Source organism: Miscanthus floridulus, chromosome 17 (assembly GCF_019320115.1).
Source record: "Miscanthus floridulus cultivar M001 chromosome 17, ASM1932011v1, whole genome shotgun sequence".
NCBI classification, from domain to species: domain Eukaryota; kingdom Viridiplantae; phylum Streptophyta; class Magnoliopsida; order Poales; family Poaceae; genus Miscanthus; species Miscanthus floridulus.
This window is the reverse complement of record NC_089596.1, coordinates 17,300,622-17,357,240: the sequence shown is the minus strand read 5'-3', so window position 1 is coordinate 17,357,240 and position 56,619 is coordinate 17,300,622. Positions and strand designations below refer to the sequence as shown.

At 46.8% G+C, this 56,619-nt stretch overlaps 3 protein-coding genes, 1 non-coding gene and 1 pseudogene across 4 annotated transcripts; 4 read left to right on the top strand and 1 right to left on the bottom strand.

Moving 5' to 3' along the window:
* The first annotated feature begins 9,091 nt into the window (after nucleotides 1-9,091).
* On the top strand, nucleotides 9,092-9,490 carry LOC136515320 (uncharacterized). The gene has a single exon (XM_066508946.1). The coding sequence runs from the start codon at nucleotides 9,092-9,094 to the stop codon at nucleotides 9,488-9,490; it is 399 nt and encodes a 132-aa protein (XP_066365043.1).
* An 18,313-nt stretch (nucleotides 9,491-27,803) lies between these two features.
* Nucleotides 27,804-27,912, top strand: LOC136519335 (small nucleolar RNA R71). The gene has a single exon (XR_010774886.1). It is a non-coding gene; the product is annotated as a small nucleolar RNA R71 (small nucleolar RNA).
* Nucleotides 27,913-31,168: 3,256 nt separating this feature from the next.
* LOC136518190 (uncharacterized) lies at nucleotides 31,169-36,513 on the top strand (annotated as a pseudogene).
* A 2,012-nt stretch (nucleotides 36,514-38,525) lies between these two features.
* LOC136518191 (uncharacterized) lies at nucleotides 38,526-44,310 on the bottom strand. The gene is made up of 5 exons (XM_066511851.1): nucleotides 44,004-44,310; nucleotides 43,480-43,705; nucleotides 42,627-43,071; nucleotides 40,408-40,482; nucleotides 38,526-39,269 (listed from the first exon to the last, which is right to left on the bottom strand). The coding sequence occupies exons 1-5, from the start codon at nucleotides 44,067-44,069 to the stop codon at nucleotides 38,771-38,773; spliced, it is 1,311 nt and encodes a 436-aa protein (XP_066367948.1). The 5' UTR covers nucleotides 44,070-44,310; the 3' UTR covers nucleotides 38,526-38,770.
* A 485-nt stretch (nucleotides 44,311-44,795) lies between these two features.
* On the top strand, nucleotides 44,796-48,150 carry LOC136518552 (DNA replication complex GINS protein SLD5-like). Its single transcript, XM_066512228.1, has 6 exons — nucleotides 44,796-45,889; nucleotides 46,003-46,125; nucleotides 46,255-46,337; nucleotides 46,460-46,569; nucleotides 47,551-47,626; nucleotides 47,707-48,150. Exons 1-6 carry the CDS (start codon nucleotides 45,737-45,739, stop codon nucleotides 47,804-47,806), a joined length of 645 nt encoding a protein of 214 aa, XP_066368325.1. The 5' UTR covers nucleotides 44,796-45,736; the 3' UTR covers nucleotides 47,807-48,150.
* The last annotated feature ends 8,469 nt before the right edge of the window (nucleotides 48,151-56,619 follow it).

Genomic DNA, 56,619 nt, shown 5'->3' with positions numbered 1-56,619 from the left:
CAGAGAGTGATGTTGAGATGCTGAGGCGTATCTTTTCCGGCCGCCGTGATCCAAGAGTTCACGAGTTCAGTGACCTTACTCTTTCTGATTAGGCGTGTGTAGAAGGACGTGATGATGAGCTCCTAAAAGCTCATGAGGCCAGCTCTAACATGGTAATTGAGAAGGGCAGGGTATTCAAGGACCTCCCTGCATTGAAGAGGTGGTTGCAGGCGTTTGCAGTGATACGAAAGAGACCTTACAAGATCTTGCATTCATATGCGGAGCGCCGTTACACTATTGTGTGTGATAAGGAACGCTGCCCATGGAGGGTTTGTGTAAGGAAACAAAAGGTCACCGAAAAGTGAAAGATCACAAAAGTTGTCGGGCCACACAATTGTGCTGACCATGTGCTGACACTGAAGTTCTGATAGTTGACATCTACCCTCATTGCCAAGCGGTTGATGAAAATATTATAGGGAGAACCCAACATGAAGGTTAGAACAATCATCAGGACCATTGAAGAGTTGTATGAAGGTTATGTGATAACTTATGGTAAAGCTTGGTGAAAGCTCTAGTTTAGTTTTGGTTAATTGATAAAACCCCAAGTGCTAACCTAGTTTATTAAAGTAATTATAAGATAGGTAGCACTACTCCAAGTGATGAAGCAATGACGAAGATCATGACGATGGTGATGGCATGGTGATGATCAAATGCTTGAACTTAGAAAATAAGAAAGAGAAACAAAAGGCTCAAGGCAAAGGTATAAATAGTAAGAGCCATTTTGTTTTGGTAATCAAGACACTTAGCGAGTGTGATCACATTTAGGTTAAATAGCCATACTATTAAGAGGGGTGAAACTCATATTAAAATATGGTTATCAAAGTGCCACTAGATGCTCTAACTCATTACATATGCATTTAGGATCTAGTGGAGTACTAACACCCTTGAAAATGATTGTGAAAATATGCTAACACATATGCACAAGGTGATACACTTGGTGGTTGGCATATTTGAGTAAGGGTGAAAAAGATAAAGGTGAAAAGAAGTTGGTCTCGCTGGTCACAAAGTGACCGGACGCTGGTCTCAGAGGGACCAGCGCGTCTGGTCAGTTGTAACAGCAAAGACACTGACGTCGGTCAAACAACCGGACGCTGGGTCGCTCAGTGATCGAACGCTGGTAGGCTATGTCCGGTCATGCTGATGTGGCAGCATAGAGGAAGACATTGTGTGACCGAACGCTAGCTGTGTCCGGTCAAGCATGACCGGACACGTCCGGTCGGGAAAAATCGCTTCTAGAAGCTTACTGGAAACGACTGACGCTGGGGTTCAGCGTCCGGTCACTGTTAGCTGCTGTGTCCGGTCATCACTTGACTGTTGAGATCAGGCAAATAACATTTGAAGAGAGGGACATGTGGTGTGCATCGCATGACCAGACGCTGAGGTCCAGCGTCCGGTCAATATGACCGGAGCGTCCGGTCACCCCGCGTTGTGCCCAGTGAAGAGGTACAATGGCTCTATTTTATGGGGGCTTCTATTTAAGCCCTATGGTTGGCTCAAGCTCACTCTCTTGGCTATTTGCATTGACATAGCAACCTTGTGAGCTTAGCCAAAGCCCTTCTAGTCATCTTCATCATTGATTCATCATCTTTCTGAGATTGGGAGAGAATCCAAGTGCATTGCTTGAGTGATTGCATCTAGAGGCACTTGGTATTCGTATTTTGCTATGGATTTCACTTGTTGCTCTTGGTGGTTACCACCATCTAGATGGCTTGGTGCAGCGGTGGAGGATTGGCACGAGTTGGTGATTGTTCGTGGCCATCTCCGGTGATTGTGAGGGATTTGTACCTTCCCCGGTGGAGCGCCGAAAGGTAACTCTAGTGGATTGCTCGTGTCATGGAGTTACCTCACTTGTGGGTAGGTTCTTGCGGTGTCCAATTATGTGGACGAGGTTTGTGCAACACCTCTTAGCCACCGAACCACCAAGCGTTGGTCGACACAACAGGGATGTAGCGTGTTGGCAAGCACGTGAACCTCGGGAGAAAATCGGTTGTCTCTCGCTATTTGGCATTCTCTCGGTGATTGATTTCATCTTTATCTTATGATTGGTTCATCCCTCTACACAGCGGTATAATCACCCTACTTACTCTTTTATATTATTGCAAACTAGTTGGGACAGGCTCTTTAGTGTAATTAGAATTGAGAGCTTGATTTGTTATTTAAGTTCATCTAGTAGAGCTCTTTAGTGTAGCAAGATTGAGAGCTCTTAGTGAGTTGTATCATAGCAAGTTGTGTGTCTAGTAATCATCGCAACTAGAATTGTTGGATAGGTGGCTTGCAACCCGCGTAGAGCTAGAGCAAGTTTGCATTTTGCTATTTGTCTTACTAATCAAATTGCTCTAGTTGATTTGTAGAATTTTAAATAGGCTATTCACCCCCCCTCTAGCCATATCAAGACCTTTCACTTGGAGGGCTAAGCAGCGAGCATGGAAGATGATATATGGGGACTGGGAGGATGGGTATGAGCAGTTGCTAGTACTTTTCAATACAATCAAAGCGGTTAAACCAGGCATGCATTATGAGTATATCCAAAAACCAAATGCATGGAAAGATGAGAGGCAGATATTCTTCCATGCTTTCTGGTGCTTCCCTCAGTGTGTCGAGGCCTTTAGGCACTGTCGTCCTATCTTCTCCATTGATGGGACGTTCTTGATTGGCAAATACCAGGGCACACTTCTTATAGCCATATCCTGTGATGCGAACAAGTTGGTTCCTTTGGCATTTGCTTTGGTTGAGAAGGAGAACAATGACAGTTGGGGATGGTTCTTGAGGCTAGTCCAGATACATGTGGTTGGGCCTAGCAGGGAGGTTGGTGTTATATCTGGTAGGCACTAGGGCATACTTAATGCCGTGCAAGAGCAGATAGAGGGGTATGCACCTTTGCACCATCGTTGGTGTACTCGGCACCTTGCCGAGAATCTACTCTGGAAGGATGGTGTGAAGGATAACTTTGATCTGTTCTAGGAGGCTACTCGATAGCTTGAGGACAAGTACTTTCAGAAAAAGTTGGAGCAGATCAGAACTGCATCAAATGCAGAAGGTAGATAATGGCTCACAGGTTTGATGAGGGATTTGGAGAAATGGACTAGAGCTCACGACGTCGGTGGATGGAGGTACGAGTTTTAGTGTAGCAACATGGCAGAGTCAGTCAATAAGTTGCTATTGGGGATACGTGGGATGCCTATGAATGCAATCGTTCAATTCACCTTCTACAAGCTTGTTGCCTGGTTCAACGATAAACACGCCCATGCATTGAAGTTGCGGAGTGATGGAGAGATATGAGCTCCGAAACCAAAGGCACACCTAGAGAAGGCAAATGAAAGGGCTGGCACACATGAGGTTACATGTTTTGACCATGCCACAGGGACTTATCAGGTCGAGCACAGGGGCAGTACAACGTCCGATGGCGAGGTCCGAGAGTCGAGGATGCATGTGATAATCCTCCAACATTTCATATGTACTTGTGGTAAACCAAGGTAGTATCACTTTCTATGTTCTCATTTGGTGGCAGCAGCTAGGCATCGCAACTATAATATCGAGAGCAGGATACCTCACGAGTTCAGTGTCGACACGCTTGTGCACATATGGAGCCCCCACTTCATGCCTTTCCGGGACCCTAGAGAGTGGCCTCCATATGATGGGCCAAAGTACATTGCGGATCCAACTTACCATTGGAACAAGCGTGGATCAAGGAAAAGGACGAGGCTCAGGATGGTTATGGATCAGATACCCAGAAGAACGAGGCGTGGAAGAGGAACCCCATTTCTTACTGACCCCGAGCAGTACGAGTGTGGCAAGTGCGGTAGACTGGGCCACAATTCACGCACTTGCCATTGGCAAATTAGTGAGGTGCGACTAATTGGTTGTTTTCATTTTTTTCATATTTGTCATATTCATTCAATTAATTATGCATGTCTCAATTTATGCTTGTAATTGTGTCAATTACTTGTACATTTCTAAGTTTATGTTTAATTGTACATTGAATTTCTATTTGATTGACTTGTTTTTGTAGGATGGTGCAATTCCACCTGCTTGACCCGGCGTACGAGGCGACCCACCGAGGACGTCTCATAGCGGAGGGGCGGGTAATAATCTATATGTCTTGTTCAAATTTTTGTGAGCGTACTTGTGATCGTGAAGTAATGGGAGACTATGTTTTATTCCATGCAGGACCTCCCGCTCCTTTGTTCTAGATCCCACGATGGGTTCTTGGAAATGCCGTACGACGACAAGTACACTCCTTTCCTGTAAAGAGCTAGCCTAGATGTCATCTCTTTTCAGGTTCATCATGGGTTGCCCAAGTTCAACTCAGCGGCCATAACTGCCTTGGTTGACGGTAATATCTTCAATCCTTGCCTCCATCCGTGGCCATTTGTTCATATGCTTGCCTTTTCGACATGTAATCTTACTTTGTCTAAAATGTAGGTGGCGGCCGGAGACTCACAGCTTCCACTTGTCTTTCGGAGAGATGACAGTCACGCTCCAGGACTGTCAAAAGATGCTCGGTGTGAGGATTCGTGGCAATGCAGTGACTAGACAGTGCAGGTCAAAAGGTTGACGAGCACGTGTAGAGGCCTTCCTTGGGCGTGAGGTTCCCGAGCAAGGGGCTTGCACTTCTAGAGTTCGGGTCTCCTAGCTCCGGCAACAGTTCGCACAGTGCCCCGAGGAGGCCGATGAGGAGACAGTTGGGTACTACTGCAGGGCGTGGATCCTACACCTGTTTGCCTACGTTCTCTTCCCCGACACCATGGGTGACACTACGTCATGGATGTGGATCCACTGCCTCACTGATTGGGACCAGGCGGGTCTATACAACTAGGGCTCTAGAGTGTTGGCTTTTCTTTACCGCTAGCTTTGCGAGGCGTGTCATCGGATTTCATTCTCAGCATCACTTGGTGGATGCGTGTACCTGCTCCAGTTGTGGATGTGGGCTCGTCTACCAGTTGGCCGTCCTGAGGTTCTAGCTAGTCGTGGCTGGTTCCCAGGTCAGCCTCCAAGTCGATAGCCGACTTGGGCATACTTTTGGGACTAGGTTAAGGTTCCACATGCGCGCTAAGAGTGGGCATACAAAGAGTACACGAATGAGCTAGACACGCTCACGATGTCAAGTGTAAGTAAATTTTATTTCCCATGCTGGTTTCAAATGGTTTAGTATAGATTCTTACATCTTGTTTGGACATATTGCAGGTGTCGTGGCAGCCATATGATGGAGAGGGGGCACTTGATTTTCAATTGAGCAACATTTGTTGGAGCAACGAGGACTTGTACAGGATGACGTGCCCTCTCATCTGTTTCTATGCTGTCGAGTTCCACCTGCCATATAGAGTTGCATGTCAATTTGGAATGAGATAGCTTTGGCCAACGGCTCTAGTCTCGACTGGCGTCAACCTACACCAGTAAGTGTTTTTCTATTTCAATTGTCTCGAGATGGTCCCTTTCTATTAATTCCTATATAGCTTAAGCGCCATCATTTTATAGCATCAATTTCATCCCTAAGAAACTAACATCTTATGTGACATGTAGGTTGGATCGCAAGAAGAATAGAAAAAAATTTAATTGGGAGAAGCACCACTAGCACTACATTGACCAATGGGAGCTCTAGCACGACAACATTGACGACAACAACTTGCCGCACACGGACCGTGAGTACAGGGGGTACCAAGCTTGGTACCAAGGTGCGACATGTTGCAGGCTGAGGCCTCAATGGACAACAGATGACTTCGCCGACATCGAGTCCTCCAACGATGAAGACACGTCATACGACCAAGCTACTCGTGCAAGAAGGCAGGTGGAGGCAAGCCCAATCTTGGACAGAGTGGTAAGTCAATTGCCTTATTTTTCTATGTTAAGCTACTCATACGACATTGATGCATTCACTTGTTGCTATCTATGTAGAAGTTATAATTAGAAGATAGCGCTATTAAAACAAGCTTTGCCTGTGGATTAAATTGCATGGACTTGTTGCTATCTATTTATGTTTGGCTATGGAGGAGGCAACACACCACCATAATCTTACTGTGAACTTTGTTGCAGGACAATACCCTCAAATGCTTGGTTGAAGACATTGAGCACTTTCGTCCGAGAGTCAGGGACGATGACACGCGTAGCTTCCTAGACGTAAGATTCCAAAATATTCTTTCAAATATATTATTAATACGTTCAATTCTTTCAATAACATAATTTTGTACAATAGAGACTGTTACGTCGACTACACCGTGCGGCTGCTCATTGTGGTTGCAGGATAGGCATGACGCAAGACATGCATGTTCCTTCTGCAGACAGACGAGGCCCAGGTTCATCTAGCCAAGCACCTACAGGGTCCATAGGACTTGCGGACGAGGACAAGGACGACGACAACGACAACGACGTGGACCAGAGGTATGACGAGCTTGGCCCGTCTCAGCTCCAGGACGCTCCCTCCACTCAGCATACACAACCACGCACTAGACGACGCCATCCACCTGACCCTTACACTCTAGGCACCGACGCTCTTGATCACAAGGGTAAGGGTAAGAGTAGGAGGCAGTGATGGTTTCTTGTATATGTTATTATGTAATATTATGGACTTTCTAGACTTTCATTATAAACTTTTGAGGATTGTATGGACTATAATTATGGACTGTGTGGACTATTAAACTGCTTATGTATATGGTTTCAGATGAATGTGGCATATATTTGTATGTTTCAACATGTTGTATTGAGGTTAAATATTTATCTCATATTTGTGTATGGATTGCATCCAAAAAGAGGAGAAATTATGCCGAAACTTTTTGCCTCAAGTTCGTATTAATCAGCGACATCAATTTTTCGGTTAATTAAGTAATCAATTTGTCATGTCACCGTTTTACAGTGATTTGTCATGTCACCGTCGAATGTACTGTGGGTTCACTAGGTCCGCATCATGACCCACTAAGCAACTCTGTAAATTGTTTTTTTCAATACATAGAGATGGATGGGTGGAGAAACATCGGCGCCACGGTCTGTCCCGAGAGTGCGCTATGGCGGACGCTCCTGGACAGCCGTCGGTGGTTGCGGAATCTACGCAGACTCACACCCCTCCGGACCCACGTGTGGGGGCCCTCGCATCTGCGTAAGCGCATGCTGAGGAATTACAACAATGGCGGCAGAACTAGCCACCGCCTGTGCCGACGCAGTCGGTACAGCACGTTGCGCCCCATGCGCATGGCTCAGCGGGTGGTGCCCGGGGTCGCGCCCGTTAGGTCCAACACGACATCATAAACGATGGGAACGATCTCCAACAATTCACTCGGGCCGGCCAGAACATCGCCGCTGCGGCAATGCTTCTGTGCGGCGTTCCCGAGCCCGTCGACCCCTAGGAGCGGGCAGTCTACCGAAACCTCTAGGTTCTAGTAGAAGCCGCCACCGTTCAACAGGCGGAAAGCTCCGCATCGTGACTCTGACTCACGCCCTCTCTCCCCACCGGGGGGACGGGGACGCACCAGACGGATCGCTCCATTCGCTCGCCGCTACAGCCATCAGGCGCGGCTCGAGGGGCGGCAGCCGCGCCATGGTCTGACTCGGCGCCTGCTCCACACCAACTGCCGGTACGTGAGTGGCCCGATACGCGCCAGGACGCTCGTAGCATTGTCAGCAATCGACATCGGGCCCGACACGATGATGATGTCCACCATACGGTGGAGGGCGACACGAATCCCAGCCGAACCATTGAGGGGACCGATGAAATGCGCCCTAGGCACGCCCACCGGCCGGACGACCGGAGCCCCAGCCCTGAGGGCCTGGGACCATGGGCCTTTAGCCGGCGTATCCAGAGAGCACCATTCTTGCAGCGTTTCTGACCACCCGCCCACATCACCAAATACACCGAGGAGACAAACCTAGGCATTTGGCTCGAAGACTTTCGGCTCGCCTGTTGGGCTGGAGGAGTGGATGATGACTATTTCATCATTCAGTATCTTCCCATTTGTGTAGGGAAACATTTTCGGGCATGGTATGAGTTCCTCCCGCACGGCATCATCTGTGACTGGGCGGACCTCAAGAGGGTCTTCGTCAGAAATTTCCAGGGGACGTATGTCCACTCTGGAAACTCCTGGGACCTCAAGAGCTGCCAACAGGAGCCCAATGAGTCCCTGTAGGATTACATCCGTAGGTTCTCCCGACGATGCAACTCCCTCCCTGATGTCGTAGACGCAGACGTCATCAGTGCATTCCTCTTTGGGACGAACTGTGAATCCCTGATCCACAAGTTTGGCTGCCAGAAACCCTGTACCACCCGCGACCTGCTCGACGTCGCCACTAACCACGCATCAGGCAAGGAGGTAGTCGGAGCGGTCTTCAGTGGAGGTCAGGACAAAGGCAAGGCCAAGCATGTGGACCTAGACGAGGGCCCCTCCACACAGAGGGGCAAGAAGAACAAAAAGGATTAGCGCCGATCGGACAACACCATGATGGTCGCCGCGGCTGATCGCACGGGCAAGTAGCCCCAATAGGGGCTGCCTGACCACTTCAACAAACTCATGGACAGTTCGTGCCCCAACCACGCCTACTCCGTTAAACACCTCTACAAGGACTGTGAGCTCCTCAAATGTTTCCTCCGACAGGCCGGCGGACCAAAGGAGGGAGACGGCAAAGAGGCGGCAGCCAAGAAAGGAGGCATGGTAGGCAAGGACGGAGACGGTTTCCCCAACCTGACGAATGCATCATGATCTTCGGCGGATCCGATGCCATCTGGTCCAGGCGATAGCACAAGGTTCACTATAGAGAGGCATGCACCGCCGAGATGGCCATCACCTCCTTCCTCAGCTGGTTGGAATCTCCGATCACTTTCGATCAGAGGGACCATCCCTCCCACATCGTGAGATCAGGGTGCTACCCACTCATCATCGACCCCATCGTCTGCAAGAAGCGCCTTACCAAGGTACTAATGGACGAAGGCAGCGGCCTCAACATCCTATACATCAACACCCTCAATGCCATGCGCATCCCCTGATCGGAGCTTCGCCTGGCGGGCTCCCCCTTCCATGGGGTAATCCCGAGAGCGCAGGCATACCCACTCGGACAGATCGATCTGCCCATCATGTTCGGCAGCCGGGCCAACTTCCGCTCGGAGGACCTCACCTTCGAGGTGGTGGACTTTCTAGGGTCCTACCACGCCATCTTGGGGCAGCCATGCTACGCAAGATTCATGGCAATCCCCAACTATACCTACCTCAAGCTGAAGATGCCAAGACCAAATGGCGTCATCACCATAAGTAGCGCCTTTTTGCACGCCTTCATGTGTGACCGTGAGCACTACGAGCTCACCACTACGGTCGTCAACTCATCCGAGCTCCCGCGGCTCAGGGAATCGTCGGCCTCGGCAGTCCTAGACTGCAACAAACCAACCTCCTTAGTGGCCTTTTGTCCGCTCGAGGAAACCAAGGCGGTGGGAATTGACCCCACCAACCCAACCAAGATGGTTTGGATTAGGACCTAGCTCTCGGCCAAATAGGAATACGAGCTCGTCGACTTCCGACGCGACAATCGCGATGTCTTCGTATGGTAGCCTTCTGACATGCTGGGCATGCCGTGGGAGGTCGCTAAGCATGCATTGCACCTTATCCTGGGCTCAAAGCCCACCAAGCAGTGCCTGCGTCGCTTCGACGACGAAAGGCACAGGGCCATAGGTGAAGAGATCGCCAAACTCCTGGCAATCGGATTCATCAGAGAGGTATTCCACTTCGACTGGCTTACCAATCCTGTTCTTGTCAAAAAGAAGACTGGGAAGTGGAGAATGTGCATTGATTATACTGGACTCAATAAGGCATGTCCAAAGGATCACTTTCCTTTGTCGTGCATAGACCAGATAGTCGACTCTACCTCGGGTTGCGAGATCATCTCCTTTCTAGATGCCTACTCAGGCTATCACCATATCATGATGAGAGAATTCGATCAGCTCGCAACCTCGTTCATCACCCTATATGGTTTGTACTGCTACGTGACCATGCCTTTCGGCCTGAAGAACGCTGGCGCCACCTACCAAAGGTGCACGCAGCAATGCTTCGCCGACCAAATCGACCCGCTCGATCAGCCTGATCAAGCCGAGCGGCCAAAACCAACAATCGCCGTCTATGTTGATGACATAGTGGTCAAAACAGCTCAAGCTTGCGACCTGATCGCAAACTTGGCCACAACATTCATGAACCTCCAAAGGTTCAACATCAAGCTAAATCCCGAAAATGTGTTTTCGGGGTTCCGAAGGGAAGCTGCTTGGATACATCGTGTCCGAGCGCGGCATCGAGACCAGCCCCAAAAGATCACGGCCATCTCCAACATGGGCCCCATACACAACGTCAAGGGCGTGCAAAGGCTCACCAGCTATCTGGCTGCCCTGAGCCGCTTCATCTCCCGGCTCGGCGAACAGGGGATGCCACTCTACAAGCTCCTCAAAAAGACGAACACCTTTGTCTAGACTGAGGAAGCCTAGTAGGCTCTCGAAAGCCTCAAAATGTCCCTGATGTCAGCCCCAATCCTCGTCGCTTCCGAACAGGGAGAACCCCTCTTCCTTTACATCGTGGCAAGCAACCATGTGGTGAGCGCTGCCCTGGTCGTTGAAAGGGAGGAGCTAGGGCACCAGCTCAAGGTACAGCGACCCGTATACTTCGTCGGAGAGGTACTTACCGACCCCAAGGTTTGGTACCCCTAGGTGTAGAGACTCCTATATGCCATGCTAATGGTGACCAGGAAGCTCCTACACTACTTCACCGACCATGAAGTTGCGGTCGTCACTTCATACCCACTCAGAGATCATCCACAACCGCGACGCCGTAGGACGAATCTCCAAGTGGGCACTCAAACTCATGGGCCATGACATCAGGTATACCCCTTGCATCGCTATTAAATCTCAGGCTCTTATGGATTTTGTCACCGAATGGACGGAGGTCTAGCTACCGACCCTGGACGTCACCCATGAGTACTGGACAATGTACTTTGATGGGTCCATAATGGCGCCTGGCTCGGGGGCTGGAGTGGTTCTGATCTCCCCAGACGGGAGTAGGCTCCGCTACGCCATCCGCCTCCATTTTTTTGCCTCAAACAACGCTGTGGAATATGAGGCCCTTATCAACGGACTACGCATCGCCATCGAGCTCGATGCTACGTGACTCTACATTCGTGGCGACTCAGAACTGGTCATGGATCAGGTCATGAAGGAGTCCTACAAAAGCCCCCTCATGACAGCATACTGCCAAGAGGTGCGCAAGCTCGAGGACAAATTCCAGGGGATCGAACTACATCATGTCCCTCGAAGGGACAACGATGCTGCCGATTTCCTTGCAAAATTGGCTGCCAGATGGGATCCATCCCTGAGTGGGGTCTTCATCAACGATGTCCACGAGCGGTCCGCCCGCATCCTAGAAAGTCCGATCCAGACACACCCCGATGCCCAGCCGGCACTCGAGGGCTTTGACCCCGATGCCCGGCCGGCTCTCGGGGGCTCTGACCCCAACACCAAGCCAGCGCTCAGGGGCTCCGATCCTAGTACCTCTAGGATGATGTCACCCACGAACGTCACCATATTGGCACTCAATCAAGCTGACTGGCGAGTACCGCTACTCGCCTACCTCCTCAAGGAGGTTCTCCCGCCCAAAAGGACTGAAGCCAGATGGATCGCTCGACATGCTAAGACCTTCATCATGCTCGGTGATGAGTTCTACAAACAGAGTCCATCAGGGGTACTCATGAAGTGTATCCCCACCAACCAGGGGAGGCAGCTCCTCCTCAAGGTCCATGCTAGGATTTGCGGACACCACGTGGCCCCAAGGTTGCTGGTCAAAAAAGCCTTTCGCCAAGGTTTTTACTGGCCCACTGTGCTGCGAGATGCAGAGGAGGTCATCCACAGGTGTGAAGGATGCCAGTTCTACGCTTGGTAAACCTATTTGCCGGCACAGGAGCTCCAAACCATCCCCATCACCTAGCCATTCATGGTCTAGGGCCTCGACACTGTGGGACCCCTCAAAAAGGGCCCAAGAGGTTTCACTCACCTACTCATAGCGGTCGACAAGTTCACCAAGTGGATAGAGGCCAAGCCCATCACCAACATCCGCTCGGAGGAGGTAGTCAAATTCTTCCTCGACATCATCTACCGGTTTGGCGTTTCTAACTATATCATCACTGACCACGGGACTAACTTCACCGAGAAGAAGTTCCTAGACTTTAGCGATGGATACGGCATCATGATCGACTGGGCTTTGGTCGGACATCCATGAACTAACAGTCAGGTCGAACGCGCCAATGGCAAGGTCCTCTAGGGACTTAAGTTACACATCTTCGACCAACTCAACAAGTACGATGGGCGATGAGTTTCAAAGGTCCCAGTGATCCTTTGAAGCCTAAGAATGACCCTAAACCGATCCACAGGGTTCACGCCCTTCTTCTTGGCCTACGGAGCTGAGGCAATATTACCCTCCGACCTCGACCACGGCGCCCCAAGAGTGAAGGCTTTCGACCGTGACCGAGCCATGGAGGCCCTACAAGACGCAGTCGACCTGCTCGAAGAGGCCCACGAGACGACCGTCATCCACTCCGCTCGCTACCAACAAACCCTCTGTAGGTACCATGAAAAGGAAGATCAGAGGGAGGATACTCGAAGTCAGCGATCTCGTACTTCGGAGGACCCAATTGACAAAGGAAAAACACAAGCTCTCTCCACCATGGGAAGGGCCCTATACGGTGACCGGAAGTAATCCGACCGGGCGCCTACCGACTGGAGGACAACAACGGCAATGTTCTCACCAACACTTGGAACATTGAACAACTACGTCATTTTTCCCCTAAATTTGGTATAACCGCTTTTTAGTTAACACATGCTCCTGTAAAAGCACCCTAGCCCGAACACTCTCAGCCCGGGGTGCTCGAGGGCTTCATAAGGATACAACATCAAATATTACCTCTCTTCTCCTTACTATCACATGATAAAACAACTTTGTCCCCGAGCGGAAGCACATTCCATTCCTTTGATCGCCCTACGTGACTCTATTCTTACTCCCAACCGAACGCACCCTACCACGACCTACAGTTACAGGCAGCCGAGCCCCGTGGGCCACGCCCAGGCTCTTAACAGCTGCGGCCTACAGAACTAACGAGCAAGTGAGAGAGGAAAAAGCGTAAAAATGAAAATCATGCCAGGATAGAAACAAGGAACAGATATCGTGGTTCTGTCACAAAAAGCAGTACTGGTGTATTAATTGATACAAAAAAATTGTTCACACGGGGACTCACCCACAAACTCAATTATTACATTTTCTACTACTACAAATACTACTGCGGCCGCTCGACGACATCGCCTGAACGCCCAAGGAGGAACCACGGCACACGTCGCCAGACATAACCACCTTCGCTGGGGCCCCGCCCGGTTTCGCTCCCTCGACTTCGGCGAGTGCAACGGGTACCTCAAGGGACCCACCCGATTTCGCTCCCTCAACTTCGGCAAGTGCAACGGGTACCTCAAGGGTGTCATGCCCATAGATGCTCAGCAGAAGAGCATAGAGCTCCTAACCTTCTCATGCAGTCGAGGCAGCTCCTAGTCAGGGATGACGCAATTGAGGTATGGCCGCCATGACTGGAAGAGATCTCATTAAACTTTATGAACTAGCCAACCTGAGTAGCTGTAGGCGTGGAACCCTCCACCGGCATGATCCCAAGCAACTTCCCCTCTGACAAGGCTCGCCCGACGAAGATCCACCAGAGAAAGTCCACACATGGCTCCATCTCGAAGAAGGCCTCGCAGATGAGTCCAGCAAGCCACCCCCTTCGACGGAAGCTACCCCTTCTCAGGCAAAGATGGCCAACACCGCCCCGGGCAGCCTCCAGCTCGACATCGCGTTTTGGATTCATGAAAGGATCTATAAGTCCTCCCCCTCACTTACCATCTCTCTCACTTAGGAACCACCATGGCATACAGGCACTCTCGGTGAGGAGGAAGAAGAAGGAGGGACAATAGTTGGAGAACAGGCAAAGGACTATGACGAAAAGCCCCCCTTGCCCCCTATTTAAGGAGGAGATGTGACAGCTGAAGAGGGGCAAAAGATCAGAGCGAAAAACTCTCTCCCTTTCCCCATTCAATACAGATGGGAAACGATGGGATGTACACTGACCGACGGAACGACGCCTGGTCAGACGGAGCGACGCCCGGTCAGGCAGAATGTGGCCTAGGTATGGCCCACCACTACCGCACAACCAGGCATGAGAGACGAAGCGTCACCACGTGCAGCGGGCTCTCCACCTCCCTAGGCGAGACATGGAAAAACCCAAAATGGGATCTCCACCGGGAGACACCATCGGGCTTCCCAAGTCGATCGAACGGCTCAGAAAGACACACCGAGACACAGGTAGGAAGTGAAGGGACGCCCCATGTAGGCCATGCTGACTCCATCATGAACGACAAGCACGGGTCCCAGTCGGACATTTCCGATTGAAGCTCTCCAAACCCCGTCACTCAAGTCATCAAGGTAGAAACTACCAAACCCCTCTATTTCTTTATAAATATTTCATACATCCATACACGCATTCATTTCATACGCTCATGCCTCCTGGATGATTCGAGCCCTGAACCGCCTAGGGGCTCGGGAACTAAGCATCGCACGTGCAGCGAAATGCATCACAACACTCCGTGTTGTGTCATGAAGCAGCGATTGCCTCATTCGACATGAGCAAAGCCAGGGGAGAAAATCGCAGATGAGCCCCATGCGGCCCTCGCCTAGTCTAGCAAACTAGGTCATCTCAACCTTCTCGTTCGATCCTAAACCTCTCACCAAGCCCACAGAATCTCCATCGAGGGGAGACCATTAGGCCACCCGGGTCGGTCTCTAGAACGACCCAGGCATCTGCCGGGTTGCAGGTAAAGGAGCAATGGAATGTCACAAGAGGGCTATGCCGACCCCATCACGAACGACGGACCTAGATTCCGCTTGGTCATACTCGTTAGCGAACTCACTGAGCGCGTCACTCGAGCCCGAGCGATCGGGACAAGCGATAAAACTCAGCCTCTCCGGTTGTGAGGAACCGAGGATGGGGTAACGCACACAACTCGCACCAACCCCTACTAAGGCCCAACGAGGCTCGGGGGCTCAAGACACAAAAAGCCTAGGTCTATGACCCCGAACTCGCCCACTCCGACTACGCTCCAAAAACCTAGGTCTGCGACCCTAATCTCGCCCCATTGAAAGCTCTAGTTTGGTTTTGGTGAATTGATGAAACCCTAAGTGCTAACCTAGTTCATCAAGTGATCATGAGATAGGTAGCACACTTCAAGTAGAGAAGCAAATGAAGATCATAACATGACAATGGTGATAGCATGGAGATGATCAAGGGCTTAAACTTGAAGAGAAGAAAGAGAAAAACAAAAAGCTCAAGACAAAGGTATAAACCATAGGAGCTATTTTGTTTTGGTGATCAAGACACTTAGAGAGTGTGATCACATTTAGGTTTGATAGCCGTACTATTAAGAGGGGTGAAACTCGTATCGGAATGCGGTTATCAAAGTGCCACTAGATGCTCTAACTCATTGCATATGCATTTAGGATCTAGTGGAGTGCTAACACCCTTGAAAATATTTGTGAAAATATGCTAACACACGTGCACAAGGTGCTTGTAGGGTTGAGATGGGTTTGGGTCCCTCTCTCCCTCCCGCCGAGCTTACGAGGCGGGATTCGGTGCTTTTGGAAAAATGAAATGTCTATTTTCTATTGTGCCGGATGCAAAATTCTTGGTGGTTGGCACATTGGAGCAAGGGTGAAGAAGTTAGAGTTGAAATGGAGTTGGTCGAAATGATGCTGGCGTCGGTCTACTGACCGGACGCTGGGTCACTCAGCGACCGGACGCTGAAAGGCTGCGTCCGGTCGAGCTGTCAGACGGCACAGTAGGCTAGGGTTGAGCACCGGACGCTGGCTGCGTCCGGTCAAGGTGGACCGGACGCGTCCGGTCAGAAAAACATGCCTCGGGGAGCTTACTGGAAATGACCGGACGCTGGGGCTTCAGCGTCCGGTCAGTTTTGACCGGAGCGTCCGGTCAGCTTCGTAGCCGTTGGAATCTGACGAACAATGTTTGAAGGCGATGACACGTGGCGTCCATCGGGCGACCGGACGCTGAGGGCCAGCGTCCGGTCAGTATGACCGGAGCGTCCGGTCAGAGCGCGTTTTGCCCAGTGAAGGGGTATAACGGCTCTATTTGATTGGGGCTTTATTTATAGCCCCATGGCTGGCTGTGGCTTATATTCTTGGCTATTTTCATTGACATAGCAACCTTGTGAGCTAAGCCAAAGCCCTCCCACTCATCTACATCATTGATTCATCATCATAGTGAGATTGGGAGTGATCCAAGTGCATTGCTTTAGTGATTGCATCTAGAGGCACTTAGTGATCGTGTTTCGCTGCGGATTTCGCTTGTTACTCTTGGTGGTTGCCGCCACCTAGACGGCTTGGAGCAGCGAGGATCGTCGAGCGGAGGTGGTGATTGTCTCCGGCTCCGATCGTGGTGATTGTGAGGGGTTCTTGACCTTTCCCCGGCGGAGCACCAAAAGGTACTCTAGTGGATTGCTCGTGGTTTGTGTGATCCTCATCTTGTGTTGGTTGTGCGGCACCGTATTGAGGGTTTGGCGTGTGAAGCCAATTAGCGCGTGAACCTCCAAGTGAGTGAATCGCCACAACGAGGACTAGCTTGCCGGCAAGCAAGTGAACCTCGGTAAAAATCATTGTCTTCATCATTGATTCCGAGGTGATTGGTTTTCATTGTTATTCATCTTCGTAATTGATTGGTTCATTCATCTACACGGCGGTATAACCCTCTTGATCACTCTCTTTACTTTACCGCAAACTAGTTGACAAGCTCTTTAGTATAGCTAGTTGTGAGAGCTTGCATGCTTGGTTGGTGTGGCTCTTTAGTTAGCCTTTGAGAGCACACTAACATAGGGTAGTGTCATTGCTCTTGTGTGAATTGACACTATCTAAACTAGAATTGTGGTAGGTGGCTTGCATTTTGAGTAGGCTAGCGCAACACTCGCTTCGCCTCATAATTGTCTAACCATTTGGTTAAGTGTTGTTGTAGAAATTTTTATTAGGCTATTCACCCCCCCTCTAGCCATTAGGACCTTTCACCCATCCGGCTACGCTTTCGACTGCGCTCCAAAAACCTAGGTCTGCGACCTCGATCTCGTCCCATCCAGCTACGCTTCCGACTATGCTCCAAAGCACCTGGGTCCGCGACCCCGATCTCACCCCTGACTCCAACTCACCCGATCCCGTGGCACGCATCGATGCTAGGATCAGTGAGCTCTGTCTCGATCAAAACTAACTTCCTCACCCAATCCCACGGCGCGCACCGACGCCAGGGATTAGTGAATCTTGTCTCAATCTCTCAACCAACTAAAAATGCCTCGGCTGTACAATGATGTCTTGGTTAAACAAGCTCCGTCCCAACTAAAAATGCGCACACACGCTCGCTACCGAAAAAACCCCCCAGACGGTTATGCTTGAACCGCCCGGGGGCTCGGGGGCTACACCCGTGGGTGCGCTCGCACGCACCCACCGACAAAATGGAAACCTCCTCCACTGACAACACAGAAAACCCCCCAGTCGGTTCTGCCCGAACCGCCCGGGGGCTCAGGGGCTACACCCGCGGGTGCGCTCGCACGCACCCCCGTCAAAAATAAAACCCCCCGAACGATTCTGCCCGATTCGCCTGGGGGCTCGGGGGCTCCTGTCGGGTTCATAAACCTAGGGTCCCTCGGGGACCGGCTTCCATGCCAAGGCTCGACCCAAGCAGGTAGCACACAACTCATGGGCTGGCCCAAGAGTCTAAAAACAACAGGCCGGAAGGGCAGTCCAGTCACCAACCAGAAGGTCTGGCCAAAGAAGAACAACACCCGCTCGTCGACTACTTTGGCCCACCTCTCCGACCGGAGCGCTCGCTTTGGACTCCAGCCGCCTCTGGACGGCTTCTCCGATTGGAAGGCCAAGCCCAAGCGCTACAGTCTGACTTCGACCCCGCGTCTCTGACCAGGGTTCACAGAAACCCTGCTCACCGCTCTTCTCCGACTGACGCAACCAGGACCGACTGGGGCCATCTGACCAGGGACGCCCGCTCGGAAGGAACCAAGGGATGAACAGAGAAAGCAAGCCAGGGCGCACAAGTCAATCCACGATACCAAGGACCATACCCTGTACACCTGTAGGAACAGTACTCTACAATCGCCCTGACACAAACAGTATTGTAGGCGCCGATATTTCCCTCTATAGTATTGTAGGTGCCGTAAACTCCCATACGGTAAGGCCCCCCACATGCCCCTAGGCATCGATAGTGTTGTGGGCATTGGGATTTACCATACCAGGTGAACATGGTGAAACTCCTCATATGTCTTTAGGCATCAACAGTATTTGCAGATACCGACATCTTTCATTTATGAAGAAGGCAACGCAACCTCCCATGTGCATCTGACATTCTACAGTGACATCAACAGTGTTGTAGGCGCCTACCATTATCTTGTACCCATCGGCATGGGCAACAGAGCCTAGTAGCATACATACCCTCACCCTCTCACTTGTAAAGCTATCCCTTTTATCTATAAAAGGGGATGCGCTCCCTTCAGCAAAGGAGAGCTTTTTGAGTCCCTTTGAGTTAACCAACATCGATCAAGTTCACTAGCTCACAACCACAGAATCATCGGGTTCGAACCCCAAGCACACGCTTGAACACTTAGCGCATAGCGGAGCTCTTGTCGCTCTCGGCCCTTCCGAACGGAGTCAACCGGATCTCTTGTACACCCTATCTTTTTCCTTCTCATTTGTAACCCCACTACAGACTTCGAGCACCTGGGCTCAAGAATAAAGTCACCAACTGACTTAAACTGGACGTAGGGCACGTTGCCTGAACCAGTATAAACCCTATATCATTGAGTGGTAGGACAAAACTACAAATATTTACTAGTTGGTCACATTCTGCACCGACACTTGTAATACATATATTGTAAAGTTAAACCTTGGATCCAAAGAGAGTTGAGTCATACAATCAAATTAAGATGTGCATGTGTGTGGATGTATGGTGGATATATATGGTGGCTAACATATTTCTACTATGCTCCTTAAAAACATATCTCTCTTTTAAAACTTTGGAAATCTTTTTGCAAGAGAACAGGGGCTATCTTATTCATCTCTCTTCTTTTTTAGGTGGGCATCTGAGTACCCATTATTTTAAATATCTCGGACACTTGTCCATTTTTTCTCCTCTCTCTCTCTCTTTTCTTGTCTTTTTTTGTGAATAACTTTTGCATAGCCCCATGCCTCTTTTCTGTAATAAAACCTTTGAGAGATAGCAACAAGAACTTGGAGCATCTAATTGATGGAAAATCCTATGAACATATTTTTGGTGTTCACCCCAGAGTAGGAGTAAAACATTTTTAGGTGGATCTAGATGGAATGACATGTTTTTGCACCTACCCCCAGTGTAGGATTAGTGTATTTGTGGGTGGTGTGTACGTGATCTTGATTTTAAGAGCATGACAAAACCTCTCATAAGGGTCAACAAAGCTTGACTAAACTCAATGCAAAACAAGCAACATATATGAGTGGAAGTTTTTCTAGTCTAAATATCATATATGGCTCTGGTAGGAATTAAAGCTTTGTCATACCGAAGCTCATCATGTAGAATTTTTATGTTTTTCAAAAGATAAATCTCTAGAACTTTAGTATCACTTAGAATAAGATAAACATCAGCTCAGATCTTCTCATATCATATCCGTCAATTATCTAGACTTAGATCAAGCATATGCTACCCACGAGTTTAAGTTCAGAGCAAATTCTTACATCAAAACAGTCGTATCCAAAACTCGGAAAAATTCAAGGCTGAAAACTAGGTACTTAAAAGGAATTACAATAGGGCAACTATTCATCATTTCCATTGCAGGAGATTATCCTCAGAGTCCATTTTATTTAGCTCTTAAAAAACAAATTTAAAGAAAACTAAACACACCTTTTATTTTGTTTTCATTTTTTTACTAATATATATAAGACAAAGATAAATTTTTATTTTGATTTTAGTTATGCATCTCTTCCTAGTAACTATATAGCAAACTTAGAAATAAAAGGGAAAGCAATACTTATCTTGATACATGGGGGGTGCTCCTCCCCCAAGCTGGATGTTGTTGTGGTCTTTCTTAGAGTGGTTTTACCAGTGGATGCCCTTCTCATCCCAGGATGGAATGAGATGAAAATAACCAGGTGAACTTGCTCTTGATCTTTGTACGTCATCCTGTAAAATACCAACAAGAATACCAAAACTTATGGAACGGATTAGGAAAAATGGTTAGCGGTCAGCCGTCCGGAGATTAGCTGTTCTTTAGGTTTACAAATATTTTTGTATTAGCAGAATATTTACCTAATATATTTTGGATTTTCTAATTTTATGATATGCAGAATAGAAAATATGTATGCATGGTATTTTTAATTTTTATGCCTCCACAGTAAATATTACCATGGGTATTTACACCATAGATTTATTCACATGGGGCTTAGGATTTATAATGCAATGATGAAATGCAGTCATGAAACTTTTCATCTTTCTTTTACTAATGCAATGCTAATGTAGAAAATTAAATGTGCTAAAGTGAAAATAATTCATGCAATGCGAAAAAGTAAATATGGATAACTACCGATGTTACCTCCCGACGAGGGTTTAGATTTTTAAATCCTCTGAACAGGACTTGACTGGAGATAGTCCTTTATTCTCTAGGTGCATCTGTCGATCCTAGAGATGGAGACCTTAATGGTTGCACCTCTAGTGATAGTGACTCAGATGATGTCACCTTTTCTTTCCATACCTGTTTCGTGTATGGACTGGTCTTAGGCGGAGTAGGTTCATCTTCATAACTTCTTCAGGTTCTTCATCTTGTTTCCATTCATTCTTTGGGAGTTGATTCCTTTGGTGTTGGAATGATCGACGTCTCATCCTAAAGCGGGACATCTTCGGTTGTTCATAAGTGGTATAACTATTAAAATAACAACGTACCTTTTTCTCCAGGGAATTGGAAGTGGACTTGTCTAGATCCAACGTAGATGATTACATTGGTGGGGTTGAGGAACAGTCTTTCAAGGATGATGGGTGTGTCGTCTTCTTTTTCTCCCATGTCCAGAACCATGAAGTCGGTAGGGGCATAGTGATCATGTATTCTTACCATGACATCTTTGGCTATTTCCTCTGAAAATTGGATTGATTGGTCTGCCATCTGCAGTTGCATATATGTAGGAAACAAAGGTTCATCACCAAATAAATATTCATACATTACCTTGAATATTATATTGATGCCCGACCTAATGTCACTGAAGGTCTTGTGGAATATTCTATCTAACGGTACACTCGATCGTGGGTACGCCTGGATCATCCTTCTTAGCAAGGAATGGTGAAGCGAGGAGGTGGTCATACTCTGATATGAGTGTGTTGATCATATTGACTGATTCTTCTGGTGGTTGCCTGACCTTGTTCTTCCTCCTTCTCCTAGTATTCTTCTTCTTGGTCACTGTTGTTTCTTCGGACAGGGTACGACATCTGCGGATGTCCAGGAGATTGCAAGATGCAGTTCTTGAAAGAAAACTTCTCCTTTTTATCCTTGATTATGAAGCAGATCTTGGCACTGTCCTCATAGATGATGGCTTTCGCAGTGCTTAGGAAAGGTTGGCCCAAAATAATGGGTGCCCTTATATCTCCAACTATTTCCAAAACCACAAAATCTATGGGAACATATGATTGTCACACTCAAACAATGGCATCTTCAAGAACTCTCTTGGGGTAGCAGAGAGATGGATCTGCAAGCTGTAAACGCATGTTTGTGTACAACAAAGTATCTCTATTAATTTGATCATAGAATACCTTAGGCATGATGTTGACACTTGCTCCAAAGTCATAGATAGTTTCTTCGAAAATGTGAGGTCCAATGGCAATGGGGATGATAGGTCTCCCTGGATAGCTCTTCTTTTCAGGCAAGGTATAATCTATCCACCTTCTTGTTGATGGTTGTATATAGTAGTATGCTGTATTGTGAATATCGACAAGATTTACAGTTTCTAGATCTTCTGGTTGCTCCGGAATCTAACCTTTATCGGTCAGAGGAACAGCAGCCGTGAAAGACTTTTGTGATGAATTTGGAAAGATGATGGCTAATGAGTTTGAGATATCCATTATTGGAGAGTTAAGTTACTTCCTTGGTCTTCAAATCAAGCAATTGAAGAATGTTACTTTTGTGAGTCAAGGCAAGTATATTAAGGACATGATCAAGAAGTTTGGCATGAGTGATAGCAAAGTCATTAGCACACCAATAGAAACAAATGGCAACTTGGATAGTGATGCAAGTGAAAATATAGTGGATCAAAAATTATATCGGTCTATGATTGGAAGTCTACTCTATGTGACCGCATTAAGGCCAGATGCCATGTTTAGTGTATGCATGTGTGCAAGATTTCAAGTCTCACCAAGAGAAAGTCATTTGAAGGCTACAAAGAGAATATTGAGGTACTTGAAGCATACGTAAAATGTTGGTTTGTAGTATCCCAAAGGAGTAAAGTTTGAGCTAGTTGGTTACTCCAACTCAGATTATGTGGGATGCAAGGTTAAAGAAAGAGCACCTTGGGCATATGTCAATTGTTGGGAAGATCACTTGTTTCATAGTCATCAAAGAAGCAAAATAGTGTTGTATTATCAACCGCCGAAGCCGAATACATATCCGTCGGTAGTTGTTGTGCACAAATACTTTGGATGAAGGCCACCTTGAGTGACTTTGGAATCAAGTTCAAGAAAGTGCCATTGCTATGTGATAATGAGAGTGCAATCAAGTTGACCAACAATCCGGTTCAACATGTAAGAACAAAGCACATTGATGTCCGCCACTATTTATAAGAGATCACCAACAAAAAGGGGACTTTTGCATTGAGAGTGTAGGCAACGAAGATCAACTTGCCGATATATTCACCAAGCCATTGGATGAGAAAAGGTTTTGCAAGCTAAGGAATGAGTTAAACATATTGGATTTCTCAAATATGTGTTGATGCACCTCCATTTATATGACATGCCTCTCCTTCGAGCAATACAAGGTAAAAGTTGATTGGCATGGCATACATCCTTGCTAAGGACTTGTTTAGTGTATCTTGACATCTTTCATATGTAATAGGCTCATTCATGAAAATCAAATGAATTTGATGATTGTATGATACCACTATTGCTTCTATGATTATTTTGATCTAGTGGTAGCATATGACATGTTTGTGGGCTTGTAAACTTAGTGTTTAATCTAGAAAATGAGCTCTAAGTGTTTAACTCAATATAGGTACAAGATAACTCTTATTTGGAGGTGTGAAGAAGCTTGTCCTTGGATCAAACCGAGTTAAATATCTTTAGCAAATGATCTAGATTGGACCAAATTTGGGAAAATGATCCTCACCCCATTGATAATCTCAACCTATCTACATTTTGAACATTTATGGTCATTGATGACAAAGGGGGAGAAATAGTGTACAAAGATAGTGAAAAACACAACAAAGGGAAGAATTTGACATAGGGGGAGAAATATGATAAAGGAAAGGGATAAATTAAAACTTTGAGCACACAAGTAGGGGGAGCAAGCTCATGAACTTGTATGGTGCATTGGAATGTGCATTTCATATGTTTGCTTGCATGGCACAAGTTTTAAATTTCAATATCCATGCTTGTGTGGTGTATGCTAGTTGTAGGTTTGAATGATGAAATGAAAATCTAGCATGCATAAGTTTATCTAGTAATTTTATTTCCAAGTGTTTCCAAGTGGTATAGAGCTAACCATGGTGCTAATGATGGTATATTGGTGCACTCCGATTGCTATCACGCTTCAAAGGTCCATCTTTTATACCTTAGCATCATTTGGTAGACATTGTCCCCTATATTTCTTATCTAAGCATATGTGCAAGCTACAATCCAAACTCTTAGTACATATGTAAGGGGAGCAATTGCTACCATATGGAGTTCATAAAACTTATCCATATCCTTTTACACATAGTAAATATGCTTGGACAAGCAACATGGATTCAATTAAATTTCAATTCATATCTTTGTGAATGGGTTGTCATCAATTATCAAAAAGGAGGAGATTGAAAGCTCTAGTTTGGTTTTGGTTAATTGATGAAAACCTAAGTGCTAACCTAGTTTATCAAGTGATCATGAGATAGGTAGCACACTCCAAGTGGTGAAGCAAATGAAGATCATGACATGATGATGGTGATGCCATGGTGATGATCAAGTGCTTGGACTTGATAAGAAGAAAGAGAAAAACAAAAGGCTCAAGGCAAAGGTATAAATGGTAGGAGCCATTTTGTTTTGGTGATCAAGACACTTAGGGAGTATGATCATATTTAGGATTGATAGCCGTACTATTAAGAGGGGTGAAACTCGTATCGAAATATGGTTATCAAAGTGCCACTAGATGCTCTAACTCATTGCATATGCATTTAGGATCTAGTGGAGTGCTAACACCCTTGAAGATGTTTGTGAAAATACGCTAACACATATGCACAAGGTGATACACTTGGTGGTTGGCACATTTGAGCAAGGGTTAGGAATTTCACCGGCAGAGTGTCCGCCCGTAGAGTGTGGATAGTCCAACGGTGCCACCGACACCCTAGACAGAAAAGACAGAGGTCACTGTAAGTGACCGGATGCTGGCCTCGGTTGGACCAGGCGCTGTCCGATCAGTAGAAGCAGCGAAGACGCTGGCGTCGGTCTTCGACCGGACGCTGGGTCACTTGGTGACCGAACGCTGATAGGGTGTGTCCGGTCCTGCTGATGTGGAAGCGCACTAGGGGAGTCACCGTGTGACCGGACACTGGGTGAGTCTGGTCAAGCATGACCGGACGCGTCTGGTTGTAAAAAGTCATCTCTAGATGCTTACTGGAAACGACCTAGACGCTGGGGTTCAGCGTCCGGTCACTTTGAGCTGCTGCGTTCGGTCAGTCACTTGACTGTTGAGATTGGGCGATCAACATTTGAAGAGAGGGGACACGTGGCATGCATCGCGTGACCGGACGCTGAGGTCCAGCGTCCGATCAATATGACCGGAAGCGTCCGGTCACCCCATGTTGTGCCCAATGAAGGGGTACAGCAGCTCTATTTCATGAGGGCTTCTATTTAATCCACATGGCTAGCTCTAGCTCACTCTCTTGGTCATTTGTATTGACATAGCAACCTTGTGAGCTTAGCCAAAGCTCTCCCACTCATCTTCATCATTGATTCATCATCTTTGTGAGATTGGGAGAGAATCCAAGTGCATTGCTTGAGTGTTTGCATCTAGAGGCACTTGGTGTTCGTGTTTCGCTATGGGATTCACTTGTTAGTCTTGGTGGTTGCCACCACCTAGATGGCTTGGAGCAGCAAGGATCATCGAGCGGAGGGTGGTGATTGTCTCTGGCTCCGATCATAGTGATTGTGAGTGGTTCTTGACCTTTCCCCGGCGGAGAGCCAAAAGGTACTCTAGTGAATTGCTCGTGGCTTGTGTGATCCTCATCTTGTGTTGGTTGTGCGGCACCCTATTGAGAGTTTGGCGTGTGATGCCAATTAGCGCGTGAACCTTCAAGTGAGTGAATCGCCACAACGAGGAGTAGCTTGCCGGCAAGCAAGTGAACCTCGGTAAAAAATCATTGTGTTCATCATTTGATTCTAAGGTGATTGGTCTTCATTGATATTGATTCTTGTGATTGTTTGGTTCACTCCTCGATACGGCGGTATAACTATCTTCCTCTCTCTTTACATTATCGCAAACTAGTTATCAAGCTCTTTAGTGTAGCTAGTTGTGAGAGCTTATTAGTTTGGTTAGTGTCGCTCTTTAGTTAGTCTTTGAGAGCACACTAACTTAGTGTAGTGCCATAGCTATTGTGTAGTTAGAGACAATATAAACTAGAATTATGGTAGGTGACTTGTTTTTTAGTAGGCTAGCGCAACACTTACTTCGCTTTATAATTGTCTAACCGGTTTGTTAAGTGTTGTAGAAATTTTTAATAGGCTATTCACCCCCCTCTAGCCATTAGGACCTTACAAGTGGTATCAGAGCCAGGTTACCGTGATTTGAGGCTTAACAACATTCGGTGTAAAAATGGCTCAAATCAACAACATCAAGAAGCCACCCCAATTTGATGGCATAAATTATCCTTATTGGAAGTCAAAGATGGCCACACATATCAAGTCAATTAATAGAAAGGTGTGGAAGGTGGTAGAAACCAAAATTGAGATTGGTGATCCGGAGAATCCCACCGCGGCCGAAGAAGTGCTTCTCCAAAACAATGACTTTGCTCTAAGTGCCATTCATGATGCAATTGATGAGAGAACATTTGAACAAATAAAGAATATTAAGATGGCTCATGAGGCTTGGAAGAAGTTAGAAGAATCATTTGAGGGCACTCAAACCGTGAAGGGTGCAAAGGTATACATTCTCAAAGAGAAGTTTGCAAGCTTCAAGATGAAGGAGAATGAGAGTGTGCCAGAGATGTTTCATAGGCTTCAAGTGCTTGTCAATGATCTCAAAGCACTTGGAGAAGAGGTGAAGGACAAGGACTTCTCCCACAAGTTCTTGATATGCTTGCCTTCAAGATTTGGCATATTGGTCACTATTCTAGTGAGGAGTGGTTTGGACACCATGACACCAAACCAAGTGTTGAGAGATATAATGACCGATGATATATATAGAGATGATGATGAGAAGGAAGAAAAGAAGGTGAAGAAAGATGAGAAGAAGGATGAGAAGAAGAAGAGCATGGCATTCAAGGCCACATCATCCAAGGGCAAGGCAAACTAGTTATCAAGCTCTTTAGTGTAGCTAGTTATGAGAGCTTGTTAGTTTGGTTAGTGTCGCTCTTTAGTTAGTCTTTGAGAGCACACTAACTTAGTGTAGTGCCATAGCTATTGTGTGGTTAGAGACAATATAAACTAGAATTGTGGTAGGTGGCTTGCTTTTTAGTAGGCTAGCGCAACACTTGCTTCGCTTCATAATTGTCTAACCAGTTTGTTAAGTGTTGTTGTAGAAATTGTTAATAGCCTATTCACCCCCCTTTAGCCATTAGGACCTTACAAGCCGACAGCTGAGCTATTTGTGATTCTATCATTTTATTAAAGCTATGCTAGTTTTTAATGGCACAGGAGAGGTTATCCATTTTATTACTCATATTTTCTAAAACTTATCATTGGAAACTAATTTCCTAGATAAGTCCTCTATAATTTTAGCTTGGTCAGAAATCAACTCTCTCAAGGGTGATTGATTATTGAAATTATTATAATTATTACCTTAAGGGTTACCTTGATAATTACCTTGATAGTTCGGCCTCTGTTGCTGATTCCATCCTTGATTCTGTTAAGGACGAAAGTAGTTGTTGTTGACGATGTTCACATCCTCATGGATTTTAGGGCAGCTGTTCCCTGAATGCCCAGTGTTTCCACACTCTTCACACGTCATGCGGGAATCATGAATATGCATGACTTCTTGCGTCTCATTGGCTCGGTCTTCGAGCTTCTTCATCAGTACGTCCATCTTGGCAGACAGCACGTCTACTTCCTTGAGTTGATGCATACCTCCACTTCTCTTGTGGGTCTGAACTCGTTCTTCATTCCAACCTTGGTTGGAGGCCATCTTCTCCATAAGAGTTGTTGCAGCTGGGAGTGTGAGTGACAGAAAAGCTGCTCCAGCAGCAACATCCATAGTTTCACGGGTACTGTTGGTCAACTCTTGATAGAAAGTCTACATGAGTATCCAATTCTCCATCCCATGATGAGGACATTCCGTAATGTAATCTTGAAAGCGTTCCCATGCCTCAGGGACAGATTCATCATGTTGTTGCTAAAAACTTGAGATTCTCCCACGTAGAGCATTGGTCTTGCCTGTGGGAAAGAACTTTGCTAGGAAGACAGTGGAGCAGTTATCCCATGTAGTATTTCTATCTTTGTTGGCATAGAACCACTGCTTTGCCTTCCCTAAGAGTGAGAATGGGAAGAGGCGAAGTAGTATGGCGTCTCTGGTTACTCCTTTGATGGTGAAAGTGCTACAGATCTCTAGAAAGTGTTGGAGATGAGCACTCGCATCTTCGTGTGCCTTCCCACAAAACTAGCTTGCTTGCACCATGTTGATGAGAGCTGGCTTGAGCTTGAATCCATTGTCTCCGATGTTGATCGCCGGTCCAGTACGGATGTTGGCCATAGTTGGAGCAGAGAACTCATGGAGAGTCTTATCACTTGTTTTAGTAGCCACATAATGTATGTCTACATCTCTTAACATTACTTTACTAGGTTGTCATCCCTAGTGATGATGCCAGAAATGCTTGTTGGTACTACTTAGCATTACTATTAGAATAATACTAAGTAGCTCTTTATTATTTTATATGACTAGGAAGAAAAAATAAATAAATATATATATATAAATAAAAGGGATCTGCAAGCGCACAGATAATATACCATTGTAGCACTTCATCTGGGAGTATTCTAGGTATCATTATTAATATTTTTACCACAGAGAAGGTCTAGCAAGGACATGTATTAATAACTTATACTATTGATGGAGAAGTAAAACATAACCAAAATTCTACTCACAATAGGGGTAAGTCAAGAGGTAAATGTATATATGAATAGTGCATAATAACTGATCATTGATCACTTAGAGTACTCCTTTCTATGGCATTAGCATGGTTAAGTAGAATATTAGAGAAATAATTCCTAAGTCATTCTTAATTACAATTCAAAGCATACATTGATTAGTGCAATTACACCTAGTAATCATGGCTAAGATCAACTTTCTATCTACACATAAGGGATATTACTAAGAAAGATTAAGAATAGAGCTTGTCTTCCTTCGTAACTAAATCCTACTTGTAGACCTATATTCGGGGAGTGGACTACAAATTATTCAACGGGAGTGTCACATTCGCGATCTACCACATGGCCCGGAATATAGGGTGTATCCACAGGTAAACAACGTATAAGCACCATGCTTACACAATGTCGACCACTCACCCCGTGTACTTTGGAGCAAGCGCTATACGAACTTATGCATGAATATAATGATAATCTAACTATACTAAGCATATAATCAAAGTAGACGATGAACATTATAACTAGGAATATGATAAATGTGAAGATGAATATTATAACAATTGTAGCAAACATATAAAAATAATGAGAGATGAAGGGCGGGCCTGGTGCAAGCGGTAGAGTCTTACCGCCTGTGACCGGAAGGTCTCGGGTTCGAGTCGCGGTCTCCTCGCATTGCACATGCGAGGGTAAGGCTTGCCACTAACACCCTTCCTCAGACCCCGCACAACGCGGGAGCTCTCTGCACTGGGTACGCCCTATATAAAAGTAATGAGAGATACAAAAGAGAGAGGGTACAAAGATTATACCAAACCACGCTCTTAACACGATCGGGAATCTAAGCGAAGCCTGCTTGCCTTCCTCTAGACCTAGCCTAACTAGCTATGCCCTAGAATATGGTGGAACTCTGAGGATGATTAGGGTTTCTATCTTCTCAAATGACTTATGCCTCAGGGGGTGGCAGGGGCTGATATATATAGGTCAGAGCGTCAATCCTGAGCCCTCGGGTCAAACCGACTTGAATAAACGGCGTAGATGCAATCTAGGAGGCGGTGGAGGGCCGACATAACAACGAGGGGCTGATATGTGGGCCCTAGGGGCCGACCGGCCTACATGTGGGGCCGGCCGGCGGTACCTCACCATTTGCTTCGGTGTGGTATCCTCTCGAGTCTTTTAGAACCTTCTGGGGTTGTTTTCGCTGTGGATAAGCGCAATTAAGTTTGACATCTAGGTCCACCTTGACGGTTTTCTGCATAAACCCTGTAGAAAATATAGATTCACTAAAACTCGTGGAATTTGTTAGTTTAAACCCCTAGACCTTCGTTGGTGATTATATTTATGCCCTTATGCATGTTATATTGACGGTTAATAATGGTTGTTAACTACTGTTAACATTATGAGCACGTGTTATGAGCGTGAAAGCATAAGCAACTGGCCAAGGGGCCGATCTAAGTGGTTTTTTTGTCGTATAGCATGCGAACGTTTAACCGCCGAAACATAAGTAAATCTACAAACCGATCAAACCCAATTTACGGCACTATCAATAGGTCGACCGAATCGATACAACATTGATAGTAGAACGGCAAACTACAAGCCTAGCAATCTATAAGCGTACTCATGTTTAACAGAATCATGGATGCATGCCATACACATGAAAACTCAGGCTATCGGCTAAAATAGCCGATAGAAGCATAGCGAATGGATGACATCATGTCCCCCTTAACGAGTAGATCCGTTAACCAACAAGACCTGATCTAGTACGCTATCAACAGGTTAGTAACGAAGACAGCAAACCAGAGATTGATGACTAACGAACCTATTCCTTAGTGGAAACAGGACTTCAAACACCCACTATGGTCGATCGAGATCAAGATAAAATGGCCGATAAACGGGATCTAACGTCAACAGTTGGATCTTAGCATAAAAACAGTCGACAAACGATAGATCGAAGGATAAAGACTGAGAAACCTTTAATCTAGATCGAGCAACAGGTGATATTATGCTGAATAGTAAACTATTTCACACAATATCGATAACTAATCCGTATCAAAATTTGTATGAGATCGAGCTGGACCGATGCAACTGTACAAATTTTGATATGAATCAAAGGATAACTTGTATCAGTGATTGTAAGAGATACGAGCTGGTCGATGCAACCTTACAATGACTGATGATAACTAACTTATACAAAGCTTGCAAGAGGTCAGACCTAACCGATGCAGCCTTACAAACAAAGTATAAGTCATGACGGATACTCACAAATAAGCCGGAGGTCGGACCTAACCGATGGCAGGTCTGCCTGCTCGAAGAATTCGCCGAGATCTACTCTACTCCTCCTAAGAGTGGCACGGGACCGAAAAAGGTAAAAGTACTTGTTTTGATTGATGTGTGGATGTCTATTACAATAGCCGGGGTTCAATATTTATACCCGAGGCTTGTCTACGAGTCCTTGTCGAACAATACCGGTTACAAAACTTGCTAAAGGGAACAAAACCTTCTAAATTACGATAACTTGGACCTCAATTTTTTCCTTTTATGAAGTTCGACGCGTCTTCTTGCTTTTCTGCCACCATCTCTCGCCCGTTGAATTATATCCCAGGGATAACACCATCATCATTTGGTTGATCCTGATGGTAACCTAGTTAGCCGATTTTGCTGAATATTTCGGCTTTCTTTAATAAACCTCGAAACTCTAGGTCTTCGTGTTGCGAACTAAATTTCGGTGTCAACAGCTCCTTGACGTGGGCACGTGGGAGTGCAGCGCGAGGCGCGAGGCGTAGGGGCACGTGGCGCGAAGCGGGTCCAGCGCGAGGCGTGAGGCGGGTTCGTCCCGGTGGAAGCGACAAGATGTTTTTTTTAAGTAAAAGTGAAGAAGCTGTGAGGGGAGTTGGCCGATCCGCAGACCCAGCAAAGACGCGCGTCGGTTTAGAGCATTACCGCTGTACTAATCGGCCCAGTCCAGTGTCACATTGGTGTAGGATAACGGCCCGGTACGTACAAGTTTTGGTGGTCGTGTTTCCCGTCAGGCCCGTCACGGTCACCAACTCGGCCTCAGACAGAAGGGAAACCGCCGCCGCCGCGTCTTCCTCCGTGAGCGCTCACATCTCAAAAAGGGCGGCAGAACAGAAGCCCACCCAGTCGCCGATGGCTGACGCGGCGGCGCAGGACACCACCGAGCAGCAGCTGCTCCACCTGAAGCTCGCGTTCCTCGCTGGGGAGCCTCCCGCCTGCAGTGCTCACACTCGCCAGGTACGCGCCACCGCTCGCTGCCAGTCAAAATCGCAACGGTACCCAGAGATCTCCCGCTCTGCCGTGCCCTTTTCCGAGTGATTCGTGATTCGGAAAGCTGTGGATATCTAGGTGACCTGCTGGCCTTGCAAGTGTATTGCTGGTAGCTAGTTTGGCTGGTAATTGGCCTCCAAAGTTAGGCATGTAAGTGGATATCTAGGTGACCTGCTGGCCTTGCAATTATATTTCTGGTGGCTAGTTTGGCTGGTGATTGACCTCCAATGTTAGGCATGTTCATATAATATAAATATGATAGTAATAACTTTATAATTGACCATCATATGGTTTCATCCGTACGGGTGAAGTGTCATGCTTTCTGTTTGGTAGAATATTCCCCTATTCTTAACTCCAATTCTCTGATGGAGTGATTTTGGTGAGAAGCAGGGTGGAGAGCAGATGAGAAGGGATTCTGATGGGAATTGAACAGGGAATAATGAGGAGCATGTTTTTTAGCCCCTAGGTTCCAGTGTAAATGCACTTCAGAATCTATATTTGGTTTTTTGTATGTTTGAGAAACTGCTCCAAGGACAGCTACCAAACGGCTCCTAATCGCTCCACCAACAACACATAGCTGCGATCATGCAACAAGTTTTGAGTGACTTAGAGCATTTCCACCAGATCTCTCATATTGCATCTCCTATAACTATAAGTTGCTTTAAGGGAGTACCCTAAAACCAACTTCGGATATAGGAGAGTATTGTTGCAGCAGATTACCTAAAACTTGTCTCCTATATCTCTTTGGGGATGGGGGAGAGGGGGTTGTCTCCTTTATTTAGGAGAATGCTTCTTTTAGGAGATCTCTTAAAAATTATAGATATAGGAGATTTGCTGCAGCTCCTTCATCTCCTAAAACTACTACTTTTTTAAGTATAGGAGATTGGATAGGATATCTGATGGAGATGCTCTTACAGCGACTAATTAGTTAACCATGAAAATGTCATGCAAACCTCTGATTTTTTTTTTTCAAAAACATACCCTAGCTCGTATTATTATTTTTTCCACCACGGACAAACCGAATTTCATTACTCAAGAGCAACGAAATTACAATAGTTTGCAAAAACAAAACAAAAACTTCCCCAACCTAAGAGACTGCCCAGATGGAATGAACACAAAGGGTTCACCTAACCGGCAACAAAGTTCCACCATAAAAAAACCATACAGTTTACCCAAACAATAACGCTAACAGAACTTAAAACGGTTTTAACCACTATCGAAGCTGCGACACTTATTACACACCCAAATTGGCAAAACAGCCCTAGCTTGTTTTCATTGAGAGGAAGATGCAAACCCTGATTTGGGGTAAATATGTGGCACTGCTATGAACCACGCATAAATTTGCTACAAGTTCAAAGAAGAAATATATTCAGAAGCTCTTTGTTGCTTCATATTTATGTATGGTTTTATTTTATTCGCAGAGAAGCTGGGGGAGGTTCTATCACACCACATGTCCAAAAAAATATTTTGGAGACTTGCACTGGCTCAAACGTAAATGATTTATTTTGTTGTTGTCTCGCAAAATTTACTCAACTAATACAAATAAGATATATGTTTGTTTTTGCAATTGAAGGAATATATAATTTATTTCAGAAAGAAAAACACTAATACAGTGTTGTTATTTAAGTTTCTGTTAATATGTATCTTCACATCATTGTATTGGTGCAGGTAGAGAGATGCCGAGACTATACTTATACAACAGTTATTTTTAAAAAGATTATATCTGAGGTTGAATTATCTTCAAATGTTGTGATTGATGAACTTTATGAGGAATTTGCTCAACGTATGTTGTATAAAGCAGTATGTAGATTTTATCTATATTGTATCTCAATAGTTGATAATCGATGACACTATCATAAAATAACTTATTGTTGCATGCAGAAAGATTCATTATTAAACAAGACAGATCATATTTATAAAGAAATATCTTTTCTCTCTTCTACACGTAAGTTGTCAATTCGAACTATTTAATTTTCTTCAAGAAATATATCATAATTATATTATGAATTATAATGATCTATAGTGACAACCCGGTTTATATATGTAGATAATAACATTTCTTCAAAGCTTGTAAGTGTCGTTGCTCGACTATCATGTTCTTCTAATATGCTTGAAGGTGATACAGGGTACGACATCATTAAACACTCTAAGATCCAGTGGTCAGATATTTTATCATACTATTTTCATATATTATTTTGATATTGTGGATATTTTACAATTTCAGGTGTTCTCTTTGGCCATCAAGTCTATTCTTGTCTGAATTTATTCTTTCATACCCTAAAATTTTCTCCACAAAGTGTTGCTTTGAGGCAAGTGATTGATTGTACTATTAGTGTGAGATATATTACCAGTATAACCTCATGTAAGAAAGTTTATGTAAATATGTTTAGCTCATGAGTCCAATAATTAAGCTCTATCAAATAATGATGCCAATTTATTTGGTCCATTTTTGTTTGTTATAAGGCTAACTAGAATTAAATAGGATGATCAATATTTGTATAGGTGTCGTTATATGCTCTGTGCACCACGATTTGATCCTGTATTTGTGAACATGTGTTGAATACATCCTCATGAAACTAATTTCTTATTCGTTTCATAATTTAGAGTAGTATAGACTACTTGATATCTCTGGCCAGCTACCTGAGGAAGACACTTGTAGTTTATGTGCAAAATTATCTAGATATTTTTCTTTGCACATAGTTAGGTGGTTGTGTTTACTGTTTTCTTTGCACTTGAGGAACATTCTCAGAATATGTTAGTTGTGGTTATTGCTCTAACGTTTGCATGACAAGCAGCTAGGTTCTGGTGTCGGTTTGGTGGGCATTTGTCTTAATTCTGTCGGTGCCTCTAAGGTATGCAAGTCTATTATGCCACTCTCCATTTGAATGACATATCCGCCATGGGTGAAAATGTGAATCATGTATGATTTTTGTGGTAGCTAAGAGCGGTAATTAAGCATGAATTGTTCAGTTCAATTATGTTCACAAGTTTCTTCAGGAATCAAAGATTAATTATAAATGTAATATATGTCATGCGGAATTCATTAATATGAACGGTAATTAAGCATGAATTGTTTAGTTCAATTATGTTCACAAGTTTCTTCAGGAATCAAAAGATTAATTATAAATGTAATATATGTCATGCGGAATTCATTAATATGCAGGTTATTCTTACTGATGGTGACCCATGTACACTCAGAAACATGAAGGAAAATATGGAACTGAATAACTTATGCATTGAGCAGGAAGATTCTAGAGTGCTAAAAGAAAGCAATAATAAGGTAGGTTAGTGTCCTTGCATAACTCAAGTATTGTGTGCAGATGGTTTCTCTATTACATAATCTGGCATTCAACAGTTGATTCAGATGGCGCTTCCGTGAGCATTGGTTAAATGCATTATTAGATCTAACTTGGTGATAATGCATTGTGGCATGCAGGTAGAGTGCAAATATCTTTCTTGGGAAGAAGTGTCTGAAAGCGATTTACAGGGCTACCAGCCAGACATAGTGTGAGTATAGAAATATATATTTGCAACATTTCTTTGTAGGCTTGTACACAGAATCATAATCATGGGAACCGGGAACCATGCTGTTCATCTAAAATTGGATTCCTAGTGCTTCAAATAGCCCTTGTAAATTACGTCTTATTTGAGTAAGATACTCAAGAATGGTAACAAAGTAATAGCTGTTTAGAGCAATCTGAAGAAGCATCTGTAGAGTTGTGATCAAAAGTGGTGCTTGCTATGAATTTCTACCAATATTTGTGATCAGTGAAGTGATTCACACAGAACAAATTTCAGTAGCTTAGTGTGCCAATCAGAATTTATCAAGGACATTTCAGTGTGGCCTTTGTGTTGCTATTTCAACATTTTCCAATTAAATAATGTTAAGTTAATCATTCAATAATTGTTTAGACATGACAAGAGTGTTAGTTGTCCATTCACTGTTTGGGTAGTACTTGTTGGAAAGTGGGTGTGAACTCATACAAATCTTGTGTTGTAGAGGCAGCGGTATCCCCACTCCTGAGGGAGGCAGGGAATACATTGTGAACTGCAGTAGCCTGTTTAGTGAGAGAAAAAAAAATACCTTGTAAAATGTAAAGTGGGCAAGATAACGTGTCACTGTCACTGCTGTTCATGCGTTCCTCTCTTTCATCTAAACACTTTCTTTTGCCAGTCTTGGCGCAGATATTATTTACGATCCGGTTTGTGTGCCACACCTTGTTCGAGTACTCTCAATGTTGTTAAGACGAGACCGTAGACAAGGGGAAACCAACGGAACATCTGGTGATGAATTTGAAACGGAGGCTCCGGTCGCCTATATTGCCACGGTGGTTCGAAATCCAGAGACTTTCGACTGCTTTGCCACAGCAGCTGCCGACACAAAGTTGTCTGTTTTTAATATTACCAGTAGTGCGGCTCCTTCGAAATTTCTCCCTTACATGCTATCTTATGATAGATCCAGTGTGCAGCTTCTTGAAGTTACATCGTTATCATAGAACATCGACAAAAGTCGATGTGCTTCAAGTATTTGTCATTACGAATCTCATTGTAAGGGCAAGCAATCATGTTATTTGCATTTCAGATGTTTACAGTTCTTTCATACTTTGTTTCTAGGTAATAAGAGACTCCATTCTTTCAGAGTTGTACTCTAACAATGAAGCTAGATGGTTTTGTGTGGAAGTTAGTTAATATCTATGGTCCAGCTCATGATGATAGGAAGAGTGAGTTCATAGAGGAAATCCAAACCTTGGTACAGAGCTCAGACTTACCTATTTTGCTTGGTGGTGACTTCAATTTAGTAAGGAAGATTGAGGAAAAGTCTTCAGGAAATGTTGATCTTTATATGATGGATGCTTTCAATGAAATGATCAATGTAACTGAGCTCAGAGAAATACAAAGGACTGACAGTCGATTTACTTGGTCAGATAAACAAACTCCACCCATCATGTGTGTATTGGACAGGGTGCTTGTTTCAAATAGCTGGGAAGACAAATATAATCTTACCTCAGTCCTTACTGCATCCTAGGCTGGGATTTTATCACAACCCGCTTATTGTCGATACTGGAGTTATTGTTCCAACTCAGCTACAGCTACTTTAGATTCAGTTCCCACTAGTTGAATCAAGATGGTTTCAGAGAGTGGGTAATAGACAAATGGCCTATCAGATACAAGTTTGATATTTTGGATCATTGGCACATCTTATCAGGCAAGCTTAGAAGAGCTATTAAGGGTTGGGGTCAAAACTTGGATAGTCATCAAAGAAGAGCTAAGCAGGATTTAATGTCCAGAATTGACCTCCTGGATGAATGGAGTGACAGTAGAGATTTATCACTAGCTGAATGGGAAGAGAGATATACTTTAGACATGTCCCTTCAACACATTTTGACTGATGAGGAAATTCAATGGCTGAGAAGAGGTGGTGAGAAGTGGTTACTACAAGGCGATTCCAATTCCAATTATTTCCATAAGTGTGCTAATGGAAGGAAGAGGAAAATGCAGGTTACTATGCTGGAAATTGATGGTCAAGAGGAGATAGATCCAAATTGTCTGAAAGACCACATAACTGATTATTACAAACAACTTTTTGGCCGAGCTGAAGTGGCACAGATGCACTTGGACCCTGATCTATGGCCTGTCAACCAGCAAAATGCAACAAGCTGATAATGAGTCTTTGACTAGACCTTTTACTCTTGAAGAGCTGGACATTACAATCAAACAGATGAAAAACAACACTGCCCCTGGTCCAGATGGGTTCTCAGTCGAATTCTATAAAGCTTTCTGGCCTTTCGTCAGAGATGACATCAAAGAAATGCTGGATAGATTGTTTGAAGGTCAGTTAGAGCTCTGGAGACTTAATTATGGTGTCATTATCATAATTCCCAAAGTCAAACCGGCTGTCAATGTTAAATAATTTAGACCCATATGTCTCTTGAATGTCATATACAAGATAATTACTAAGACTTACTATCAGACTGACTTCTATGATTGATAAGGTTATTAGTCCCTATCAGACAGCTTTTATCCCTGGCCAGAATATTCTTGAGGGGGGGTTATTCTACAAGAGATTTTGCATGAGTTGAAAGCCACTAAGAATTCTGGAGTTATATTGAAATTGGACTTTGAAAAAGCCTATGATAAGGTGGACTGAAATTTCTTGGAAGAGGTATTACACAGAAAAGGTTTTTCTGACGCTTGGATTCAATGGATCTCGGTGAACGCGGTTTCTGTGATGTAGTTTCTCTCCTAGTGGAGATTCCTGTATCTTTTTAGTTGCTTTTGCTGCACCTGTTTGAGTTAGGAGTTGATGGTGGCTTGTTCTTTTGTCGAGTTCTTCTTTAGTCGAGCTCGTTTAAGGCTTTTCTGCACTGCTATTGTAAAACTGGAATCCCCGGTGCCAGATCAAGGTGTTCGATACGCTTTCTAATAAAGCTGGGTGAATGCCTTTGATCTAAAAAGCGACTCCATTCTTGGAGAAAACAATAGTGCAGCTGTTTTTTTCCTCCTACAAATTATACTGTACAATGGAATTATTTTTTTGAAGTTCCAAAACAGCGTCAGTATTCAACCAGGTATCAAACAGCTACTAAAGAAAAAAAAACAGTGCAGCAGCTAGGTAGATAAAAATATAAATAAGCTCTGGGCATTAGATTATCCAATGTTCACAGAAGTAAAATTCATGTTTCACAATATACACTGAGCTTCCTGCAAAATTCTGTACAATTTACAACTGGCTCATTTTCTACAAGATCAATGAGAAACTTGGTCCTACAGAAGCAATACTGCAGCAATACTACACTCCTGAACCACATAGGTGAACTATACATCACAAGTGGGTCGACAAGCCTATAAAAATTATGATAACTGCTCATGCAAACTTCAGTGCAGTGATGGCCAAGAGAGTCAATGCCCTGAAGAGAATTTCGTTCACGCTTTTCTCTATTTTCACTGCGACCTCATCATCCTCGATATTCATGTTATTTGGGCTTCTGAAGATGCTGGCAATGGTATCACGCAATCCATTGACAGCCCAGGATAGCCAAAAGAGTCCGAATCCCACACTGGTGCTAAGCAGTCGAGCCGAAGCAAAAGGAGTCCTCATGCCAGTAGCCATCTTGCACATAACTGACAGAAGAATAGCCAATCCAGTTCCAGCTATGCCAATTGAGCACTGCGTTAAAAGTTCAATGATCTCCGGACCAGCCTTTTTCAGTGAGAGGATTGTCGAGCTGCTTTTGTCCTTGTCCAGTAGGATGGATAAAATAGCTTCGCTAGCATGTGTGTAGTTTCTCTGATACAAGTCACGTTCTTTGATGTTTTTCACTTTACGTTTCTTCTTTGACAAAGATTTTGAGTTCACGTCAGCACTGCACGTTTTTTTTTAAAACAAAAACCACATTAATATCTTGATTGTCTAATAAGGTGGAAACAGCAATGTAAATGTAGCACAACATAAAGTTAAATGTCCAAATGTTCCTGCACCTGCATGTAAATTTAAATAATTCATTCTGAACATTACATATCAAGGTTAAATGAAGGCCTTCCGATTAAAGGTTTTTCATGCATGGTTAGCCCCAAAATGGTGTATTACACATACTTGTGCATAAAGACAAAACTTCATAACCACTGAAGAATGTTCAAATAATAACAGGCCCTCTGCTTAGTGTTTACTAATTTTCATAGAAACTTTCTAAATTGTAACATGCAGAATAAAGGGCGTACCCAGTGCAGAGAGCTCCCGCTCTGTGCGGGGTCTGGGGAAGGGTGCCAGTGGCCAAGCCTTACCCTCACTTGTGCAATGCGAGGAGACCGCGACTCGAACCCGGGACCTTCCGGTCACAGGCGGTAAGACTCTACCGCTTGCACCAGGCCCGCCTTTCAACATGCAGAATAAAGATAGTTAAAAACATGCTTACTACTATTTGTGCTGCAAATGATAAGGTCGCACCACTAGAACCCAAAATCTAACCAGCGATGGGTCGCGTGCTCGCACCACCATGCTCCCCTGCGCTGACACCGACCGTTGCTAGAGGTGGGTTAGGGATTGCTGCTTCCCCCGAACCCTAGATCCCTGGCAGTAGGCTGGCCCGGCGGTAGGTAGGCGGGGCGATGGAGCACCGCTGGCTGTGGTGGTGGAGGCGGCGGTTGGGGCGGAGGCATGCCGGCGACTGGTTGACGGAGCCGACGGATTAGTGCAGGGCGGACAGTGCCCCGGTGGGCGGGGCAGCAAGGTGGCGCGTCGCCGGCGGCCGTGGGTGGTGGTGCGATGCGGCGGGCGGCGGAAGGGGTCGCGCGTTAACTGCCTCTCACTAGAATCAGAAACTACTCTAGGATCTATGCTGTGCTGCCAATTGGCAAAAGCACTGCAGTACTCAGTATCAAAACTTTTAAAATAAGTGAAATGAGAAAATAGCATGGGAGATGCCATAACTAATAATGTTTCAAAGCAGCAACATGAAGTAACATATAGCTGAACATAAAAAGGAAGCAAAAAGAATGCAGTACCTTTTTGACACATCAGCTGCTGTGGCTGCTAATTTTGAATTGGATACTTGGCTGTTAGCCCGAGAACGCTTTTTCCTGTTTATGCAAAAAGAACCATGTCATGTAAATGTGATAATTGGAAATGTACTGGTAATAACAATTAATAATACATAAATGAACCATATAATGTTTAAAGATCACAAGTTCACAGCTAAAACAGTGAACATCAATTTGTAACTTATAAACAAATCATTGGCATGGAAACTACATCCTCCATGTTGAAGGGTAGCTTAAGAGACTTCCACGCTCCACACATTTCTTACTACCTAGCTATGCATTGCTAATGGATGAGGTTACCAGGAACATACAAGGGGATATCCCTTGGTGTATATTGTTCGCTGATGATGTAGTGTTAGTGGACGAAAGCCAGGCGGGAGTAAATAGGAAACTAGAGTTATGGCGGCAGACCCTTGAGTCTAAAGGTTTTAGATTGAGCAGAACTAAAACCGAATACATGAGATGCGACTTTGGCGGAGCTGCACAGGAGGAGAGAGATGTGAGTTTGGAAGGTCAAGTAGTGCCTAAGAATGATACCTTTTGGCATCTGGGATCGATGCTACAGAGGGATGGAGATATTGATGCGGACGTTAGCCATACAATCAAAGCAGGGTGGATCAAGTGGCGACAAGCTTCTGGCATCCTCTGTGACAAGAGGGTACAACAAACATAGTTCCGCTAGGCGCTCGCCTAGGCGCGACTAGGCGCGACTAGGCTCTAGTCGGAGGGTGTCCGCCTCGCCTATGGGGGTAGGCGGACCCCTAGGCGGCGGCGGCTCGTCGGCGGCGGCGGTGGTGGTGGAGGAGCGCCTGGCGGAGGTCGTCGGTGGGGGAGGAGGAGTTGCGAGCGGCGGCGGGCGCTCGCGCGGGCTTGCGCGGGCGGCGGCGGGCGCGTGCGCGGGCGGCGGGCGCTCGCGCGGGCTTGCGCGGGCGGCAGGCGCTCGGGCGGGCGCAGGCGCGGGCGGCGGCGGGCGCTCGCGCGGGCTTGCGCGGGCGGCAGGCGCTCGGGCGGGCACAGGCGCGGGCGGCGGCAGTGTGGGAGGAGGCGTGGATAAGGTGCGCTGGGCCGTTTTTAACGGTGGATAAGGTGGGTTGGGCCGTTTTTATGGGCCTTTCTTCTCTTTTCTCCCTGTTCCATGACCATTGGTCTTCTATTTTTTCTTTTCTTTTAAGTACTTAAGTATGTATTAATAAATTTAAGCATGTATTGGAAAACGCCTAGGAACGCCTAGGCGCGATTAATCCCGCCTAGGCGCTAGGCTGAGGGTCAGCGCCTAGATTCCGCCCAGCGCCTAGCTGAACTTTGACCACAAAAGCTAAAAGGCAAGTTTTATAGAACGGTGATTAGACCGGCTATGATGTATGGAGCAGAATGTTGGCCTACAAAGATTCGACATGTTCAACAACTGAGTGTTGCAGAAATGCGTATGTTGCGATAGATTTGTGGTCACACAAGAATGGACCGAGTTCTAAACGATGGTATACGTGATCGCCTAGAGGTAGCACCAATTGAAGAAAAGCTTGTCCAACATCGGTTGAGGTGGTGTGGCCATGTCCAAAAAAGACCTCCAGAGGCACCAGTGCACTGTGGAGTCCTAAACCAAGCTCATAATATGAGGAGAGGTAGAGGAAGACCGAAATTGACATGGAGGGAGGCAATAAAAAGAGATTTGAAAGCTTGGGATATACCTAGAGATCTATGTTTGAATAGGAGTGCTTGGAAAGCAGCTTTTGAAGTGCCTGAACCGTGACTAGGGGCTTTTGGTGGGTTTCAACTCTAGCCTACCTCAACTTGCTTGGGACTGAAAGGCTATGTTGTTGTTGTTGTAGCTATGCATTGCTATTATTAATGCTTCTTGCCTGTTCAACATGCAAGAAGATCTAGTTCTGTACTAGTTCATCCATGGGTTCTTGGAAGATAATGGATATACCATGCATCATTATATCATATTAATCCACTCTCAGCTACCTGATTCAAGGAAATTAATGGGCAAGCCGCAGCGAGTTAATAGTTCCAACACAATACTTAACAGAAAAATAATTCCTTCCACATATCAGAAGCAAAGTCACATAGAATGATTTGCATTTGCAATCTTACTGACATTATGTGCACTTAAGTAATTAGGCAACCACTAAATAGCAGTTCAGAGATAAACATTCAGTAATCATGTTTTGCAGTATTACCTCTCAAAGTATGGAACAAGAAATGCAGCCTTACAGCCACCTGTTTCTCGTTTAGACATGTTGAACTCCAGGAAAACTGAGAGCAAGTCTATCATCTCATCACCATTGCCAGCGAATAGGACCCGGCCATTTTGATCAATAGTAAGAACAGCGCCATGGGACTGAACGAAGTGCAGAAGAGGATCAGGGATGACAAGTTCTTTCTCTGGCAGATAGTGTTGGGGCTCATTCAACACTAATTCAGAGATTGATAACTTATCATCCGGCATATATGGCTGAGTTCCCATGTTTATTGCTAGAGTCTGTTGCCCCGTGAATTCAGCTAGCAAGGATTCATCAAGTTCCTTCACGTCAGACCCTGACATCAGAAACTTGAGGAGTTTCTCTTGCCTTGCACATTGCTCAGCGATCCCACGGCTAAGTTGAACCGAGTCAGGGTGTGAATCTGTTCCAAAGACATTAACATGAGATATGAGATGATTGGAGTCATCCATCAGAGGCTGTAAAAGATAACCATGAACACTCTACTCATAAATTCTAGATTGTGGAACAAAGTAGCATCCTACTTGTGTTGGTGTTCAAGCTTAAGTATGCATAGAATCGATACCAACTGCACGCCTCCCTTTTTTTTGGCAAAATGGAAGAGGCCATGCATAATGTTCCTCAGCAGGGTGTTGTAGCTTTTGTTTCTATATAACAAAAAATCAGCTTTCTTTGCATAATAAGGTACTAACACACATCACTTTATTCGGAAAGTCCTAGTCTCCTAAGTAAAGTGGCGGGTACCATGTGTGCAAGAGAAGCCAGCAGCCGCTACAACAATAGGTAGATCACAAATTCACAATGAATGAACCTTGAACGTCGATGAGTGTGGCTGTGTCGGGCATCGCGAAGGCCTGGTAGGCGGCAGGGAGGGCCTGTCCCTGATGGGCGCCAGGCACGACCATCTGAATGGACTGGCCCTGGTGGTAAGGCATCCCCTCTTGATGGTGGGGCGGATGCTGCTGCAGCGGCGCGCAGAGCTGCACGCTGGCGTCCTGCGGCCTCTTCCCCTGGAGAGGAAGCACGCCATGGAGCTCCTGTTCACCGTGACAACGCAAGTCCGTAAGCCACAGCGAGCAAAAACAATCATCCGAAAGGCCACAGCGCGAATCGAACGCAACTGGTAAGCACAAGCCCAGTGGCGGAGCCAGAAATGTGAATTTTCCCTTGTTGGGGCCTTGGGGGGCCAACAGCCACCTCCCTCTGCCACTGGGTAAGCCATCGCGAAGCCATCAGGGCAAAGACCAACGGGCACAGGCAATTGACCGACGGCAGCTCGGATGCGATTCGTCTGGCACGGGAATTTTGGTTCGGGGGCTAGAGCCGCGGGCGTACCTTGGACGGCGGGAGGACGACGGGGGAGGCGGAGGCGACGGCGAGGAGGGACAGGTCCCCCACCATCGATCGATCCCTGCTAGCGGCTGCAGCGAGAGGCGACGATAGGAGGCGCGAGAGGATGTGCGCGGGCGTGCGGCGCGCGCGGGGTGAGGGGGAGGAGGATAAAAGCGGGTGCTACCGGGGGCAAACGGGTGGAGGCGGCGACGCCGGGGCGGCGTGGAGCGACGGTGGCGTGGGGAAAAACGGGCGATTTTGCCCAGCCGCCGGCGGTGGAAAACGAGCGACAGGGGGGAATTTCAGCTGGGGGTGCGGACGGACCGAGCTGGGTCTTTTTCTTCTTTTTTTTTTCTTTTTCTTTCTGTGGTGCGCGAGCAAGATTCGGGAATCGGAGTTCGGGAGGGGGACGGGGGTCGTTGCCTTTTCGGGGCCACTCGTGAGGGTGGGGCCCACACGGTGGGCCGTGGCCCGTGGGTGCGTGCGGCCGCCGTGGACGGTGGACCACCAGCCCACCACCACCGGCGCCTGATATTTTTGTCCGGCCCAGGTCACGACATTTCCAGCCTACGGGGTTCGAGGGAGATCCCAAACAAAGGTGAGAGCCACAAGGACTGGATTGTTACAGTGACCTGCGGGCCCCACCTTCAAGACGCGCGACGACGACGAGGCCCGGGTTCAGTTTTTTTTTTAGAAACCGGGGATATATATTACATAGACTTCTTAAAGTTTACATTCCACACATGAAGAAAACAAAAATTACAGCTCGGTCCTTGCAAGAGCCAAGTGCAGCTTGAGGCCGACCTCGATGGAACTTCACAATTTTTTTTTGATGCCACCAAGAGCCGCACGCCGAAAACACCGACATGTTGTATACTCGCTAAACGCCTTGGCTGAAGAAGATGGGCAACCGGTCATCACATCGCCGGGAGACAAGGGATCTGGCGCCTCAAAGGCCACCAGCAGCCTCGACTCACCGGAGAACGACACAACCCGAAGAGGAACAAAACCACCAAAGAAGGTGGGAACTAGACACCAACCCGATTTCTCAACGAGTTGGTAAACAAACCCTAACTAGGGGAGAAGAACAGGCCCGCCCCATCCCAACCGGGCATAGGGTAAGCAAAAGGTACCTTGAATCCGCAGCAGCAACGACATCGGAGGTCACCACCAATGGCGACCAAGCTAAAACCGACGCCATCTCCGCGTATGACAGGTACGGAGCTGGGATCCGCATCAACAACACCCTCGATGCGGAGAACACAAACCCTAACCTAACTAAACAAACGCTAATAGAAGAGGGTATGTACAACGGCCGTCGATTCCGCGGCCCCCCTCCTCCTCCGGCATCGAAGCGGCCACCGGAGGCGAAGGGACCAGCGAAATCGACGCCGGAAACAGAATCGTCTGTCGGTCGCCCTGTTCTACTGTACCGTGGGGAACGAAAGGTCGAGAAGACAGGCCCGGGTTCGGCTGCACAAGCAGCCTAGTAGGCCCAAAAAAAGGCCCAGTAGCAAACTAATCTAAGCCCCATTTTGGTTTTGCTGAAAAATAAAAAGAGAGAAGGCGAGTTTCCCGCGGTTTCCCCACGCGCGCGCCCCAAATTCCCGCCAGAAGCGGCGCCCGCCGCGCCTGCAGAGAATTCAGAATTGACAGCGCCGCCGCCCGCCGTGTAGTCGGCATCCGCATCGCTATCCGATCTACCAGCGAGAGAGGGAGACGAGGGGAACACGAGGATGTCCTCCTGGGACGACGACGACTCGGCGGCGGCGGCGGTCACGGACGTGGAGCTGCTCAAGCGGGCGTGGCGCAACGAGAAGGCCGCGCCGGAGATCCTCCGCTTCGACTCGCCGCTCGTGTCCCGCGTCCGCGAGCAGATCCAGCTCCTCGTACGCTTCTCCCTCTCCGTCTTTCTTCTCGATCGCGTTCCCCCACTCCACCCCCCCTCCTGCGGCTCTGGATCTGACCGGGGTTCCCTCTCCCGGTGTCGTGTCGTTTCCAGGAGGAGACGCTCGACGACTTCGCTGACAGCGGCGTCGACGACCTGGTGGTCTCGCTCTACCAGATGGACCTCGACCGCACTCTCTTCCTCCTCCGCTCCTACCTCCGCCTCCGCCTGCAGAAGGTTAGTGGTTACTTCACAACCCACCCCCCATGTTCGTTCGTGCGCTGCCCTGCCTAAACTGAACCAAAATTAGTGGCCCAAAAGAACTGTTGCACCAGTCTGATCGCGCTGCTGGTGTGGCTGCTGCAGATCGAGAAGTACACGATGCATATCTCCAGGTCCGACGACCTCCTCAGCCGCCTGTCGCAGCAGGAACGCCGCTTCGCCAAGAGGTACAGTACCTTCTGGCTGCCCCCATGCGGCTGGGGCAGTTGACCCAATTGTTTATGCTAAATTTGTGAAATTGTCCCTGGTTCTGATCGGGATGAATTTCTCGTCTCTGCTCTGTCACAAGTTGCGCCGAGATCATGGAGAAGCATCTGGAGCAGTCGGTGCTGTCCAAGCTCCCGTACGGGTATGACTCGGTTACCAGGCAGTCGTTGTCCAGCACTGAGGATGACATGGGTATATGCTCTTCGCTTGATCTCTCAAATTACCGCGTTCCTTGTTTTGTTGCTACTGTTACTTCTGTACTGTTCTTGTCTGCAGCTTCAGTCATGAGTAAGCCTGTATGGTTGGTAGAAACTTTTGCCGATTCATTTCTAGTGGGCAGCCTGTCATGTATCCTTGGGGACCATGATCGTTAGTTGTGCTCAAAAGTCGACTTCCTACATAACAAAAGTTTAGTTGTCAACTTAATCACAGCTCTAGTACAAGGATGCCCTCTTGCAGTTTTTATGTGATGGTTCTCGTTACCTACCGCGTCTTAGACTTCTGTCCCCAAATTATGAACATGCTCCCACGGTCCCACCAGCTTGCCGTGAATTTGATAGTTGTCTAGTAATTTGGAATTTTGGGCGTTCCCACACCAATCAGGCTGATTTATTGCCCTCCTAGCAGTGTGATTATTAATTTATTATCCTCTTCCATGGATGCATAGAGGTGATGCTATCGCAGCCTATCTTCAAGGTTTGGCAAAAAAAAAAAAAAAAAAAAAAAAAAAAAAAAAAAAAAAAATCTTCCTAACCTCCAGCTTGGGTATTAGATCATTATGTGCTTACAAATGCATTTCTGATGGATTTATCAAATTTGAGGAGATCAACCTATCTGTAAAAGGTCTGCCACTGATTAGTACTGAATAAAGGCAATGGCTAAGCAGTCCTTAGCTTCTCCTTTTTTTAGACTAGCCTTTAGCTTCACTTTTAGGCAAAGGTTCAAGAGTAAATAAGGCTCTTAAAGCATGCTTTTCTACATTGATAATAACCACAGGGACATATTTATGCATTATTCATTCACATGCTTCTTATATCTCTAAAAAAAATACTGAATGCTTTGGGATTTTATATTGCTAAAGATGTGCAGCAAATGTGCTTTTAGACATGTTTGTTCATGTAATCTGCCACTAGCAACCATCCATCTGATTCAGTTTTCAAATGCCTCATTCAGTGCCAGAGCCTCAGCTTGACACTTTTGTCTTCTGCAAGACCAAGAGCGACGTTGGTGCATTCCAGCTAGATGACATGTGAGTGCCCAAACACACATCCAACTCTTTGCTTGGCACCCTTTCAAGCTCTGCTGACGTTGATGTTTGCTTCCTTGAAGAGGAGAGGAGGTTGTGGATTTGGTTGCCGATGACTTGTATGTTCTTCGGTACAAGTCCATCAAGGGACTCGTTGAGGGTGGCCGGATCGACCTCATCTGATATCAATGACCGCAAGTAACATATCATGGACCTTTTGGTCCAAGATTCTTCCCAATTCATGGAAAGTAAGGAATCAAGGGAAGAAAATCGCTAAGCACCATCACAAAAACAACCACAATTGAAAGCCGCTGTCTATGTGCCATTGGCATGTGGATTAGGCTTCCTATGTATTTTGTAATTTGTACATGATTTGTGATGGTACTGAACTTAGTTTGTCTACTCTACTTATTTTTTGTACTCCATTTATAAATGAAGATCAAAGTCATGTAATCGCCGATTCCCCACTTAACACTGTCGATGGCAGCTATAACTTAGGTGTTTAGTTTGTGGCAAAAATATCTGCAGAGTAACCTCGCCCAAGAAAAAAGGAATGGTCATTTTTTTATAAAAGTGAAGAAATGGTGACGAGATATGTACTACGTTTTGTTGACGCGAGCGAACATTTTTTTCTAGTTCACCTGGATTCAGACAGTTAGGTTCTTGAAAAAGACGTGACACAGAACAGTTAGGTTCTTGAAACCATGAAGCGTCAGATGAAATAACTTTCTTTTGTCAAATCATAATGTGTCATCCTATAGTTTGGCATTAGCACGTCAAATTTGACAAATGGCAATGAGGATGTACTAGCTGTTATTAGTAGTACGCACGCATGGTCGCCATCTGCAGTGATACTATCCGACAGATTCTGGTCAGTGGTCAGACATGAAGAGGCCATTGGATGGTTAGATATGAAGCCTGGCATTAGCACGTCAAAGTTACTATAATTTGACTTAGGATAAAACTAGATCCCTTATATTTCATATGATGAGGGAGTACATACTACTACTCTTCTAGGGAAGTAATTGTAACTTAAGTTCACCTCGAGAGATGGGTGCTATTGAAACAACATTTTGTGCCAATAAAATACAATATAATAGCAAAATAAAACGATCATCATCGTCATCGCACTATAAAAAAGTGAGTTTTTTTAGTAAAATGTAAGATGTAAGACTCGAGCACCCATATATTAATATGAAACATGTTTGGACTTGATAGTTGCTTACTATATCTCTATCCCAAAATAAGCATGCATCTCTCTTCTCGAGGTCAATTTTTTTAAATTTTAACTAAAAATATAAACCGCTACAAAAATGGTTTTGCGAGGCGGCGCCCAAACATTAATCAAGGCAGGTCACAAAATCCAACCGCCTTGCAAAATGCTTGAGGATTTTCGGAGACGGGAATTTTCATTTACCGAGGCGGTCAAAATTAACAGTCACACAAAATTGAGTTATGAAGGCGGTCAAAAACCTAAAATTGATTTACGGAGACGGACCTCTCATGAGGCCTGCCTCTGTAAATCGTGGCTGAGCCCACCTGGCCCATCTAGGCCCGCTAACTGGTTCCTACTATATATATGCTGAGAAATAATAGCTCTCTTTCTATCCCTCTCCCTCAATTGCGCGCTCGATCCATCTCTCTTCCTCTCTTCTTCTCCGTCTCAGCCGTGCACGCTCTCTCTCTCTCTCCCTCTCCCTTAGCGGATGTGCAAGGCGGCCAGCCCCCTCCCGGCTGCGGCGACGCACAGGCGGCCACGGTGATAGCGCACCGGCGGGCACCTTGCTTCCCTCCGACGGTGGTGCCCCTCCCCTCACCGGCGCTTCCTCTCCCCTTCACCAACGGCGGCGGCGCCCTTACCAGCCTCCACCTCTAGATTCAGCGTCCTCTGCCACCTCCACCTCCAGGCCTAGTTGCTCTCGTAGCCTCGCGCAGGTGCTCTCCCAATGCAGTGCCTCCGTTAGGGCATCGGCGAGCTCCATGAGCCGCCGCCGACCTCCGCACCGGTGTCGATCTCCGCAATGATGAGCCTCCATTTGTCCAAGCAGCAAGGTGATATTGTGCTAGAAACGCATATTGCAAGCGTATGTTTCAAGTGTTTCATATGTTTCATAGGTGTGTTGCAAGTGTTTCACATCCATGTTGCAAAAAGTAGATCGGGATGTTGTACATGTTTCAATGGCTATACACGGATGTTTTAAGTGTAGGTTCTAAATGTTTCATCTAGTTTTAGACATATGTTGCAAGTGTTTAATCTAGATGTTGCAAAAGTAAATATGAATGTTGCATATATATGCAAGCGTTTCAAATGTTTTCATACATATGTTGCAAGTGGTTTCATCTGAATGTTTGCAATGGCTACACACGTGGTTTTCAAGTTTTTTCTGGTGTTTCGTAAAGATTTCAGACGTATGTCGCAAGTATTTCAACTGTTTTTGGGCGTATGTTACAAATGTTTTATCTATATGTTGCAAAAGTAGATCTGGTGTTGCACATGTTGAAGTGGGACCCATCTGCAGCAGCAGCCGCCTGTTGGGCTCGCCTGTATGCGCGTGGGTGTGGAGGGGTCGTGAGTTGGATACCGTGCAGGCGTAGATCGAGACGGAGCAGCACGGGACACAGAGCTAGCACGGGACACCAAGCGACGCAGGACATGGGGCGGGCGGGGATATGGAGTGGCGCGACCCCCACGTGAAGCAGCGTAGGCGTGTGGCGTGGGTGTCGAGATGCTAGCCCCATCCGGTCATCTGGGCACTAGCCTTTCCCCACAATTAAACAAGAGAGAATTCTTTATTTAGCACTGAAACAAATCACTCTTCTGTATTTAGCACTGGAAATTTTGAACTTCCTTATCTAGCATCAACTTAAAAATTCCTTCCATATATGGCACTTTCGTCCATTTGAGGCATCCCTCCATTAGTTGACTAGGAAGACCATGTCAGCTTTTCATTAGAAGTACCAAAATGCCCATGTTTATTTTGGTCGCGCGCAGGTCCTCGGTCTCGTGCGTGCGTCCATCTCCCCATCTCCTTTCTCTCGTCGCTCCTCTCTTCTAGAAACAAGAGACACAAACCCTAGAGAGAATGGAGGCCAGAGATGAGGATGGGGAAAAGGAGGCGCTGACCGCTGGTGCCTAGGAACTCACGGGGTGGGTCCCCTAGCTCGAGGTGCCCCACAGTCAGCCAAGCTCGCCCCATGGTCGCAGATCGAGGTGCGGGTCCGACGGGGAACGCAGCGGCGGGGCAGGCTCGTCGGCCCGCGCTGGCCCCATCTCAGTAGTGAGTGGTGCGCGGGGGACGGCCTCGCCCAGCAGCGTAGGGTGCAGGCCATGGCGGGGAGAGCTTGCCCACCAGAGCTCCGCCCAGACCACGCAGTGGACTAGGCATGGCGGCCTCCCCAAGCAACAGTCCCAGTGGCGCAACGGCCGACTCGTCCAACAGTGCGGGAGGTGGCCGCTATCACCACCACGTCGGCTTGCGATGCCGGAGCCCATTGTGGAGAAGGCTCCGCTGCCACCGAAGAGTGAGTACTATGACTCTTCCTTTCATCGATTTCGTACGTGTTGTGTTTTACTGAACATGTTGTGTTGGTTCAGCTTCTTAGTTCAAGTGTGAGACAGTTCTCAACCTGCCATGTCTTAGTTCCATCTTCTTTCTGTTCATTGAACTGAATTGGTTTTGTTCTCCTTAAGGTTAGGCATCCTCTTCTTCCCTATTTTAGTACTGATGATGGGACCAATATTTGTCCTTTGTTTTGCATTGAGTCCTAATTGGAAGTAGTGAAGTAGGAAATATAAAATCAGTCAGGTAAAGGATTAGATTCATAGATCTTAGCATCCCTATTTCTGGATCAAAGTAGACATGTTGAGTTATTCTAGACTCCTATGCTTTTTAATACTAATTTGGGATCTTGTGATCTTTGAAGTGTTCTTTATTAAGTTCAACTACAATAATCGTAATATGTTAATTAATTATTTCGAGAAAGGTGGGAAAGTAACAGTGACAACCTTTGTTAGCTTGTACACTGAATTTGTGGGTACTAGTTAGCTTACTTCCTCTAGAGCCATCTGATCCTCTAGGTTATTACTCCTATTTATCAACTCCTATTTTGTTGTTTGGACACACAAAATGGATACAGATACAAGTTGCTTGCTCAAAATTCACCTTCTTAGCAATCCAAAGAAAAGTAGAAAGGATGTGAGATGTTTTTCCTTAGAGAAGGTTGTGGATGCTGATTTCACAAATTATATGGACCTTGTTGAATCCATTTGTCGGTGTAGAAAGTGACCAACACGTAAATATTTGTAGTTTTGCCGTACGTTGTGATCAGGAGGTGGCCTAGCACTCAATGGCACATGGTTTATACTGGTTCAGGTAATGTGCCCTACGTCCAGTTTGAGTCGGTCGATGACTTTATTCCTGAGCCTAGGTGCTTGAAGTTTGCAGTGGGGTTACAAACGAGAAGGAGAAAGATGGGGGTACAAGAGGTCCGGTCGGACTCTGGTCAGAGGAGCCGAGAGTGACAGGGAGCCCCACTATATGCTAAGTGTTTGAGCGTGTGCTCGTGGTTTGAACCTAGAGGTTCTGTTGTTGTGGACTAGTGAACTTGATCGATCTGAATGAATCTGTCTGTTGGAAGAGAGCGCATCTCCTTTTATAAATGAAGGGGATGGCCTTACAAGTGAGAGGGAGAGAGTATGTATGCTACTAAGCCTTGTTGCCCACGCCGACGGGTACAGGATGATGGTAGGCGCCCACAATACTGTTGTATGTCAGATGCACGTGGGAGGTCGTGTTGTCTTCTTTGGGTATGGTAGACGTCGACGCCTGCCACACTGTTGATACCCGGAGGCATGTAAGGGGATTCACCATGTTTGCCAGGTATAGTAAATGCCAACGCCCACAACACTATCGATGCCCAGAGGCATATGGGGGGAGCCTTACCATATGGGAGTTAATGGCGTCCACAATACTATAGGGGAAAATATTGACGCCTACAACACTGCTTGGGTTCTATCATGCCAGAGAGGTCACAGAGTACGGTTTCTATAGGTGTACAGAGTACGGTCCTAAGTATTGCGGTTTGACTTGTGCGTCCTACCTTACTTTCTCCGTCTATTTCCTAGTCCTTACCGAGCGGGCGTCCCCAGTCGGTTGGTCCTAGTCGGCTCTGAATGCGCCAGTTGGAGAAGAGCAGTGTGCAGGGGTTTGGTGCATCCCCAGTTGAAGACGCGGGTTAGAGTCAAAAGTAGTGCTTTGGCCAGGCCTTCCGGTCGGAGAGGCCATCCAGAGGTGGGCTAGAGACCGAAGTGAGTGCTTTGGTCGGAGAGGTGGGCTAAAGTTGGAAACAGGCACCGTTCCTCCTCGGCCAGACCTTCCGGTAGGTGATTGGATCGCCCTTTTGGCCCATCATTTAGGTACTTGGGCCAGGCTACGAGTTGCGCATTGTCTGCTTGGGTCGAGCCTTTGTTGGGAAGCCAGTCCGCGAGGGCCCCTAGGTTTATGAACCCAATAGGAGCCCTCGAGCCCTTGGGTGATTCGGGTAGAATCGTCTGGGGGATTTTTGTCTTGACGGCGGGTGTATCCCCCGAGCCCCCGGGCAATTCAGGCAGAATCGTCTAGGGGTTTTTGTTAGCGGCCATGTGTGCGTGTTTTTTAGTCGAGACAGAGTCGTCAACCAAGGCGTCGTTGCATAGCTGAGGCGGTTAGTTTTGGGATCGGACGAGGCAGAGCTCATGGATCCTGGCGTCGGTGCGTGCCGTGGGATCGAGGCAGTTAGTTTAGAGATCGGACGAGACGGAGCTCACGGATCCTGGCGTCGATGCGCACCATGGGATCGGGCGAGTCGGAGTCATGGATCCTGATGGGGCGAGTTTGGGGTCGTAGACCCAGGCGTTTGGTGTGCAGTCACGGCATAGCTGAGGGATGGGGTGAGTTTAGGGTCGCAGACCTAGGTGTTTGGTGTGCAATCAAAGCATAGCTGAGGGATGGGGTGAGTTCGGGGTCACGGACCTAGGTGTTTGGTGTGCAGTCGAAGCGTAGCCGAGGGATGGGGCGAGTTCAGGGTCATAGACCTAGGTGTTTTGGGTGTCTTGAGCCCTCGAGCCCCATTGGGCTTTGGTAGGGGTCGGTTTGAGTTATGTGCGTTACCCTGTCCTCGGTTTCTCACAACCAGAGGGCTGAGCTTTGTCGCTTGCCTTGATCGCTTGGGCTTGAGTGACGTGCTCGATTAGCTCGCTAACAGGTACAATCGAGTGGAATCCAGGTCCGTCATTCATGACGGGGTCAGCATAGCCCTCTTGTGACATTCCACTACTCCTTTACCTACAACCCAGCAGATGCCTAGGTCATTCCGAAGACTGACCTGAGTGGCCTACTGGCCTCCACTCGATGGAGATTCTGTGGGCTTGGCGAGAGGTTTAGGATCGAACGAGAAGGTTGAGATGACCCTATCTGCTTTGGGGCAGACTAGGTGAGGGCTGCATGGGGCTCATCTATGTTTCCTCCCCTAGCTCTATTTGACATGAGGCGGCCTCGAGCCCTTCGTGGGATGGCCTTTGAACCCCGGTTGGTCGTTGCTCATGTTGAATGAGGCAACTTGCCGCTTCGTGACGCAACATGGAGCGTTGTGATGCATTTTGACGCATGTGTGATGCTTTAGTTCCCGAGCCCCCGAGCGATTCAGGGCTTGAATCATCCGAGGGGGCACGGGCATATGGAATGAATGCGTGTATGGATGTATAAAATGATTATAAAGAAATAGCGGGGGTCGGTAGTGTTACCTTGTTGACTCGAGTGACTGGGTTTGAAGAGCTCCAATCAAAAATGTCCGACCAAGACCCATGGTCATCGTTCATGATGGAGTCGGCATGGCCTACATGGGGCGTCCCTTTGCTCCTTACCTATCTCTCGGTGTTTTCCTGAGCCATTCAATCAACTTAGGAAGCCCAATGGTTTCTCCTAGCGGAGATCCTGTTGTTTTGGGTTTTTTCAAGTCCTGCCTGGGGAGGTAGAGAGTTGCCTACATGTGGTGGTGCTTTGGTTCTTATGCCTGGTGTGAGGTAGTGGTGGGCCATACCCAGGCCACATCTCGTTTGATCAGGTGTCGTTCCGTCGGGCAGCGCGCGTTTCATTGGTCAGTGCACGTCCCATCGTATCCCATCTGCATTAAATAGGGAAGGGAGAGGGTTTTTTGCCCTGTCATTTCACATTTCCCTGATCGTCGTGCCTTCCCCAACTGCCATGCCCTTTTCTTTAAGTAAGAGAAGGGAGAGGGTTTTTTGCCCTGTTCCTTCGCCTATTCCTCATCTGCCGTCTCTTCTTTCTTCCTTCTCGCCAAGAGCGTCTGAGTGCTACGACAGTTCCTAGGAGAGAAAAGAAAAGGGGGAGAGCGAGGGAGAGGAGAGAACTCACAAATCCGTCCGTGAACCCATAGCAAAATGTCAGGCTAGAGGTCATCCACTGTGAGGGAGTCGGTGCTAGAGGCCTTTGCCGTGAAGGGGTTTCTACCGCCGAAGGAGGTGGTGCACTAGAGGGCTCCCATGAGGGAGGATGTTCCGCAACCTTGGCCCGGCGAGGTGGTTTCCTTCCTTGCCTTCCACGAGCATGGGTTAGGATACCCCGCACACTGGTTCCTACATGGGCTCCTCAATGAGTGGGGTCTGGAGCTGCAACACCTCAATCCGATGGGGGTGCTGCATATCGCCAGCTTCGTCATCATCTGTGAGGCCTTCCTCGGGATGGAGTCGCACATGGACTTCATCCGACGGCTGTTCTCTGGGCAAACTTTGCCGGTGGGGAATCCGCCCGAGGCCGCTCCAGTGGGGGGCTTTGCCCTACAGAGAAAACCGAGCATGGGAGGCTCGTATCCCACGTACATCCCCTGCGACTCCAACCAGGGGTGGCATGGGGAGTGGTTCTATATCAAGAACTCGGTGGAGGCACCGTTCCTAGCATTCACCGGTGGAAGGCCGGAGAGGTAGGAAAGTTGGTTGTGGTGCCCTTCCCGTCGGGAGAAGAAGAAGGTGGAGATCATCGAGGAGGAGCTCTAGAAGCTCATGCAACATGACCTTGATGGGGTCCGGGTGTTCCACACCCTCTACCGCCGCTGGGTCGCTCCGTTGGTGGAGAGGGTGCGGCCGATGTGGAGGTACGGCGGCCCGTCGGACCCCGATCGTGCGTCGCCGGAGGAGCTACCGAATGATGGGGTCTGGAGTCGCCTCGACCGGGTGTTGCAGCTAAAGTCTAAAGAGAAGGTCGATGGGAAGCCCGAACCTCTCAATGCCTCATGGTGTCCAAACTGGTATGATTCCCTCTCTTTACTCTGTATTCTTTCCCTTTGCTTTCCGGTTTTTTGATTTGGAGTCACCTGTTTTGTAGGGACTTTACGCTTACAAGTCCTGGCCACACCTTCCGAAGGGGCCGGAGGGCATGTCTCGACAGGCCACCTAGAAGGAGGTGGCGGATGCCAGGAAGAAGAAGAAAGCCGAGGTGGCTCAATGAAAGTATGAGAAGGAGAAGGAGATCGCTCGACGCGTGAAGGCCAGGTAAAATAAGAGCGACGTCAACTCAGAGCTTGAGTCGGAGGTCCCCATAGAGGTGGATAGCATGATTTTCTCTAAGGAGGAGGAAAGCCAGGAGGTTGTTGTGACCTTGGCGAAGCGTCACGATCTTGTAGCGATGTTTGCTGGCAATAAGTAGGAGGCGGAGAGGCGCGCGTGTGGTTCTCGTGCTGAGGAAGCGTACGGTGAGCGTGGACGCCGCCAGTGAACGGGAGGCGAAGCGAACATGGTCACCGCACCCCTCAGTGGTGTCGTTAGTCTCGTCCCCACCTACCACAGGCGAGGCCAAGCAAGCCAGGCGGTCAGAGGAGCGGGCTTGCACCCGCGCATCGCTGGGACTAGCACCAGCGCGTGACTCACAGTGGGACGATGCCCTGCCTACTACTTCGGTCGGCGTGTCCTGAGCCAAAGGTCATGGTGACCCATAGGCCGGGTA

Bases quoted from the DNA above. Each gene is read 5' to 3' on its own strand.
- LOC136518552 (XM_066512228.1), top strand. From the start codon at position 45,737: ATGTCCTCCTGGGACGACGACGACTCGGCGGCGGCGGCGGTCACGGAC. The intron at 45,890-46,002 runs GTACGCTTCTCC...TGTCGTTTCCAG, and splicing joins GCGAGCAGATCCAGCTCCTC to GAGGAGACGCTCGACGACTT. The intron at 46,126-46,254 runs GTTAGTGGTTAC...TGGCTGCTGCAG, and splicing joins TCCGCCTCCGCCTGCAGAAG to ATCGAGAAGTACACGATGCA.
- LOC136518191 (XM_066511851.1), bottom strand. From the start codon at position 44,069: ATGGTGGGGGACCTGTCCCTCCTCGCCGTCGCCTCCGCCTCCCCCGTC. The intron at 43,706-44,003 runs GTACGCCCGCGG...CACGGTGAACAG, and splicing joins TCGTCCTCCCGCCGTCCAAG to GAGCTCCATGGCGTGCTTCC. The intron at 40,483-42,626 runs GTAATACTGCAA...TTGCATAAACAG, and splicing joins CTTGTTCCATACTTTGAGAG to GAAAAAGCGTTCTCGGGCTA.
- LOC136515320 (XM_066508946.1), top strand. From the start codon at position 9,092: ATGTTCGGCAGCCGGGCCAACTTCCGCTCGGAGGACCTCACCTTCGAG.